This window comes from Rhinolophus hipposideros, assembly GCF_964194185.1.
Source record: "Rhinolophus hipposideros genome assembly, chromosome: 20".
Lineage (NCBI taxonomy): Eukaryota > Metazoa > Chordata > Mammalia > Chiroptera > Rhinolophidae > Rhinolophus > Rhinolophus hipposideros.
The window spans coordinates 22,027,594-22,098,281 of record NC_138066.1 but is presented as its reverse complement, the minus strand read 5'-3'; the positions used below and the strand labels follow the sequence as shown (position 1 = coordinate 22,098,281).

At 41.2% G+C, this 70,688-nt stretch overlaps 2 protein-coding genes across 8 annotated transcripts; both read right to left on the bottom strand.

Annotated features, from left to right (window-relative positions):
• Positions 1-10,230: 10,230 nt before the first annotated feature.
• On the bottom strand, positions 10,231-41,293 carry HEATR6 (HEAT repeat containing 6). 7 transcript variants are annotated; one of them, XM_081028135.1, is made up of 21 exons: positions 40,885-41,119; positions 40,621-40,751; positions 38,590-38,697; positions 36,314-36,454; positions 35,738-35,853; positions 34,802-34,916; positions 33,262-33,363; positions 31,958-32,095; positions 29,729-30,027; positions 28,746-28,923; positions 23,326-23,532; positions 22,845-22,944; positions 20,699-21,054; positions 19,725-19,847; positions 19,288-19,374; positions 16,843-16,977; positions 15,984-16,106; positions 15,088-15,212; positions 14,599-14,695; positions 13,328-13,532; positions 10,231-11,620 (listed from the first exon to the last, which is right to left on the bottom strand). In XM_081028135.1, the coding sequence occupies exons 2-21, from the start codon at positions 40,642-40,644 to the stop codon at positions 11,079-11,081; spliced, it is 3,321 nt and encodes a 1,106-aa protein (XP_080884261.1). In that variant the 5' UTR covers positions 40,645-40,751; positions 40,885-41,119; the 3' UTR covers positions 10,231-11,078. The 7 variants fall into 7 exon arrangements, with proteins under 7 accessions (XP_080884261.1, XP_080884262.1, XP_080884257.1 ...); XM_081028136.1 differs by lacking the exon at positions 40,621-40,751 and having other exon boundaries at positions 40,885-41,293; XM_081028131.1 differs by lacking the exon at positions 40,621-40,751 and having other exon boundaries at positions 34,802-34,922; positions 40,885-41,237.
• A 1,687-nt stretch (positions 41,294-42,980) lies between these two features.
• On the bottom strand, positions 42,981-46,233 carry LOC308488425 (protein Wfdc21-like; the record flags this gene model as incomplete). The annotated part of the gene is made up of 3 exons (XM_081028138.1): positions 42,981-43,032; positions 44,110-44,210; positions 46,137-46,233. The coding sequence occupies 2 exons, from the start codon at positions 46,231-46,233 to the stop codon at positions 44,116-44,118; spliced, it is 192 nt and encodes a 63-aa protein (XP_080884264.1). The 3' UTR covers positions 42,981-43,032; positions 44,110-44,115.
• Positions 46,234-70,688: the final 24,455 nt, after the last annotated feature.

The following is a 70,688-nucleotide window of genomic DNA, read 5'->3' as shown; positions in this document are numbered from 1 at the left end:
AGGTCGTGTTTGTTTGTTTAGGTGGGAAGGGTGATGAATGAAGGTGTGAAGGAGTGAAAGCCTACTGGTCTGCGTAGGGGCGGGGACCAGGTCGGCAATCCTACCAACTACCTAGCTACACTCTCCTGAGTCGCCACAATATCCTGGGGCGGCAGCGGGCCCTGCCCACCACCCCTGCTGGACCAGTGAGTGAGTTCCATACACACCTCCAAACCAAGCTGACACCTAACTGCACCGTTTCAGTCAGGCCTTACGTGTTTCATTTCTCTCCATGGCCCTGGTGCCAGCAGGCGTTGGCAGAAATGAGGGGACCCAGTGGGGCAGCCCTTGTGCAGCTACAGGCAAGCGCACTCGCCCAGAGATCATTCAAATAAATCCATGTTCAAAGGGCCCGATTGGGGTGAATCGTCCTTTGTCCCTTCTTTAGCCATAAATCTCCAGGCTGGGGAAGGTAATTGCTCTCCTCTTAAAAAAGCTATAAAGAGCACGGCACAGCAACAGTTGGCAAAGAGCACAGAGGATAAACTGTCTCTCTGGTGGGGCCCAGACTGCACGTCCTCTGCCCACTGAGCTTCCTCGCCCTCCCTCCCCCCACCCCCCCCATGGGCTGCGCTGCCTCTGGGGGTACCTGTTGGAGGCTTCTGGGCTCGACTGCTTGTGCTGGTGGCTTCCATGGAGCGTTCGCCCTGTAAATAACTGGCTCCTCTCTGCTGCTCTGCCCACACTGATGCCATTTAATCTCCTGTGGATAAGAGGAGCACTGTCAAGGGAGTCCAGCTCCGCTGTGAGAGGTGACGGTAGTTGACTCCCTCCCCCTCTAGGGTTCTTGGTTTCCCTGGAGGTAAAAGGGTAGGATGGGGAGGCCTGGATGATCCTGAAGGCTACTGTCAGCTCATGTCACTGCCTGCCCCACCTGAGAGCAAGCTGGTGGGAAGATCTTCCCCTCAGGCCCTGAATTATCAGGAAAACCAGAGTTGGGAAGACCAGAGTCAAACATAGCAAAAAATAATGGACATGAAAATAGCTCCTCTTCGAACGGTATGATTTCACTCAGATGTGGGATATAAAAGTGAAACCAACAAACACACATGACAAACAAACAAGCAAAAACTCAGACACAGACATGGGTTTAGTGGTTACCAGAGAGCAAGTGGGCAGGAGGTTGGTAGAAGAGGATAAAAGGGTCAAATATACGGTGACAGAAGATTTGACTTTGGGGGTGGTGAACACCCAATATATAGATGATATATTATAGAATTGTGCACTTGAAACCTATCTAATTATTTTTAACCAATGTCACCCCAATACATTTAATAAAAAATAAAGACAATAACTCTTCTTTATACTTTAATTTCTTCTATATCTGGCCTCAACATACTCAAACTAATTGGCACTGTAGAGGAAACAGCACTAGACAAAGGAGTCCAAGACCTGAATTCAATTCCTGCTCTGCCCCTGACTAGCAGTATCATCTGGGGCAAGTCATTTTTTATCTTATAAGGCCTCTGTTTGCTCATCTATAAAACAGGGATATTTAATCCCTTCACAATTCATTCAACAGACTCTTGCCAGAAGCCTGCTGTAGGCCTGGCCCAGTGCTAAGTGGGGGAGATAGAATGGTGAGTAAGACACGATGCTGCCTCTCAAGGAGCACACAGTCTGGTGGGAAGACAGCCAAGTAAATGGGCAACTGTAACAGGGTGGCAAGTGATATAAGGATCATAATAAAAATAATGATAATAGCTAGCATTTATATCAGGTCTTATATCAGCCCCTCTGCTAGGGGCTTGATCAATTCATTCAGGCCTGTAATGACCGTATGAACTGAGCACCCCAAATATCCCCATTTCACAGATGTTCAGGGTAGGTGTCTCATAGGAAATGGTATGTGCGTCTGTTGAGACCTGAATTGTGTACAGGAGCTTGTCAGACAAGGCCTGAAGAGTCAGGAGGAACTGACAGCAAATGCGTGAGCCCATGAGCCCACAAGGCTGGAGCCCATGTGGGAGTGGGAGTGGGGAGGTGGCTGGTAGATGACGCGGGTCTTGTAAGCCACGTGAAGGGGTTAATGAGCAGCCACAGGGAATCTGGTCAGTGGCCAGCAGCAATGTGGAGAACGCGCGTTGAGCTGGGTGAGGAAGGAGATAGGAGACCCTCAGATCTGTAGTGACTAGAGTGCTCTCTTGGAGACCGTTGTAGTTTGAGGAAGAGGTGAGGGCCTGAGATTAGAGACTGGAGATCAGAGGGGAATGACGGCCAGAGCTTGCAATTGTGGGTCATTGGGGACGGGGGCAATCAAAGGCAATGAGATCGTGTATCTAGGCAGCCTTCTGGAAACGCAGCCCTGCAGGTCGGTCGTCCTGCATTCTAGTGTCAGCCCAGGGAGCCTCAGCCTCATTCCCAGAGTGACTGCCGACTGCCCATTATCACAGCTGCCAACACACTTCGAGTGACCCAGAGGTGCAGGAGAGGACCAGGCCTTCCTGGCCAGGCAAGGACTCCGAAGAAGGAGGATGGCCAGAGGCCAGGACTGAGAAGGAAGTCCTATGGCTTTCTAGAAAAACTACTTTATGGACACTGGTTAAATGGAAGAAAACCAAACAAAAAACAAACCTATTTTCTTCCTCTTATAGCTTATATTCATTTCCTCTTGAGTAGAAAGTATTTGTTTTAAATGTCAATACTACACGTTCAGTAACAATTGCTGTAGCTCAGATTCCCATGCAAAATGTGGAGTCAAGCCCTGTCTATGAAAGAACCTGCTTTGTCTGGTTGGTCACCTGGATGGTATAACTGCACTTTGTGATAAAGCCCAACAGTTAAAGATATTTGGGACAAGCATGAGGATAGATGAGCAGTGGGAAGAACAGAATAGGAAACCCACAGAGTCCTGCAGGAATAAACAAATGTAGTATCTGAACAAGGAGGAATGTCAAACCCCGGGACAGGATGGTTTGATTATTAAATCAGTGTGCGGAGACAATTGGCTACCTACTTGGAAAGACCAAGTTACATCTCTGCTGCACATCACATGTCCAAATAAAATTCTAACATCTCTTAACGAGTTGCATATCAATCAATAAACCATTGAAAACCAATGTTCAACAATAGAGAACTGGTTAAATTATGATATATTGACACTATGGACTATTATCAAGTTATTAATGTCATGTTTTAGAAGAATATGTAGTGCTCATGATATTAAGTAAAATAGCAAGCTACAAAAAAGTACATAGGTTATGATCACAATTTTGCAGACGAATTTCCCACAATTAATGGAAGAGTGCTCATGTGTGTACACACTCGCACGCACACACACACATTGGGAGCGTGTGTGAGTCCACCTGTATAGTGTATACTCATACTCACATATACACGGATCATGAAAAACGTCTAAAATGAAACATATCAAAGTGATAATATGCCATTATGCCATATGCCATATGCCAAAGAGATTATCTCAAGTCATGTTTACTTACACAGACTTACTGTTTTTTCACAAAACCTCACAATGAACACTCATTACTTTTATAATACGGAAAATCAGTAAATGTTATTTAGAAAATTAATCTATGCTGACTCTAATCATTTAAATGCTTTGGTGAACAAAAGTGAAAACAAACGTGGGGAACATACCCCATCAAGGCCGGGAGTCCAGTTGCCTGAGCAGCTCTACTTTGCCACGGAATGACCAAACATGACTATAAACTTCTGGCACCTGACACCATGTGTAGGCTGTACTTCTCTGGAGAGGAAAACTTGCTGGCCCAGCATTGGGAACCACCCGTATTCCACAGGACAGTGCAGGGAGGCCCCGCTGCTTTTCTTTCCGTTTCCAGGAGAAAAACTTAAGTTCACGGTTAGCACTTTAGTCATTAAAATTTTACTCCTGTAAAATTTTCTTAAACATTTGATGCCTGGAGAGCCATTAGAATCTAGTAGGATATGTGTCAGACTTAGTCCTGATTATGTACTTAACTCTTATTAAGTTTAATACATCACCGTTTCAGTATGCACTGGTTCTCAAGAGGACAAAGACTACAACAGCCTGAGTCTCTGTTGTTAAGTTCTCCAGGTGATTCTGAAACACACCAGCTTGAGACCCACTGTTGTTGCCTCAAGTAGTGAGTCTCAAACTTGTCTGTAATTACTATCACTTGTGCGGGTTTTAAACGTCTCAATGGCAAGACCACACCCCATACCACTAAACTCAGATTTTGCATTTTTTAAAGCTCCCCAGGTAATTCCAATATGCAGCCAGTTTAGAGAACCAATATTATAATGAATACAACCTGATAACCAGGTGCTGCAGCTCCTGAGACAAAACATCTTTGGTAAATGACCTGAGTCTGAATGGTTTTATGTTCTCTGTCTCCATCTGCTGGCCGTTATTCGACATTGCTGGAACTTACACAATTTGGATATCCAGACGGGCTGCTGCTTGTACTTTTCAGAATGCTTGCCAAAAGAATCAAAGACAACCAAAAAGAAATTAAATTTGTAAGTAATAAAAATAGCTACAAAACATACTCTTATATGTAATAGGATTGTCTAAAAGTTATAAATGCATTAGGATAATGCATCTAGGATCTTTACGGTGCTTGGTAAATAAAAGGCAGCCAATGAAAGTTAGTTATTACCATATCGTTAGGCATAAGACAGACCCCATTTTTGAGTACCAGTGAGTCATTCTCAATGAATGGCTTTCATCCATTAAAAAAATTATATTTAGTGCTACTATACTTGGCACATTATCGGCTATGGGTATGCAACAGAAAACAGTTTGTACAGTAAGAAAGAGCTATTGAGAGATTGTGTGCGTGTGTGTGCTTGTGTGTATGATTTTTAAAATTATTTACATTATTATTTTAATACAACAAAATACTCATTCCATGAATTTTGTCACATGCATAGATTTACGTAGCCACCACCATAATCTGATTCCGAACACTTCCATCCTCCCCCGAAAACTCCCTCATGTTTCCCCTTAGTCAAATCCTTTCCTCACCCCAATTCCTGGCAACCACTGATTTATTTTTCGTTCCTAGAAGTTTTGCCTTTTCCATAATGGCATGTAAAGGGAATCCCACAGTATGGAACATTTTGCAGAATTGCTTCTTTCACTCAGTCTAACTTTCTTCCTTCTGTATGCTTAGGTGTATTTTATGGTGCATCTGAGTTGCAGAAGCAAGGACAGTATTCTCCCACGACTATGGAAGAACAAGTGGCTGTTATTTATGCCGAGGTAAAGGGACATCTTGATAAACGGGAGCCCAGCAAGATCACAAAGTTTGAGAATGCTTTCTTGTCTCATGTTGTCAGGCAACACCAAGCCCTGTGGGGCAGTAATCTGGGGTGATGGAAAATCTCAGATCAGTTAGATGCAAAACTGAAAGAGATTGTAACAAACTTCTTGGCTGGATTTGAAGCTTAAACTTCTATGGATTCACATCAAACACCAGTTTGGTTTTGTCATCGTTTCTTCTAGAAATCAGTTCCATTTGTAAACTCCAAATATACAGAAATCACATTAAAAAATAAAGATTCAAAAAAAAAAAACGTTCGAGGTTTGGATGGTTGATTTGAGACCCTTCTTCTTTTCTAAAACAATCACCGAATCACCAAATGCCATAAATTTCCATCCACGTCTTGCTTTCAGCTGCACCTACACATTTGGAGATGTTGTATTTTCATTTTTGTTCAGTTTATAGTATTTTCTAACTTTCTAATATCCCTTGAGACTTCCCCTTTCCCCCAGGGATTACTTAGAAGTAGGTTATTAAATTTCCATGTATTTAGAGGTTTTCCGGTTATTGATTTCTCTGCATTATGGTCGGAGAGCATACTTTTAAAGTCCTTTAAAATGGTTGAGATTTGTTTTATGATCCAGAATATAATCTACTTGTTCTATCAGTTAGAGAGAAAGGAGTGAGTATTGAAGTCTCCAACTGTAATTGCTGACTCACCATTTCTCCTTTCAGTTCTATCAGTTTTTGTTTCCCATATTTTCAAGATCTGTTGTTAGGTACATAGCTGTTTAGGATTATTATGTCTTCTTTGTGACCTGATCCTGTCATTACACAAGTCCCCTTTTATCCCTGCTAAATTTCCTTGCTCTGAAGTCCATTTTGTCTGATATTAATATAGCTGACTCCATCTTTCTTTTGATTAGTGTTTGCATGGTATATGTTTCTTTTTCTGTCCTTTTATTTTTAACCTATACTATTTATTTATTAATAAAGTAATAAAGTGGGTTTCTTATAAACAGCATAGTTGGATCTTGGATTTGTGTGTGTGTGTGTGTCTGTTTACATTCTGACAATCTGTCTTTTAATGACTATATTGAGACCTTTTAAATTGAATGTAATTATTGATATATTTGGATTTAGGTCTACTAATTTATTATTTATTTTCTATTTGTTCCCTATGTTTTTCATGCCTGTTTTCCCTTTCCTGTCTTCTTTTGGATTCCTTGGATAATTTTTGGTATTCCATTTTACTGGATCTATTGAATTTTTTACTATATTTTTTTGTAAAATTTTTTGTGGTTGCCATAGGGAATACAAAATACTTAACTTTTCATAGTCTGTTTTGGATTAATATTTTATCATTTCAAGTGATATGTACAAATCTTACTACCACATAGATCCCTTCTCAACATATGTAATGTCAACATATGAAATTTTCTTTTCTTTTTTTAATTAAAATTTATTGGGGTGACAATGGTTAGTCAAGTTACATAGGTTTCAAGTGTGCAATTCTGTATTACATCATCTATATATTACATTGTGTGTTCACCACCCAGAGTCAGTTCTCCTTCTATCACCATATATTTGATCCTGTTTACCCTCATCTACCACCCCCTTTCCCCACCCTCTGGTAATGTAATTTTCATATGTATTATGTCTGCATTTACTGAAAATCCCCTCAGACAATATTATAAGTTTTGTTTTCTCTGATTATACCATGTTATAAAAAGCTTAAGATGAGAAAAGCAGTGTATTATATTTAGCTATATATTTTCCATCTCTGGTGCTCTTCCCTTATTCCTAAAGTTTCAAGTTTCCTCTGGTGTCAGAGTTCTATTAACAAAATGTTATCACAATAAGAGGTGAAATGAGAGAGAGAGAGAGAGAGAGAGAGAGAGAGAGAGCGAGAGAGAGAGAGAGAGAGAGAGAAAGGGGCATTTACCCCCTTGCTGTTGGAACACCTCCTCTGTTCCAGGGACAAGAGTGCCTCCCTGAAGTATGAGGCACCTGCCTGGCTGCAGCAGAAACTGCTCCAGTGGGATTGCCAGGGAGCTACGTAGTATGAGAGACAGAGAAACAGAGAAGCAGCAGGGATCCCCCTTGTCTCTGATAGGCCTCTTGCCCCTCCCTAGGATCAGAAATAGTTTCCATGGGCGTTCTTTCTGTCTGGCCCTGGTATGCTTTCCAAGTTTCCTGTCTGCCTTAGCATTCAGGACAGGAGAGACCAGAGGGGAGCAAAGGTAAACTTACTGCCAGTTTGGTGGTGCTGAGTTCTCCTTTCCTTCCCCCATCTTCCTGTTACTCCTTTCCTTTCCAAGAGAGAACTGCTCCATGCAGGTTTAATCCAGGCCCAGTAGCTGCATTCAGTAGGAGAAACAGGGTGGGTTTAGGACTGGACTGAGAATGAGACAAACAGGAGCACGGATTTACAAAAGCTGAAAAATGCTCCCTAGGGAACACTAATTTAGGGAGAAATTCTCTTCCCCCACAGCATGGTGGCTAAAAGCCTGATTCCTTGGTTTGGATTTTTGCACTCATTTTTCCAGATAAACTTTAGAATCATTTTCTCATTTAAAAAAATCTTATATTGATTTTGACAGGAATTTAGTTAAATTGATGTATTTGGAGAAAAGCAGTCTTTTTTTTGTATTGTAATATTGAGTCCTCTCTCAATTTTTTTGGGGGGGATCTTCTTTTATGATCTTTGAAAAATTTTTTTGTTTTTTAATAAAATCCTTGCATAAGCTCGGGCTAAATTTATTCCTAGATATTTTATTATTTTTGCTACTATTGTGAATTGGATCTTTTTTAACATATAAAATTGAACTGGTTAATGCTGATATATAGAAGAGCTGATTTTTGACATACTTTCTTTGTAACCAGCTACCAGACCTATATTATGGATGCATGGAATGTTACTGTATTTTATGATGTTAATGAAGTACGTTAAAAAACTCCTTTTTAAAACCAATTTTGATCAAAAAAGCAGATTTATCAAATGCTCTTTTAGCATCCCTAAAAATGACCATTTGGGCTTTCTTATTTGATCTAATAATGTGGTAAGATTTTGTTCATAGAACTTCTCCTTCAAAAAAATGCCTGCACGCATACAGTAAATCCTAGTTAGCCATGGAATAGATTGCAGAGCAATAATTCTCAAGGAAGGACTTTTACAAATGACACCAGCTGCCCGTTTTGAATTATGGACCTCTCCATGTCCCTGGAGAAGTTGTGCCACCACCACCTCCCTCCCAGCCCCCATTAGTCCAGAGAGCTACTGTTACTGGTGGCCGGGTTTTAGTCCTTGGGTGTGTGACAGAAGAGGCAAGTGAATGCTCAGTGTCTGAGACTTTGTCCCCAAACCTAACATAAAGTCCTTGTCTGCTAGAGCAAGGATCCCTGTAGCTTAGACCTGACGACTCAAGGTCTGTATTAGAAGCAGACAGACACTCCTTCCCCAAGATCCCACTCCAGCCATCTTATTCTAATGAGGACATGGACATGCAAGCCCAAGGACAGAAAGAAAAGTGGAACGAAGGCACCCTTTATTACTGAGCATCTGCTCTGTGCCAGCTCAGAGCCAGATGCTTTACACATGTGATCTATTCCTGAAACTTTATGAGGTACTGTTATGTTCATTTTACGGAGAAAAGGTCAAGTAATTTGCCCAAGGACCAAGTAGCAACGTTGTCCTTTAAAAACCAGGTGTAATTCCAAAGCTTGTGTAAACTTGATCTCTAATTTCTGAAGACTGGCCCTTAGGGATGGATCATGAGGCAGAACTAGGAAAGCAGATACTACTCCTCTGATAATGTGTGACCTGTCAGACTTGTAATTCTTTCCCTCGCCGTGAGGGATCTGTGGGATCAAGATGGAGGGCTGCTTCCGGCAGGCTGTGGAGGTCCTGGGATGGTGCCTCCCCACATGGCTCGGTCCACTTCCTGAGGCATCTAAGCTAACATGTCACCTAAAAGTGCAGTCAGGGGAATCCAGCTATTTGTCATCACGATAGCTCACGATGTGTTGACAGTATTTCTGTCTAGTGCTCTGAAAATTCAAGGAAAATAAACTCTAACATTGAGTACCAGAAGCTATTCTAAGAATTTTCCATGTATTAGCACTTTTCATCATTATAACACCCTTATGAGGTAGGTACTATCATCCCCATTTTACAGATGAGAAAACTAAGGTACAAGAGAGGTTAAATGACATTCACATAAAGCAGCAGGGCCAGGATTTAAGCCTAGGCTCTTAACCGCTACACTATACTAAGGAAGTAAAGGCCGAATGAACCAGAATAACAACTCACTTAAGTCTTATGTTGGAAAGATAGTAAGATTCTGCTCCGTGTAGATTCATCTACAAATATCAAAATCAAGTAAGTTGTTGCCCAGGTGTGCTATGGAGGTTTCTGTCTGCCCCATAATCACCTTAAGACTCCTACTTTACTACTAATACCACAAAGGAGGTGACAGTGTATGCCTTCCTCGAGTTCAGAGCAGTTAGGAATCACTGTTTCCTTTAGTGGTCATGGGAAAGGTTCAAATGCCAGTTTAATGAACAAAACCCTAGCTAGCTGTGCCAGGGTGACCCCCTCCTCCAAATTTTTTCTTTTAAATATCAAAAGAAAGTTCAGAATCTTTCTTCAAAAAAGAAAGTTCTAATTCTGAATTAGAATTCTGAATCAGAGTCAGACTGTCTACTGTTTCTGCATCAAATAAGTTCACCCTCTGTCCTCCGCCTGCCATCTTTCCTGATGGCAGCTCTACTGGGGTGCCAGCCAAGGGCGTCTGAGGGGACCTCCTGCCCCTGGTGTATGCCCACAATGCCTTGGTTAGGAGAGAGTCAACATCCTATCAAGACAGAAGCCCCTGCTCGGACTCATGGAATCCTACTGGAATTTCTAGAAACACTTACCCTGGTCTTTCCCTGCATATGTACATTCGGATGTTTTCAGAGACCTGGAAACCTTCACAGAAGCAAATGTTTCAAAAAGAAAAAAATTAGATTTTATTCAAGATAAGTAAAAGATACAAGTGATTCATCAAATGAAACTATCTGAAGTCATTTCGCAAATATTTAATCAAGGAACACACCAGTGAAAGCCCAAAGAACCAGGAATAAGCTATATAAACCACATTTTTACTTTTATGAAAAAGACAAGTAAACAAGCCACTTCCTTTAAGAGGTGTGGAGGGGGCTTCCAGGGTGGGTACTTGGGGCGTTTAGCACAGCAGCTATTTACGAGCCTATAAGGAACTGTCCCGGTATTTTAGCGACTGATGGGCTGCACCAGTGCACACTGGCTAGACGTCAGCACTGCTTGCAGCTTTCTATAAATGCAGTTTCATAATAACAGGAGATATGGGCTGACTGTCTTCCATTAGTTTATTACAAAAGAAAAATAATTCCCACAGACACAATATGCAACATTCTTATTCCTAAAACCTTGTTTTCTTTTCTTCTTTTTTTTTAAGTCTTCTGAGACTAAATACCCTTCACAACCTCCTAGTCTGCTCAGGCCGCACTTCTTGGCTCCTGGCTGCACACAGGGCAGAGGTTCCAATAACCTGGACCAGGGCCAGTACAGCAGAACCACTCTCTGAAGTGGTTGGGCTCTTGCAGAAAAATTTAAATAGCAGCTAACCCATTCTAAATAAATAGTGGATGGATTATTTCTGCCCGTAAGATTAAATCCCACATATTGGATTCTCAAACTCTGTCTTCCTGTTACCATTTGACCTCTGAAACTCATGTCTTCCTGTGACCACTTGACCCTTGGGAAGCATGGTGGAAGAGTCACCCATCTGTTAATCCTAGGAGTGCTACTTATGATCCAGATGAATCAAAACAAACAGTCAGGATATCTTCTAAAAAGCCCAGGATGGCCCTTTGGGCGGTGTCACCAGGCAGTGCCTGCACGCTGCTTATGTGCTCCAGGGCTGCTCTGACCATCTGGTCTCTCTCCTGCGGGCTGTGGGGGGCTCCCGTGTCATCTCCCTCTGCTCCTGATTTTAAAAACTGTAGGATATAGGACTGAATCATGTCTCCATTCAATTCAAGAGTTTCTTTGACGCAGGGCAGGTCTAAGGCACTGGCCAAGCTCAAGAGGTGAAGCAGCGCCTGGCAGATTTGGGTCCGGAGACTGGCACAGTACTTGAATTCCAAGAAGTCCGTGGTGTCTTCGCTCTTCTGCAAGGCGGTGACCAAGGCGCTCCAGATCTGGGCATACTGGTCAACAGACCCGTAGTGCTCTCTCTTGCCCGGGATGGAAAGAGCAGTGGCAGATCGGATGCGCACTTTGAAGTTCTTGCACGATGTCACGACTGACGTCAGGGCGTTGTAGGCCCGGGTGGTCCACGGGGCTGTTCCTAGAAAGAACCCACAGTCATTAAAACACATGGAGACTTACAAGTACGGGGAAAGGGAGAAGGGCAGAAGGAGACATACATACACAAGTGCTTAAGTTAGTTTATGTTTTAATTCCCATAATAATCCTCTGGAATCAGGATGCTGAGTGATTAACTGCAGGATCCTATGTAAGTGGCTGAGTGCTGACTCTTTCCCTAGACAAGCCTGCCACATGTTCGGGGCCCCTGCTACCGAAAGAGAAACTTTTGTGACTTTCAAAGAGACTTCTTCTCTGGGAGGATGCTGTCCTGAGGGGGTAAGTCTTGGTGGGAGGAGCATGGACTGAATTGTAGCCCCATTTGCCCTCTCAGTTGGGTCCTCCTGAGCAGTGTGCAAACTGCACAACTGTGTGCCTAGTGCTGTTAGTGCTGGCAACAGGGTATTTTACTACTCAGATTAGCATCCAGACACTGCTCTGGCCATAACAAGCCATGCATTTTATCGCAAAGAAAAAGAAAATAGTATCTAGGAAGTGACTGGGGAAGAGACTACTCAGATTAAATGAAGGCTCAATTTTCTAATTCTGAGATGATTATGCCCAGATTTCTGTCTTCTTTCCCTTCCTGTTGGTCCCAGAAAATCAGCCTGCTTTCCTCCTGGTCACGGCTACCACTCCCACTACCCATTCCATTTGGGGAGGGGGGGGGGGTTCTTATTCATCAAGATGGGCAGCAGAGTAGACTGCAGCTTCCCTAACACTCCCAGCTCTCCCAACTTCTCTGTTGCCACAAAAGACAGCCAAGCAGACACCCACCTCAACGAGCGCCAACCCTCACAGTCACCTTTGGCTCTTTCCTCAGTGGAAAAAGACATGAGCCTGCTTCTTTCTCTACCAGCTCCCAGCTGACTGGTCTGCCTGGATGCTCTTGGCAATAAAGGGGAGCAGAGCCAGATTCCCCTAACTTGATGCCAGCTCTGCTGGTCCAGAAAGGTTTTTCTTCTCCAGAAACATACCCTTCCTTATGCTCCAAATCTTGCCACAGAGACAAATGTATAAGGCAAATGCTAGCATTTACAGTGAATGGGATTTGGAGGCTCTGATCCATATGCTTAAGTGGCTATTAGCCACTGATGATACATGGAGGGGCACAGCACGTCATTACTTAGAGACAGGTGCCGTCCCTATACGCAGCATTTCACTTTAGTACCAAGGGCTCATATGCGATTTCCAATTTGTAGCCTCTTTCTCCCATGCCCGTTTTTTCCTTTATTTATTTATTTTTTTGTCCTGATTTTTAGAACGGTATATGCTCATTATAGAAAATTTAGAAAATGAAAGCAGAAAATAATCCTACTCATCATCCCATCCAGAGGCAACCACTGTTAATGATTAGGCCAATTTCCTTTCAGCTTTCTCCCTACCCATTTATTGAGATCATACCGGAGAAACAATTTCACATCCTGTTTTAATTTGCTTAACATCAGAAATATTTTCCCAGATTATCAAAAGCGTTTTATGTAATTTTAAGCGGCAATAAAATATCCCCCTGAATATATATACCATGACTTATCTCAGACCATTCCCCTAAACTTGGGTGTTGAGTATGTTTCCATTTTTTTAATACAGTGATGAATAATACCGTGAAGAAGATTTTTAATAACACTGTAGGCTGGTGTGCGCTGTCCAAAGAAGCCCTCTACTAGAAAAAAGAGGAAAACTTCCTTACCTAATGGAAGAGCAGGATTTTTAAATACATTTCCCATTGCATAACAAGCATTCCATCGGACTTTCATGGCAGCCTCAGTTAGAACAGTAGAAATTAAGGCCTGGATAGACTCCTCAATGATTTCAGCAAATCTGGGTTTTTCTATATGAGATGGTTGCAGAAAATGAAGCAAATTTCCAAGGGCCCGAACTGCATTACTTTTTACCTAGAATAAAATGTAAAAGCATTAGAAATCTGTTTTGTCAAAGAGAAGTTTCAGAAAATACAACTTCAGCTTTAAGAAACCCAAGAGGTCCTAGGTATCTTGATGCAAGGGAGCTAATGAAAAACGCACCCTGTAAGGGTGCAAGTTCTCAAATCTCTGCAAGGTATTACGTGGTTAACGTTCTGAGCCATCAGAAAGGTGAAGTTCCATCAAGTTCCTCACCCTGATATTTTTAGTGCTAGATTGAACTTCAGAAAGATCCATCTTCCTCGAGTTACAGAGATGGCACGTAAAGCACAGGGGCAACAGGACACTGCTGGTTTGTAGCAAGGCTGGGAGGAGAAGCTGGGTTTCATAATTCCAGGCCAATACTTTTCTATTAAAAACTTTTTTCTTTTTTTTTTTTTGCTTTGTAGCATACTAGAATCATCTGAGGGGGTTCATTTCTAAAACCAATTCTCTGGCTCTATCCCCAGAAATGTTGATAGAATTAGTCTGAAGTAAGGCTCCCCAGATTTTCAGAACCACTGTACTAAATTAAGCACTTGGTATAGGTCAGGTACTATGCCAGGTGCTTTAAGATCTCTCAGAGCCCAGTGAGGTATAGGTAACAATTTCCGTGTTATAAATAAGGAAACTGACCTTTAGAGAAGTTAAATAATGCACCAAAGGTCACCCAGCTACTAACGGGCAGGCTAGGATTTGAACCATGTTTGCCTGACCCTAAAGCCCAGGTCTATGCTTTTTAAACTTATCAGTGTAACGGGATATTCAAAACTAAGGGCTGCTCATCTTTCTGGCTTGTCAAGTCAACTTCAAGATTTTTTTGAAAAAAAAAAATAGATTAATATTAAACCAACATGGACATATCATGTAGCAGTATTACAAATGGCAGTGATATTTTTCATGAGACAGGAGATAGTAAAGAAACTGTACAAGATGTGGCGTGGGCCACTTTCTAACCTAAGTACATGCTCCATCTCCTTTAAACGAAAACACCTGATGGAGAGAAACGGTACTACACTGAGCATTCACGGGACAAATCCTCGCTTTGTTGTGGGCCTACCTTGTCTTTATCCTTGGTTGCTTCCATAGCTGATCGCAGCATCTTCAAGAGCAGGAGACCAGAGAACTCTTCTTGGAAACTTGGGTCTGCTGTTTCCCTGTCGCAGCCAAAGCAGGCCCAGGTTTAAAGGGAAAGCCCATGTAAAATGCGTATGTATATACAGATATATTCACTTAGCATAACTATAAAAACTTCAGGAAAACAGCTTAATAAATCTGCTCACCTCATACCAAGACCTTACAGCTTATACCTTTTGACCTAGTAGGTCCACATTTACATATATATATGTATGTATGTATGTATGTATATGTACATACAGAACAGCTTACTAATCTTACTACTTGAAGGAATATAAAACAAAACAAAGCAGGAAGACTGACTACATAATATGGGGGGATTGCTGCTAATTCTTTTATAATGGGATCAAAGATTTCCTCTTGAGACCTCAGCCTCCAAAGTCACCCAAGGAAAACGAGTTCAGTCACCTACATGTTAACAATCAGGGTGTCTGTCAGGTTGCCCAGGGACCAGGCTGCTTTCGCCCGGACATTCAGAGACTTGTCTTGAAGTGACATCAATACAGCATTTGCTGTGTCTGCAACAAATATGACATCCTATAAGATAAACAAACCAAAACGCTATAGTTACTTAAGGAGTTCACACCACTACCTTGGAAATTCTCAAATTTTATTTTCAGATAACACAATAAGCCTTTATCACAAATTTCTATTTGGAAATCAAAATTCATTTACTCAATCAATTTACTGTTCTTATATAATTTGGACATTAAAATCCCAGGATGTTAAAATCCTAGGGGAAGGTCGCCCATGATTTTGGTTTGTGCTATGCACACCCTGAGAAGCATATGGATTTGCTCTTGTAAACATCTTATGCCCTGGCCTGTGACAATTATCTATGAATTCTGTATTTGAACTGATGTCCATCTTGAGAAATGCTGTTGACAATGAAATGCATTTCCAAAACACATCCTATTGATTTACACACTTCTCAGTGAGATAAATGTCACAAGTAAGAGTGAGATAAATGTCACAAGTAAGAGTGAAGGAGAAATTTATTTCCTCTTAGTAAAAACTCTATCAGCATTCTAAATTATTACTATTATCTCATTTTTAATGTCTCATCTCATTTTTTTCTAATTATTCATTAAACATTTACTGGGCACGTAGGGTCCTAGATATTGTGCTAAGCAATTAAAAATAAATGAATTATAGATATTATCATATTTTAGCAGCAATTAAGGAAACCAGAGTACAAGGCAACTTAACATCCTTTACTGTCCAACTCAGAAGCTCTGTATTCACCAAAAAAAGGATTGCTATGGACTACAAAAGAGGCCCTGAGGAGCTACGTAGGCTCGCTCTGACCTGTCTGAGACAGGGGAAAAGCACATAGACTCCCAGGGCCCGCGAGGCTGCAGCCTTCACTAAACGGTTCTTGCTGTCGTTTAGCCCAAGCAGCATCGTGATGCACAGGACCTGCCAGTCACTCTGCAACGAGACAGGGGGCAAAGGAAAAGCAAGAATGAAATAACTGTGGGTCGATATCTTTGACAAGTGACAGACATGTCTGTGTTTGAGTCCATACTCAGGAGCTGAGACCTGAAGGTGATCTTGGTGGAGACAAAGGTTCAATTCAGATCCAGTGAGACCTGAGCACAACTGTGTGAACTAGGTCATTTTATTCTCCTACTTCATTAACACTGCCTTCTTTATAAAAGCTAATTTATACAAATAAGAACAGATGCAAAACCACTGAGGACTAAAGGAATGGAGCAGTTTGCATCCCATGTGTGTTGGGTACCAGCTAAGTATTTTCACATACTCCATATTATCACTCACATCATTCCCATTTTACAGATGATAAAGCAGTTTTCGAGTAGTTAAGATAATCAAGGAGCCAGAATGCAGAAGAGCCAGGATTTAAACCCCAGTCCTTCTAACTTTTGGATGCGAAATCGTTCTGAAATCTCTCTGACTTTAAAGCCCCCCTCCCCCCACTTCTACCACTTGCCTTCTAAGCACAGGGAGGAAACGCTCTCCTGAGACATGAAGATTTTAAGTTTTCCCATTGCCCTCTCCACACACTCAAGTAGAATAAGCACCTTTTCCTCAGAGATGATGTTGAACACTGGTTTAAAATGAAAACAATACATAAATAAAAATCCAACTCCATCTCTGATGCTCAGGGCACCATGTAAAGATGAGAAAACCCTCCCAAAGTTACCGGCAGATTGCTGAAGGCTTCTGGCAAGATGGACGACAGGGCGTCACAGGCGCTGGCCTGCAGAGTCGGGTGCTCGGAATCCTGCAGGGCTCTGGGTAAAGGGCCGTTCAGCATCACGGTCCAGAACAGCACCACCTGCAACAGGGGCATAGTTAAAACCACAGCCCAAGAGCAACAGTGGAACCAAGGTGAGGCTGAAACTACCCCAGTGACCATAGTACGTGAAAAGTTTTTCCTTACAGCAAGCGGGAACTTTCTGTAAATGCTTTTGCTAGTTCTTCTTCCACGGCAATGAGAGGCCTTTAGAAAACACCTAACTGAATCCTTCCATTTTATTCATTAGGAAACTGTTAAGCAGTCAGCTACTGTTAAGCAGTAATTGTTATAACAATGGGGAGGAGGGTGAAGACGATGACAGTAACAATAACAGCATAGCAGCTAATGTTTTCCAGAGAGTTTATGATATGCCAGGCATTGTTCTAAGTGCTTTACACATATCAGCTCATATCATCCTCAGCACAACTACCTGAAGTATATACCATTATCCCCATATTCACACAAGGAAACGGAGACACAAGACATAATGTAACTTGCTAGTGGGCAGCAGAGCTGGACTAAAAGCCAGATCGCTGACACCCAAATAGGGCTCTTTCCACCTGATCCCTCACAGGCAGAGATCAGGCTCCCAGAGAGCACGGGATCCAGAGGCAGAGCTGGGGGTGAGTCCTTCACTGCCGCTTCCTGTCTCTGCAATCTTGGTGGAATCACTGAACCTCTCTAAGCTTTAGTTTCTCTTCAGTAAAACGGGGCAAAGACATCTACTAGGCAAAGCTTGTGTGATAATAAAACGTAGCACTGTGTATAAAGTTCCTAGCACAGAGCTTGGTGCATAGTGGAGACTTAAATCGAGCAGTACGCTCTATATGAAGCACTTTGAAGAATTATCTCACTTCAAAGCCCCTCAAGGTAGGCATCTGAAGAGTACCTTCACCAGTTTCCTTCCCAGGAGTTATAACAACCTTGGGATTTCACGTCCATTTGCAAGTCTGTCTGGAATTTTGGTGACTCCTCCGCCTCAGGAGCTAGTCCTCAGTTTTACATGTATCCAGTGCACCCGCTCAGTCCTCCCCACAATCCTAGCTCCTGGAAACCCCGTCTGGGCCCTCCTCGCCCCAAGCCACAAGAATGTGGACAGCGGTGGTAGGCAGGCTCCAAGATGGCCCACAACATTCTTGCCTCCTAATGTTTCGGAGGCGGTCTGCTTCTATCCTGACTGGGGCTGGCCTGTGTAATCAATAGGATGGGTGGTAATGACACTGTGAAACTTCTGAAGCTAGGTCATAAACTCCCTCTCCCTCTCCCTCCCTCCCTCTTTCCCTCTCTCTTTCTCTCTGGGAGACCTGAGCCAGAACCACCCAGCTAAGCTGCTCTCAACTCCTTTCCCAGAGAAACTATATCAGAGAATAAATGTATATTGTTCCAAGCTGCTAAGAGTTCAGGATAATTTATTTACTCAATGATAGATAATACAGAAAGTATATCCCTTTTTTACAAAGGAAACAATACCTGAGTGCGAACAGTTAATCTTGCCCAAAGTCACTTGACGAGCAAGGGGAGAAGTTTGGATTCAAACCTAGGTCTCTCTGAAAACTCAACTCATCTCCCTGGGAATGGTGACATTTCAGCTTTAGTAGCACACTAAGGAAGGGACTAGGGCTACACATTCTTAATTCACTGCAAGGATGATGGAAACTGGGTAGGGAAAAGAATAAGCAGGACGAGGAGGGCAGAGGGAGAAGATATCACTAATGTTAAGTGGATTTTGTTCTTGGCACTAAGTAGAAGCCTTTTTTGGTGAGGCCATGTGTTCCTCCTCCAATGAAGAAGTGGCAAAGTGTGGGGGCAACAGAAACAACCTAAGAGCGCATGAATTTTAAAGGAATCATGTGGAGGGGTGGATGGTGAGGGAGTTAAGGGGATTAACATTCATTGAACAGCTAGTAATTGTCAGCATCTTTACGTTTCATTCAATATACCATGAGCTCTATGAGTTTTTATTTCTCTTTACAATGAGGAAATTATGCTTATAATCACCTATGTATTCAATGGTGCTCACTAGATTTGGTCTCATGCCTTCTGATGCTCGACCCGTGGCTCTTTCCACCATTCCAGTCTGCCTCTTGGGCAGATTGAGTAACCAAATTAGGTTTATGCAGAAGAAATATTGTTGTTTGCATTGCCAGTTGTATGTTCCACATAGTCCTACCATATACTGAACTGCAAATAAATCCTATTCGTGCTAGAATCTCATCATCATAGATCATAAACCGTCATTTTTGACACTGGAAGAAACCATATTGTCTACTCCACTTAATCACTGAGCCGCAAAATAAAACTGACTGAAGCACTAAGAAAAGAGTCCACTATGAATTGACATTTACTTACCACGGCGACTGGCACTCGCTGATCAGGTGCTGTGGTAGAATCGGGTTTATACTGTTGTATTAAGCCCGTACCCAGTTCTTCCAGAAGCTGTCGAAATAAAAGAAACAGATTATCAGAGCAGATTATTAGAACTATGGAGGTAAACGACCACCCACCTCAGTTTGGAGATTATCTTAGATCAAGGGTGAAAATAATTTCCAACTGCTTTTCTTTCTTTTCTCTGTAACTTCTATGTCAGAGGCATTCTTTCCAGGAGCAAAACCACCAGCTATATACCATACTGTTACTTTCTTACCCAATCCATTCTTTGGGATTGGGTGAGTGTATGACCTCCCTGCCTCAAACCTCCTGAAGAAACCTCAGAACTGCTGCACATGCGGCACCAGGAAGACTACAAAGGGGAAAAAGACAAGCATGTGGCTTTTAATGACAAGTACCTTTGCTCCATGAAGCTGAATAGATGGATCTGCTTCCCCCATGCACTTGCAAATCACCTCTCTCAGCTCCATCAGGTAGACCTGAGCCACTGAAAAGTAGCCCCGTGCCAGATGAGCTAATACCTGCGAAGAGAACAGAGCATTAACCCCAAGGCCTGAATGTAGGGCTGCAGAATCCAGAAAAGTATTTCAGAAATCACTCACACTTAACAAAGAGCTGAATATGATGTTGAATGAAATGAAGAACAACTATGATCTTCGTTTTATGACTAAAATCAATTAACTACATCATATAATTTATATGGTGCTTTATAATTTATAAAACGTGTTTCATTAAGATTATCAACATTATCTTATTTAAGCCTGGGCAAAAATGTTTGAGGTAGGTGTTCATTGGATATTTCTGCTGAAGAAACTAAGGCTGGAAAAGTTAAAGGTTAAAAAGGTTAAAGGACATGTTGAACATTAACCAAAAGGAGCAGGAGACCCCAGAACTATACCCATGTCTTAGATCATATGTGTGTACAGAAAAGGCCAATACTTTAATCTAGGGTTGTTTTCTTCCTTTGAAGGAGCAATTATATTTTGTTGTCTCTGAGCAGATATAAGACCAAAGAAAAGTTTATAGAGAATGAAACATTTATTTAACTTTAAGTTGTAAAAATCAAAGATTAACTATACAATTTCTTTCAGAATTACTATATAATAATTATATCCACATGCCATATAATACCTGAGGTGACTAAAATGTCCTCCAATGAAAAGGAATGAACCTGACATTTTACAACCAAAGCCTCCATCCCCACCAAAACAAAACAGCAACAACAAACAAAGCACTCACACTGACAATACGACTCCCGCTAACATCACTGACATGTGATTCACTTTTACATTCCTTTCACAGACTCACTCCTCACCGACACCCTACGAAGCAAAAATAACTGCTTCCATTTCAAAGATGAGGAAAGGCCTACCTGTAAGGCCTCCAATCGCATGGGGGATGGTACATAGGAGCTTCCTGCTACACACGCGGCGTCAATACCCAAGCAGCAATCCTCCCTGGGAAGTACAATGGTGGAAATGCAAAGTCGAATGAGCCAGCAGGGCTCTGAAGACCCCTTTGGTGGGCTAACTGAGGCTTCTTCCAAAAAGGGCCCTGAAGGAGCTTTCTTCCACCAATCAGGAGGGCTGAGGTGAGGAGCTGCTGAATTGCTATTGCTGAGTCCGGAAGAACAGGGCTGTTGTAAAAGGAGCTGGACTTCAGGTAAAGGTGCATGAGTAGACACTATAGCTCCCAAGAGCGTGAGACTTGACACACGAACATTAACGTCTATCAAAAGAAACAGTAAGAACCTATTACCATGGGAACAGCTGGCATCAGGACCATGGTTATCCCTGCCGGCAGTTAAGAATTATGGCATTCTTATTTAATCTGAATCTAATTGAACCTCTAGACCTAACTTCTAGTTTACAAGAAATACATGGGACAGAAATACAAGTTAAATAACATTATAAAGAAACAAATCAGACAAATTGAGAATGTGAGACATTCTGTAAGACACCTGGCTTCGACTTCCAAAACTCAGTATCATAAAATAAAAAAAAGGTGGAAATTATTCTAGATTTTAAAAGGCTTAAGTGACATAAAATTTAAATGCAATGCATGAACCTTGAATGAACGTAGGTTTTTTTTTAAAAAAGCAGTAAAAGACATTTTGGTACACATGGGGAAATTTGAATGCAGACTAGATATCAGATGATATTATGGAATCAAGGTAAATTTCTTAGATACAAGGATGGTTTTGTGGGTTTTAGGAAGTGGTCTTTATTCTCAGGCAATGCATGCTGAAGTGAAATATCAGGTCTGTAATCTACTTTTAAATGGTTCAAGGAAAAATGTCCATATAAATATGTATGTATATAAAAATATACATATATACCCACACATGTATACATACATACACAGATACATATATGTAGAAAGAGACACAGAAAACTAATATGACAAATATTAATAACTATTAAGTCTAGGCAGAGGAATACAGATGTTCAATGTACTAGTCTTTCAAATTTTCTGTGGGTTTGAACATGTTAATAATAAAAGATGCTGCAGGACAAAGCCAGACACTTGAAGGGGACGGGACCTCTGAGACATGGTCCACTCCCCTGTTTACAGATGAAGAAAAGTTGGTGCAGTGGAATAAGCAGGGGACTGAGCCAGGAGACTTGAGTTGTTTTCATCTTACTTCTGCCATTAACATGGTAAGAGATCTTAAGGCAAGATTTATCTTTCTGGTTCCCATTTTATTTACTGACAAAAGGAATGACTCAGACTTAGTTTACACACGCATCATTATCTCAGTTAAACCTCATAAAAATCTTATGAGTCAGGTATAGTTCTTCTTGTTAGGAGGAAATTAGGGTTCAGTGAGAGCCATGACTCTGAGATGGCAGAGGTCCAGTACCCCTCCCGTGATGTCACAAAAAATATCCACACCTCCTTCAAGTCCTGCAATTGTGACTGAAAAACTCAACTTACCAGAATGTGGTCTGATCTTAAAGCTTGCAAACAAATGTTGTAAAGACAAGTACATATATATATATATAACACAAATATATTATGTGTGGGAATAAGTCAGGAAATACCAAGAAATAAGACTCTGTAGTTAGTGGGAATTTAAGGTTTTGGAATTTTATCTGAACTTCAGAGGAGATAAGGAGGTTAAAGAGGTTTCAAATTCCAGTTTTCCTTTCCAAAAAGATAACGTCTATCTATCTGATTGTCCATTCAGCCTCTACTTCTGCCTACAGGATACAAACCATTACGTACTAGAGGGGAACCCCATGCATTTGGCTCAATCCTAATTCTAAAGGAATATTCTGGTTACTTCACTGAAGCATCAAAGAGGCATTAAACTTTACAATTGATTCTCTAGCTCACTTCCTTCCAGTGGTGCTTCAGGAGTCAAAAGTGGGATTCTAGCAATAGCTGTCTCCTGAAAACTAGAGGAGAGTAAATAGACACCTTAGGGCTATATACAATTGCTGTGAATATTTTTTAAACTAATAATCTAGATTTGATTGATACACAGAAGCAAAGAGTTTTAAACTACCACCAACCTTTGTGGAAGATATAAGGCTTTATTTGGTTCCAGACTTTGGTCAGCAGGCTGAGTTTCAGACGGTTATAAGGTGAATTTGATACTAAATTTGCAAGGCACTGCAAAGTACAAGGAAAGCTCATCAATAGGCCTGATTAAGTCAGCACAAAGATAAAATTTTTATAACATTTAATTTAAAAAGAAAGTCTTCACACTTATCTGAAAATCACTATTTTTGCCATTTTTTAAAGGGGGAATAGCACTTATATTCTCAATGGTACAACTTAAAACTAAAAATAAAGGAGTAGTTTTAGTAAATCATTTATTTGGACATACAGAGATGGTAGGTAAGATCAAACAAGTAGGTTCAAATAGGACATCTTTAAATAAAATTACTACTTAGTTATATTCTTAAGTCACTTTTGGGCAATGTAAAACATTATACAAAATTAAAACAGAAAAATCCCCTCTGAAACCTACTGATAACTTGGCACATTTACCTTAATTATCTGAGTGAGGGTCTGTGAGGATGATTCGGCCATCAAAGCTAACAAAAGGCATCTGTGCAACTCTCTGATGCTGGAAGCAATCATTACAGAGAAGGGAGTAAAAGCCCTTCTGTGGTCACTGGTATCTTCAGCAACAGAAAGAAACTGCTTTGAGCCTTCCAAGATGGCAGATAAAACTTGCAGAGCACAGGCACGCGTCTGAAATTTCAGGATGATATACATCAGTTAGTTAAAAATCAGGAGTCAGATCCCCTTTTTTCTATATACATTTTGATTTTGCAAGTATTTAGAATCACTTTAATTAGAAGAATAAAGGCAATGGGATTATCCATCAGATCCTAAAAGTAGCCAGGAACTAGGCCACTTGCACCCCACATTAAAAAAAAAAAAATCTTGAATCACATTGCTGTTACAGGTTTTCTTACAGTAAGGATATACACCATAGTACAAAAACGTGAAATCATGAGAATAACTTAAAGATTAGAGGCCTCGTTTATTCAAACATAAGATCAACCGAAAAGAGATAGTCCATTAGGTAGGAAAAAAAATACAAATGTCTAGAGTTTGTTTCATATCAAAGTTCCTGAGGGTATTCATTCTGCTTTACATTTTATCCTGAAGCATCTTGGAGTGCTCAATGTTATTTAAATAGAGTATTAGGAACTGCGTAAATTCAACTTGGCAAACACCATTAGTAATCAAAATTTTTATAAACATCCTTAGGTGCAGGAAATGACATTGCCTGCAGTAAGAGTCTTTGATAATCAAAGAAAAGAATACCACTGACTCTGATCTTATGGGTGAAAAGGAAACATATACACCTTTGTCAATGGACTGCTGTATTTGTCAGGAAAAGTGTCACTGCATCAATGCATTTTCTTCATAAGGTTAAAATATTATTTTCAATTGATACTGTGATGATTTTGCAGCATCAAAAATCAAAAAAGAGAAAAGAAATTTAAAGAAAAAATGGCAATTTAACCAAAGTGAAATGTAAGGGACGATAATATAAAATAATACTATCCCCTGTTTGGGCAGCTCACCCACAAATGCCAATTATACATTCTGTCCGATTTTTAAAAAAGAGGGAATCAACATTATAATTCTAGGATCAAATCTAAATATTCAACATGAAGCATATTGGAATTTGGTGTGAAAAATCTTCACATCAGAAAATCTTCAATTATATTATTTCCAAGTAACCAAGGAATAAATCATTTCTGCATGTCTTTTGTAAAGTGGAGTCATAAACAGAAAACTAAAGAGTTATTGCTTTAAGAACAAATTTAACAAAAGAACAAGACAAACAAATGAGAAACAGGAACTCATAGACACAGACAATAGTTTAGTGGTTACCAGAGGGTAAGGATGGTTGGGGGGAGGGAGCAGAGGGTAAGGGGGATCAAATACATGGTGATGGAAGGAGAACTGACTCTGGGTAGTGAACACACAATGGGATTTATAGATGATGTAATATAGAATTGTACACCTGAAATCTATGTAATTTCACTAACAAATGTCACCCCAATAAATTAAAAATAAATAAATTTTAAAAAAAGAACAAATTTGTAGCAAAGCAGTATGACTCTTTGGAATTAAGCACAATCACTTAGGAAGTTGATAATGTATTAGGAAATAGCGTGAGAGAGAGCGAGAGAGCACACGAGCGCTAGCAGGCTCGTGCTTAAATCAGCTGATGCAAGAAGAACTTAGGGGCGGGCAAACTTCTATAGTAAAGGGCCAGTAGTACATAGTTTATATTTTATAATTTATAGACCACAGAGTCCCTGGAGCAACCACTCAACTCTGCCAGGGTAGCACAGTTACTATGTAAAGGAATAAATGTGACGAGGTTCCAATAAAATTTTACTTGTGGACAATGAAATCTGAATTTCATGTAACTTTCACATGTCATGAAATATTACCCTTCTTCTTGTTTAAAAAAAAAATTTAAAAACATCAAAACCATTCTTAGCTCATGGGTCATACAAAAACAGGTAGTGAGCCAGATTTGGCCCACAGGCCATAATTTGCCAACCCCTGATTAGATGGCTGGCTGGTCTGAATTGAAAAAGGTAGATGTTATGCTAAACCTCCATTTCTTTAGAAGATAATTTTGAAAAATCACAATTCCAACAGCTCACAAAGTAAAATTAAAAACCAAGCTGTGAAAGAAATGAATTGGTACTCAAAAATCAAAACTGTTCAGGTCAATTAACTTTGGTACCCTAAGAAGGAAAAAGCATTCATGACTATGACAGATGAAAACAAAAGGAATGTCACTAAAATTGGTTATTTTTCACCACTGCGGTATAAAATCTATACAGAAATGTGACACTATATCGAATTATACTTCTCATAGCTCTGATGTAATTTCTTTTAAACCCTCTTTGTCTTTTGTGTTATAAAATGCTAGTTATGACACTGAATCCAGTTCAAGTGCAGCTTCATTTATTCTTATATCAATATTTAATATACTGTTTACAGTTTTAATCAGCATTTTCAGCAGAAATTACTGATGTGTAAGCAAACCATTAGAGGTGCAGCTCTCCAGAGCAGTCATTTTCTTGATTAAGTTTTTATTGTCTGAATATTTACAATGATGGAGGAAAGACTTTTCAGTCTTATAGAAACCAGGGTGCTCAGTTTCACCGCCTCAGGCACAAAGCCTCGCTCAAAGGCACAGAAACAGGAAAGCACTTCTCCTTTTTACTTCTTAAGAATGTAGCTGAAATGTCTGCTAAGGTAGCTCCGTCCAGCCTTATTTTTTCCTCTTTTATGTATGTTTGGTCTCAGAATATTTCTGGGAGGGTGGTAAAGAAGTCACTCCTGGGAATGGGTACCACGGAGGTTTCATTGTAGGGCATCTGGTTGTTTTCTTCTTTGGCTTTGTCCAAGTACTAATGGTTCTTCACTCATGTTCAGGGTTAATTTCACTGGATCATGCTCCCAAAGTTGGTTGCCTTTTAGGTGGAGGCATTGGAACATTGCGTCAGGGTCTCTACTTCAGAGATATCCAAGCAAAGGTCATCTGTTCTTGGTTGGCCATTGAGAGAAAACCTGATTATCTAGCACTCCATGACAGTTAAAAATTCCAACCCTTTTTTCTCTTTCCTAATTATGCTATCTATTATCTAGATTTTGATTTGCTTCCACATTTCATAGCTATCTAAAAGAGAAATAAATAATCATCATGGAATTTGAAAATCAGGACAATTCTCAAAGTACCAAGAGGAAGGTTTGTCCTATAGTTTAGTTTGTTCCTTAGATCAAATCTTGTTGCTGTATCTACATAATCTACCTTTGTAACTCCTAAGGAAATCATATAGAAGAAATTCTTAAATTAGTTGCATTATTTTATTGATTGTAATGTGCTGCCTGGAAACACGGGATGTGCTTTCTGAAGCACATTTCCAACATGTAAACACGTGACAAGTTCCCAAATTGCCAAATCCTAAAGGAAATTTCTAAGTTTTCTCCTTTTTAATGAGCCATTCTAGTTTCATATTCCAATTTCCTGAAAGTTATCTCTGTTAATGTTGGTGCTCTGATTGGAAGAGTCCAATCATCTTTCCTTCTGTCCATTTCTCTCTGGAAAATTTCTCAGTGTATCAGTGAAAATCGCGCTTCCAGTTGACCTACAATAGGTCATATCAGAGCTGCCACGACCTCCAAGGATCATCACTGTGCATTTCAATGACAAGATACACTATTTTTGTCTTGTCGTGTTTCATCCTGGCTAAGAGAAACTTCAGTCACCCAGCTCCATCCTCAGTGAGCACCTAAGAAGAGAACCACACAGCCTTTCCATAGGGCTGCACCTTTTAATCTAGCTCTGATCAATCCATTCCAATTACATGAACCAATACTTTTAAGTTTGTGCACAACTTTCCAGAAGTCTTTATAAAAAGCCTCTCACAATGACATCATCTTCTAAAACACTTTCACATGTGTCTTGGTGCATAATTCATTACGCTATGGACAGTTTGCAAAGGTATGCTCCAAGCCTCATTGCATACAATAACCACTACACTTATTTACACCCTTCCACCTTAATATCTGCTAAAAATCGACTGAGTATAATCATTGCCATTACACTGAACTGGTGAATTTTAATCATTATTATGATCTTTTAAAAATCCTCTTTAAGAATGATGACTGGTTCTCCAGGATCTTCACTGGACCTGGGACATCTCCCAAAAGGAAGTTCTGTATTTTTTTCTTTTTTTTTTTTACTCATCACATTTCTTGTATTCACTGAAGTTAAACAGCAAAAACATATCTAAAAGGTACTCAAATCAAGGAGGCAGTATGTGAAATTTCTCATGGCACTCTAAGTCAAATGCAAACATTTAAAAAATATAAAGAAATAGACATCATGAACATTATTTCAATCCACTTTCATCAGAAATGACCTCAGACCTCTCGTATCCCAAACTCACACGTCCCACATCCCCTCAGCTGCAGTGCAGGTGGTTTATGTGGCCTGCTAACTGCTCCATGACACCATCTCCTTGGCTAGTGTGGCAGCTCCCCTCAGCTAGTGGGCCTTTAAACAAATATATATACATGTATTTTAACCTTTATAGCAGTTTTCCTTTCAATTATTAGAATGGCTTCATGACTGATTTGTATCTGTCCTCCCAGATTCTCATTTGCTATTGATTCAGTCAATCTGAACAATTTCTATGGGTTTAACTACTTAGGATATTGGGTATTTAAAATAACCTACAAGGCATTTTTTGTGTGTGTGTATAACTGAAGTTAACTTAACTATATGACCCTGTAAAAGCTTTTGAAGGGTCATATAGAAGTTTTCTTATATAGTAATGAGGTATTTAAGGAGATGATCATAGGGAGTTCCAGTGTATTGCTAGCCCTTCTCTTTCTTTTTAAGGGAAATATCTTACAAATAAAGGAATAATACTATTGGCCTAAATAAAACTATCCACTTTGAAAGGAATACAATATCCTATACTTCCATAGAACATCACAAGGGTTTTTCTAAGCCTTACACATCCTTCATAACTATTATGTACCATGATATTCCACTGAGATTTAAGTCATTTCTTATATTTTTCCTACTACAAATACCATAGTAATCAACGTTTTCGTAAAAGAGAGAGAAACACAGCTGCTTCGGGACAGCTTAAAGGGGACAACAAAGCAATTACTTAGTGCACTCTGCTTCAAGCAGGACCTGGGGCAGGAGGTGACCTCAGTGGGATCTCTCTCAACCCGTTGCTCACATAAGCCCATTTCCTATCCTGCCCATCTAGTGGTTCTCAAGTCAGGACTTAGGGTGGTATCAGTAAGAGCTGTGTTCAGATAAAATTGGATAGGGTGAGAAAACAACAAAGATGTGTAGTTTTTTCTTCCTAGCATAACGCTTAGAATTTAAATGCTCTTACCTTTGGGGAAGGATCTTTTAATGTAAGAGTCATCAAGGAAACAGACTGTGGGCTTCCGAGCTCAGGTGTATCAGGAACAAAGGCTGACCAGTAGCCATAAAGAACTTTTTTTTCTATTGATTTTATAGTAGAAAGAAAACAAGCTAATGCTCCTTGGCGAACTTTGGCTTGGTAAGACCTTTAATAACCAAGAGAAGGAAAAAAAAGTCTTTTAGTAGTTTTTAAATATATAAGCAGGAAATACTATTTATTTCAGCCAACTCAAATAATACATTGAGAAATTCAACATTCTGAATAAATCTTAAAGATACCAACATGATATTTAAAAAAATTATTTTTCAAAATACAGAATATGTTAAAGCAATTTGTTTATATAACAAGTTAATGAAATCGACAATTAATAAAACACAACTAGCCAGAGAATAAGAGGGCAGCATTTTGATGTCAGGAAACGAGTGTTAGATACAGATATGAGACACTGCAGAGTAGCCATCCATCCAACAAACATGTACCGAGTATCCTCGTGTATGTGCCAGGCATTGTGGTGAGGGTGGCAGACACGACTAGCTTATTAATGGCAGAGACGGACAGTTGAAGAAACAACAACACATTATGACCAACACTAGGGCAGAGGTAGGGAGAAGGGTCACATAGAAGAGGTACCTAAGCCAGAATGAGGGGGTCGGAAAAGGCTTCTCAGAAGATATGACTGCTAAGCTCATACTGAAGATGAGTGGTGATTAATGAGGCAAAAAGGCAAAAAAAAAAAAAAAAAAAAAGTGAAAGACTATTCCAGGCAGAGGAACAATACGTACAAAGGCAGACCAAGAGAACAAGGCAAAACGCAGAGTAATGCAAAGTCCCACATAAATGGGACTTTTTCAACTTAAGTCACATGCAGCAGTCATATAACTTAGCGAAGTTATAAAAATGTACATGCAACTTAGAATATAAGGCATAAAAATATAACAAAATACTACTACCTCATTTTACTCTGCATGCCTCCTTCAGCATCAGAATAGTCTGACTCACTGCTGCTGACCCTTTTCCAGCTGGAAGAACTGCAGGCTGAGGAGACTCGATCTGTTCCTGCAGCTCCACTTCCATCCAATGGGAAACTCTGGACACCCAGGGAGGAGACACACTGAGTGTTCCCCTCATACAGGTTCACTCTGCCCAAGCCAGTGACTGGGGCTGCTTCTCTTTCACCACTGGATTCTTCCTCTTCTTCCTCACCTGGCTGGATTTTCTTTGGTTTTACTTTTGATTTTTTCTTTTTATTCTGGTGGGAGGAGCAAATGAAAACGTACTTATGATGGCTATTTCAAAACAACTTTTAACTGACTTACTAGTACTTTCTCATTTGGTAATTACCAAGTATGTCCCCAACATGTAGTTGGAAGAGAGAAGAGAGAAAAGTGGCACTTACTTAGTACCCTATGTGTTAGGTACTATTCTGAGTGCTTACACATACCTTGTGAGACTATAAGAAGCAAGGCACCACTATGAAAAATGTGGGACAGAGCGAAACTTGGTTTTTGCCTGGGTGTACATTCTACCTCTATGACCCTGGGCAAATCGTTTAGCTTCTCTGGGCTTGCCCTTCCTCTTCTGTAAGTGTAAGGCTAATACCACAGCTACCTTGCACAGTTGTTGTGAAAGCATTGGGCCTTCTCAACTGGGGTTCCATAAGAGAATCAAATCTATAGAAAATGACTTGAGTGACTATTTTTCTCGGTTCTCCCCAAAAAGATACATAGTTAGTAACACCCTAGATGCACAAGAAAGACGTTACTCCATCACATACAATGCATGTTTTAAGACATTGGGGCTCTATAGATGCAGATACCAAGTAAAAGCCAGCTTTTCTCCTACTTCTTCCTTTCTGACATGCAAATATCTTTGGAATTGGTGCCCGCCTCCCCATTCTCAAAGTCCCTGACCTTGGGGCAGAAGGTCCTCATCACGTCTACCTTAGATTATTAATGTGGCTCCAGATTCAAACCCTTTACTTGGTACCACAGTGATTTCTCTGAAATGCAAACTGTATCACGTCACTCCGCTATAGATTATTTTTCAATGAATCTCCACCACCTATATGATAAAAGCCCAAATTCCTTGGCATACTATCTAAGACCCTTATAATCTGGCCTCTGCTACATACTTGCCCCAGCTCTCCCCTCCTCATGCCTGACAAGCTAGCCCTACTGGATGACAATGGGCTGCATGCATTCTCATTCTCTTCGTTATACACCTTTTGTCCCCTTGGAATAACACACTTTCCTTCCTTCGCTATACTCCTACTCATTCTTGAGACTCAGTTCAGCCACCACATCTTTTTAAAAGCCTTCTTACTCCTCAATTGGATTAGGTGTCCTGAATGTGTTCCCAAAGTACCATGTGAACATTCTGATAAAAGACATCATAACATTGCATTGTAGCTCCCCCAAACTCCTAAGAACAGTCCATTTCCTTAAATGCGTGGCACAATGTCTAGGATTGGCAAATGTACGGTAAATGTTGCATAAGTGACAGAATTCCTAATTATAAGCATTTGTATCAGGCATTACACTTCTATATGCAATACCTTGGCTATATATCTGTATATTCTAGCATCTCCAACAGAAACATGAGGGAGATGGCAGCTATCTGGAAAGGCTGGGCAATCTGGTGAACGTAAGGAGTGTGGAGATAGTGAGCTGACCGATAACGGGTTCTAATGGTCTAGAGAGGGGTTGGCAAATTACAGTCCAAAGGCCAACTCCAGCCCAGTGCACAGCCTGTTTCTCTAGTAAGTTTTACTGTAACACAGCCACATTCATTCGTTACACAGTGTCTATGGCTACTTTTGCATTAGGACATCAGAGTTGGCAGTTGCAACAGAGATCTGAAAGACCAGCAAGCCTTTCGCAGAAAAAGTTTGTTGACCTGTGATCTCGAGCATTTGAAGGATGAGGACGCTTGGCTTTGGGTGTAAAGCGAATGCCTATTTTCATAGCTGCCATGTGGCCTAGACATCTTAGGCGGGAGGGTAAGATACTCTAACTGATATTTTCATCACTGTGATGAATTCAAATTTACTATGCTAAAACCCCGAAATGGAATCAAATTCAAGGTGAGCCTTTGGCACAGTAGTGATGCATGTCACAGAAAACACGTAGCAAACAATTAAAAACGATCTGCAGCTTAAGTCTAAATAGACATAAATGTACCAGAGTTGGGCGAGAAGTGCTGGATTCTGATTGCTGCGGTTTGACAGGTGGCCGCCCATCATACTGAGGAAGCGGAGTGGGGTATAACACTTTGGGCATCTCTATGTTTACTCCAGGGAGTCCATGAAACATAGATTTCTAATGACGATGATTAAGGAAACACACACAAAAAACATAAATCAAAAACCGGAATCATTCATCATCTTCTAGATCAAACAGATTAATGTTTAGAAACTTAATTAAGGAAATAAAAAAATGAGACAGAAAATAGATGGCTTGAAGCTAGTTTAGGACTTAAGAGTTTAATCTCCTCCAGCCTCTCGCTGGAGGTCTGCTTTGGCCAGATCAGGTTAGGCTTGATTTTAGTTTATTTATTTACTGATTATTTTTATTTATTAAGTTAAAAAATGTACCCAACCAGTTTTATTCAATTATTATATCTATCTCTCTCTCTGTTTTTTTTTTACCAATCTATCATTTTTTTAGCTTACCCCTGTCCACATCTAGCTATCTCTCTATTTAGGAACAGAGGAAATAACACGGGGAAAGAATTAAAATTTTAATCATGATAAAACTAAGTCATCAAACATGGCTTTGATCTGAGGCCAGCACAAAGCTTCTTACTATTTCCTTGCTCAACTGAAGACAGCTGGGCCCCAGACAGGCTGACCTGACTTTCCCCCTGACTGGCAGCCTACTGACACACATCTTTTTTTTGTTTTGTTTTATTTTTTACTGTTAACTTCCCCCAATCTTTTTTATTTTTTCCAGTTTCAGGTGTACAAAACAACATAACGTTAAGACATTTCACCCTTCACAGAGTGATAACCTCCCCTCCCCCACTCTATTGCCCCTCTGCCACCGTATGTAGCTGTTACAATTCCATCGACAATTCCCTATGCTGTACTCCACATCCCGTGACTACACCTGACAAATGTCTTCATTGGCCTGCCTACTGCATGGGGCAAGAGCCAAGGAGAAACCCTGGTTCTTCTTTCAAGAGCAAGAAGGTTCAATGTAATCCAAAATTATCTACAGATCATACCTCATAACCTATTCCCTTCCAAAGTTAAAATTCACAGATGAAATTTTAGAATTTTGATACATTTACTAAAGCAAGGCTTGTTGTTTTCAGTTCATTTTAAGTATGCTTGAATATGAACATTTTATTCTTCTCTCTTAAAATATAATACCCTAAAGCTAGCCTTGGAGTGATCATGTAAAGTGGTCCTTATGCCTGGGGTTTAAATAGGAAAGACACTAGCCATTATAAGGATGTGGGGTTTAAACAGACAATGCCTTACCTTTAGCACAGCTAGGAGAGCTCCAAGTTCATCAGTCTGTGTCAGTTTCATCTTCCCACCATTTAGAAGAGATTGTATACCTTTTAATGCATTTTGCAACAACTAGGGGGAAAAAGGAGACCAAGTTAAAAGGTAAATGAAATTTGGTTGTCTAGGCATCAACTTTCTAGCACCATTTAGGATAGAGGAGAAAGTTTTTAGATGATGATGAAAAAAACCTTCAGACAGGGGTGGGGAAGCAGAGCTGAAGATCCAAGAGAAGAGATCTTCTCTTCTAACTTCTACTAATTATTGAATAAGAGTGGTCTTATCAGACATGTTTATAAACCAGCATGTACAAATGGCAAGTAAGAAAAAAAGAAGATCTGTTTAGTGGGAAGAATGCAACAGGAATGAAAAAAATGGAGGCAGAGATCAGAGGCGGGAAATCTCTATAATGCAGCAACCTCAGCAACTCTTAGAGGCAAAGAAACGTAAGTGGAGACAGGTTTCTAGAGGGCAATTCTGATCAAGATTGATTTTCTGACTCAGTAATCTCATTTCTAGGATTCTGTCCTTAATAAATACTCCCCACATGGAGAGGATATGAACTTATAGCCTTGTTTGAAACAGTGGGAACACAGAAAAGAACTTCAATTTCCATCAATTATGACAAAGAATATGTAAGAAGCTAAACCTTGGCTACATGTGAAACTCAACTATAATAATTGCATGCACTTTGGCAAGCTCTCTAGATGTTTTATTTCATGTACTACTCATAAGACCCCTACAAGGCAGTTATATCATTTTTCCCATTTCAGAGATGAGGAATATGGAGGCTCAAGAAGTTAAGGCCCAAGGTCTCCCAGCAACAGAGTTAGAAAACATGACGTATGACAACAGGTACTGAAAAGAGGTCTAAGAAAAAAAAAAAAAAAAATGAAAAGAGGTCTAAGAGGTATTAAGCTTAAAAAGGAAAGTAGTAAAACAGCATATTTAATATCATCCCATTTAAAAATTATAAATATGATCATTTACATATAGGAAAAAAGTGGGGGCATGTAGAACAAATTATTTCCAGCGCTTATATCTGAGCAGAGAACTATAAAGAACTTGCGCAATGTTAATCTGTAACTTTTGAAATGTGCTACTCAGAATTTAAAACATGTTAACAAATTGTCATATCTGCATCAGAGTTACAAAAAAATGAAACAAAATATTACAGATATTGTAGAATCTACTCCTTACCCTTCTATCTAAAAAACAGTCGCTAGTCTAAATTTGTATTGCTTTTACAGTCAGGAGGAGGAAAAAATTTTCTTTAAAAACCTAAAATTGCAAAACAATAACAACGGCTAAACAAAACAAACAAAACAGTTTCTTGTAATTTAAACCTCAAAGGCATGACTTTAGTCGAGGTTACCAACATTCCACTTCTGCCTGTATCTCTAGATAAAACGAATACAGCAACCAAATTAAACATTTTGGTAACAGCTTCTGTTGCACTGCTGCTTCTAGACACATCTCTAATATTCACAAGAGCAGTGGTGGTCCCACCTACCATACAATATGTGATATCATCCATGTCAGACAATTTTGGAGACTGTAAAGTGGTCAAGAAGGCTTGGAAGCAGACATTCTGGTAGGTCTCCTCCAAGTACGGCTGTCCTGGTACACTAAAACTCGTAACAGAGAAAGCAACTCAGACTTGGTCTCCTTCGAAATGGGGCTTGCAAAAGAATAAGAATTAAAGGTAGCAGTAATATAGACTAACGTAATATAGAGTTGGAATATACCCTTGAATGAAACTCCATTATGGGAGACTGTGCGCTTTGGTTAATTAATTACTGCTGTGGGACAGGCTTGAGACTGGAATGAATAGGAAGAAGGAAAAATGGTTTTCATAGGGAAAAGTTACAGAATTTTGTAGTGGAATAAGTATGGAGAAAGAGAAACCTTATTTAGTTCTACTTTTCAGTTCTTTGAGGGAAATAATGCAGACAGGTCCTGTCGAGCCAGAGTCATAGCTGAACCTGCCTTCCTAGTCACTGAACAACAATGCAATGTAGAGAGAGATTATCATCCATCAGTGCAAGTTTGTGCTGCTCATTTTCTTAGAAGAAATTGGCCTTGACACATAAATCTCACCAAAGTTTAAATTCCTATGCATATATCCTTCTAAAAGACTGAATAAGGTTAGAATTCATACCAACAGGAAACAAAACTTTGGCATTCTGCACATATATCACTTTTCCTGTATTTTAGGGATAAGGTCCAAGTCTATTTTTCCTTCATTTCTTTGCAAGTTTTCTTTATAAGCAATACTAAAATTAAAAAATGAACATATAAGATGATCTTATTAGCAAAGAACATGGGAAACACAAAGTAGGTTATTTTTCTAAGTTGGCTCTGGGTTCAGACAGATGGAACCAGCTCCAAAGAGTCCATGAGAGGCCCTGTCTTATTACACTTGGGAAACCTGATTGGATCTACATACCTGAGACATAAGTTTGCCATACAATGCACCGCAGCTCTCCTAACTTCTGGGTCAGACTGAGTCGAGTCACTCAACTTCATCAAGAGTCCGCTCTTGCCTAGTAAGTCTGGGAGGTACTAAAACAAAGTAACAGCCAATGTTGGTCAAAGAACAGCTTCTGGAAAATACCACTCTTTAGACAGATTTCATTTTTTTTAACTAAAGGGCAGTTAAGTACCAAAAAATTAGCTGCTAGGTAACTCTTTCAGATAGGCACGCAAAGATATGCCAAAAAACATCAGTGAGGATCGTCATTCCCAGCCGAGGGAGGTGCAGACGCTCTTCAGTCTTGGCTGAAGGGTAGTGATGATAATAATAATAATGGTTAATATTTACCGAGTGCCAAGCACTTTATACGTGTTATCTCACTTCATCCTCAGAGGAACTATTTTACACATGAGAAAACAATGCTTAGAGTGATTGAGTTAGGGTTGTTCAAAGTGACACATCTAATTAATGACAGGACAGAAACCTGAACACAGGCCAGTTGGTTCAGAGCCTGTGCTCCTAAATGAAAGACAACACAGTTTAAACTACCTTTTGACATTTGGAGCCATTGCAGTAAACCAGAGCTGCCAGGGCTTGAAGAATTTTCACGTGTGTCCAGGAGCTGCACTGTTGAAGAGCAGAAATCGTATAGGCCAACAGGAAATCCAGGTTCTGTTCATCAACAATTACCTATCAACAGAGGAAAAAATACATGTGATCTAACTTCTAAAAAATTTTTTTATTCTTTCCAGACAGGTATGCTCATCTGAATCAAGCTGTGTAAGAGAGTGCCTGTGTGCCCATCTTTTTTGTGTCAAAAAGATCAGTTCTAAAGGCCTTGAAAGTTCGAGCAAGACAGAGACTTCTCCTTGCCCAAGGCCCTCGTTCACTTCTTCCCCTTTACTCCTTCACTCAAAATAGAACCTGGCAACTTTTCCTTGAACTAACCAGACACTGGCAGCTGTAAGTACACAGATACGTAAGACTCAATCCACTAAAATTTTTTAATTCAACTAAATTGCCTTATACATAGTAAACACTCAACAAATGCATTGTAAATAAATATGTCTACTAAATTCCTATGTCTCTAACATAATAGGGTGAATACAAAGGGAGAGATGGCATATCCTTATCCTCAAGTTGTTTATAATCTTGTTGGGAAAAAGTGGGCTAACCAACTCACAGACAATTGACATAAACTGTCATCAAATGCTAGAGAGTTGGTTAAGGGCTATAGATGCCATAGGTGATTAGAAACTATTCCAATTGCCAGTGTTACAAAGATGATATACCTGAGAATAGTAAACGTTCAGAAGCTATCACATCAGTTTGAAAAATTCTACACTTGAAAATAGCTTTACTGCATTTAGGAAGTCACATGTAACAGACACTGTTGGTCCCTACCAGCATTTACCTCCTCTTGCTGGCAGAGTAGATTTTATTTGGGTGCCCTCCTCTCCGACATGAGACCTAAGGGTAAATCCTAATTAGTCTAAGACAGTGGTTCTCTTGTCCCCCAGGGAACATCTGGCAATGTCTGTAGACACTTTTCATTGTCACAATTGGAGGGGTGCTACTGGCATCCAGTGGAGAGAAGCCAAGGATTCTGCTAAACATCCACAGGACAGTCCCCTCTACCCCAAACAAAGAATTACCCAATCCAAAATACCAACAGTGCTGCACATTGTAAAATACCAACAGTGCTGCACATTGTAATCATCTAGGAAGCTTAAGCCCTTCAGGTGATTCCAAGGTGCAGCCAAGGTGGAAACCTCCAGTTTAAGCCACTCATGGTAATACCATGCCTATGATCAAACCGGTCTAGAAGGGCTGTAAGATGACCTAGGTCTCCCCAGCCAGATATCAGGGGAGGTCTGCTGGAGAGTCTATGGGACAAATTTCCTCATTCTTAAATAAAAAGACATAAAATCATCAGTTATTTTGCTTCTGCTGGGTATTCTTTATTTTGCATGGGATGCCTAGGATTGAAGCAGCCATCCCAGGACTGTGAGAGATGCTGGCGAACGATAACCCCCCATTCTGCAGATAGCAGAATGGAAAGATGTCAGCAATCCTCTTATTTTTAAGTGCCCCTAGAGCTGCCTCCCTTGTAATGCGATGTAATGCGATGTAATTTTTTAAAAAAAAATTGTTTTGCTACTCTGGATTGTTTTTTCTGTTTCTTTTGGCCAGCAGCACCCTAGATTACGTAATGCTAATAGATAAGTTTTCTGCGAACTGCACTCACCTACTCATGTGGTATCCTATGGTTAACAGCCTTAATTTTTTTTTAACTATTTTTAAAAAGACAACAGATTTATTTAGCAAGTTGGAAAAGGTTCTGGAGAAAAGGGAGCTATAGTAAGACCTTGATATAAATAAAGGAGTCTTTTTATCTAGGGTCCTCTGGCTCCCAAGCTACTTCTCATGTTCTCTGAAAACCAAAAGTAGACCACAAAAATGGTAGCTTTAGGAAAGAGGAAGGAAACAATATTGGTAGGAAAGAAATAGGGGATTATTTCAATTTATTCTTAGCTATATCTTGGCCACATACATTTTTCAACAAAAATTCTAAGAGTTGGGGGCCTAAATGATACTGGTTTCTTGAACCAGACAAAAAGGAATACCTCTAATAGAGAAACTTCTAGAATTGTGCAGAATTTTTTTTTTTGGTCTGTTTGTTTTGATATCATTCTTGGTGGGCATTTGCTTTTTCTATAGCTTCTCAAAAGACCGGCCTATCATACCTATCACAGATGAAGTATTTCAAAGGTACTTATTCTCAAACTTCATGATCTGAATTCTAAAGTTACAAAAATGATTACCTGTAATGTGTTAAGTAAATGGTGGATAAGCTGAGACACTTTGCTGACAAGATGATTCTGATTAACAGGCACCAGTCGGCAAGCTTGGACAAGAAGCGTACTGACATCCTACAAAAAAAATAAATTTAAGACAATGGAAAGGTGATATACCTATTAGTTAAAGTGAAAACGCCCCCACCCCCAAAAAAAAGCACAGCCAAATGGGAAAATAAAAGTGAATGTTCACAAATTGGGGAAAGATAAAATTTGAGAAAGTAGGGGGGAAAATAAAATGACAGCACAAAAATAGGATGTGCCAAAAAAATAGAAGAAAAAGAATCAATATGATTTTTGTCAGGCTAAAGACTCGAGAATCTTTACATATGCAGAGACAGTACAATTAAATAACGAAAGAAAGGCTTCCATAATATTAAGAAATACACTTAGTTAAAAATACCAAAAAGTAGCAAACCAGATTTTCAATGCTAGTGGGAAAAATCAGAAATGATGCTAGGATGAATTTAATGTAAAATTAGAAAATTCTGGGGGGGGGGGAGGAAGGAACCTATTTGCAAGTAATACTATTCATTTATTCATTGATGTTATTGAATGAAAAGGCTCTGAGCACCTACTATGTGCCAGGTAGTACGCTAGTTCTTTGTGCTCCAAAGGTAAACAAACCTATTTCTGAACCTCCAAAAGCTCACAATCTAGTGAGAGAGACAGAAATATTCACAAATACTTAAAGTGAATTAAGTGCTGAAAGAATTAAGTATAAACTCTGGGGGAATGGTAATTAGGGAAATCTCATAAAGGTGATTTTCAAGCAGAATCTGGAATTATTTGAAGGATGAGTTAAAATCTGCAGATAGACAAGGCACTGAAAGACATTGCAAGCAAAGGAAATGGAATGTGCAAAGACTTGGAATACTAATAGGTGTAAAACACCAGTAGGTGCTTGGGGAACAGTAAGTTTTAAATGACTGCACACAAGGCACAAAAGAAGTTTCAGGATGGGAAAGTAGAAAGGCACATATTTTTGGTGCAAAAAATATCAAATTATACAAATAAAAGTCCCCAATTACTCCCTCAAATCCACTCCGCTCCCTAGTGACACACACTAGTATTGTGTTGTGCACTCTTTCTATCTACAAACATACACACATTTTTAAACCTCCCCACCCTATATTGGTCTGTATGAATTGTGCTGTAACTTGCTTTGACCACTTACCAATATGTTTTGAAGTTCTTCCCAAATCAAAGTTTTACTTTTCTAATCAGACTTTTTTCCCCCCTAAAGAAAAGATTAACTCTGGTAGTAGAGCAAAGGATGGTTTGGAGAAGGGCTGGACTGGAGGCAGGAGATAATTTAGAAGAGAACAGTGGAATAGTCCAAGAAAGAGTCAGCTTGCCTGAGGCCCTAAGGCATTGGCGATGGGAACAGAGACGACAGCAGGGACTGAGAAATACTTATGAGCTAGATGCAAAAGAATACGGATTGGATAGCATTTGAAAGGAAGGAAAGGCGAAGAACTAGGTCGTGCCTGTGCGTTGGCAAACCGCATGTGCACATTTGTGTGCGCAGGAGAACAGAACCGGTTGGGGTTCTCATTTTTAGGAACTGTCAAGGTTGAGGTGCCTGTGAGCACCAGCAGGCAGTGGTATGACTGGGTCAAGAGTTCAGGGAAGTCAGTAGGTAGTATCCAAGCCTGAGGTGTGTGAACACCATTACTCAAAGTCAGAATGCTTCCAAAGAGGAGGCAGTGGGCAGAGCGAGCATGGAGGGACGGCCAACAGCAAACTGTGCGACAGACTTCAGTGCCAATTCCAGCTCTGCCTTCTGCCAGCAACATGCCATTGGATTTTTATGAGCTTCCGTGTGTGTATCAGTAAAACAGACCTCGTAATACCCACGTTCTAGGTTTCCTGGGACTGTGAACGGGTTAAGTACAGTACGTGCTCCGCGTGCCCGACACTTAACAGTAGCGGTGAATTTTACACACAAAGGATTCTGCATGCATGGAGTGGAGCAAGAGGACAGGAAGCTGGTACCAGAGAGGACACCTGTGTCGACATCACAGCAGAAGCCAAGTTGGGTTATGAAAGATGCGAGTTTGCAAAGAACCGCAGGGTCTTCCAGGTAGAAGAGGAAAGAGAGCCACGGTCGGCGGCAGCGAACGAGCCTGGAACCAAGGAACGCGCAGTGGAGGTGAGAAAAGCCGGAGAGGCAGGCGGAAGTACCCGCGAGGCTCCCAGAAGGGTGGGCACCGGCCCGCAGGCGCAGCTGGGGTCCTCCCGGCCCCGCGCGCCGCCTACCTCCGGGGCCACGCCGCCGCCCTCGCTGTAGTTCTCGGAGATGAGCTGGTCTAAGAGCAGGTGGATCTCGGTGCGGGCGGAGCTACTGTCATCCGGCCGCAGGGCGCAGAGCCTGGCCGACAGGCGGCGGAACCCCCTGCCCTGCTCGCCAGGGCGCTCCAGCGGCAACTCCCGCGGCGGCCCGCCCAGCAGGGAGCCCACGACTTGCACCGTCGCCATCTTTCCTACGTAGACCAGGGAAACACTTCCGGGGCATCCCTGTCTCCGCGCGCCACTGCCGGAAATGCCTTCCTGGAACCAGAACCTGATGCCAGAGGGTTCCAAGGCCAAGGAGGCCGGCTCCTCCGGCTGCGGCCCTGCAAATACTCGTCAGGAATTGGCTTGGAGACTTGTTCGCCGCCCCCCTTTTCTTGAGCCCTGACTATAAAGTGGCAATTCTGTGTGTCTTCCCAGAACCTTTGTTCCTGAGCAGGGCTGACATTCCTGTTGAGCACCAGCGTTCAGAATCGGGCTGGGCTTGGAAAGGGGCTGTTGTGGATGGCAGTGGCAGAAACTGCTAGTTCTATGACATTCTTCTACTCTTCGTGCATCCTATTGCAGCCCCTGATTTTTATCCCCAGGCATACAAGCACGCTTGGATAAGGGTTACATTCCCCAGTGTTCCCTGCAGCTGGCTGTGCTCCTGTGGATCTTGAGACAGCTCACCACACAAAAGTAATTTGGGGATTCAAACTGAACTATATAACATATAACCTGCCTCGGGGTAGCCTGGTTGAGATTGGACACCCCAAGATTTCCTGAAACTTGAAAAGCAAGATGCTGGAAAAGAGCCATTGTTAAAGCGGTGGACAGTTTTCCATCCACCCAAGAGGTGAAGGCTTGAAATTAACCTTCGGGCAGACTAAGAAAACCTTTGAGTTATGCAAATATAAAGCCAGTTCTCACCCATGGCTCTTAGAGAAAACCTTGAAGTCACCTGAATGCCCATGTTTTATCCTGAGACTAAAACACTTCGGTTTAGCAATGGAAATTGGGGGTTTGTTTTAGATAGCTAGTTCTCTGAAGACTGGGCTTCTACGGGGAGAAACATTTTGTTGTTTGAATTTAGATTTCACGATGCTTGTATATTATTGTTTATTCTTGGGACATGTGCATATGTAGGTTATGCATGTGTGTGTATTTGTGATATTCCAACATTTGCTCAGATCAGGAGCTAAGACCTAGTCACTGATGTTTTAGTCTGAGTTCTAAAGCAGAGCCTCAGATGAGGTTAGTAGGTGAGTGACTTATTCAGGAATGAACAGGGAAGAAAGGAGAATCAATACAAGTATGTGTTATCGAATTGCCCATTGACCTCTATTGTCAAGCGTTGCCCCAACAAGCATGAACTCTCCAGTCTTTCTAAGTTGAATATGCATCGGTATGTGGTGCTTCCCACATGAGTCTCTTGTAGAATCAAAGAAGCCCTGAGGCAAAAGTGAGAGGTGTGGGATAATGGGGTACAAGTTCGAGGGTAAGACGCTGACAAGTTACCTTGTGCTACGCTAGTAGATAGATGCCTGAGATAAACTGGTTAGAATTAAAGTGCAAGGTGAAGAGTATTTAAAGCAGGGCAGAAGAGATGTCCAAAACACTGGGCTAAAAGGACATGAGGCCTGGTCATCACTACAGTAGAGGTGGCCATGAAGGAGACTGTGAAAAGGATTTGAGTTTGGTGTGGCTCATCGTAGGTTGCATGGTATTACAGTTAAGACCCTGACACCTATCTCCTGTATGACTTTGAGCAAATCACTTAATTTCTGCAAACCTCAGTGTCCTTATATGTAAAACGGTAATGATAATAAGCGTAGTCACAGGTTGTTGGAGGATAAATTAGATGATGCTTGTGGAGAACATAAGACAGTCCTTGTTGCATAGCAAGTGCCCAACAAATGTCATCTATCCCCCCTCCCTCCTCCTCCTCCTCATCACCCCTGCCCAAATAACTCAAGTAGTGTGGGTACTTTTAACAATGATGGTTTATTTAAAGAAACAACTCTTTTTCCTTCCCCACCACGTTCCTTGTCATCTCCATTCACAGGTTCCCCATTTTCATCTGTCTTCCTGGGCAAGGAGCTCCGAATAGTCACATCTTTGAAGATAGCAACTCTAAGAAGGGATAAGCAATTATTAGAGAAGGATGACCCTTAAAATAACTCTTCCCCTGAGAAATGGACCCAAAAAAATCATACGTGAGACCTGAATCCACTTGAATTGGCAAAATACAATTGAAAGGCAAAAGTTCCCAGTTCTGGGAATCAATAAGCACCTGCAAGAAGCCAGCAAGGTCAAAAGCATCCCAAGGATTGTAGGTGGATTAGACAAATAATGCATTCTGAACACAAATGGATTATATTTAAAATATATGTTGATTCTGTTGTGTTTAATACAACTTAATTTGTAATCAAAACTGAATCACAGTAGCTTTTAATTATGCTTTTTTTTTTGCATTTAATAGCTACTGAAGATAAAGAAGCTATCATGTGAGGACCCTGAAATATTTTTATAGGAAAGAGGTTTTCATAGGTCAATATGGCAATGTGCAAAGGCTTAAAATGAGCATACTCTTTGGTCATTAATTATACTTCTTAGAATTTATCCAAACAAAAATTAATTAGGGCATGTATACCAATTTAATATTCATTACACCATATTAATACTATAAAAATAGAACTATATTAAATATGTATTAATGGAGGTTGCTAAGTATATGAGCATATATGATGGACTTCTATAAGGCCAGTAAAGTTGATGGTATAGAAGCATTAGTGTTGGTATTAAAAGTTGTTTGCTAGCTATTTCTAAGTGAAACAATCAAGAAATAAAAATAGGTACAAGATTATCTCATTTTTATGTTATATATTTGGGTGTGTGTTTAAAACATTCACCAAAGTGTCAAGCAGACATCATTTTGGGATGGGGGTTATAAGTGATTTTTATCTTCTTTTTGATCCAATAGCCTGATTTCTCTCTATGATATACTGGGTAATTCAATTATTTTAAAGGTTTGGAAACCACCATCCTGTGACAGATGCTTCTTTTTCTTGGGAAGGGTGAATGAAGAGGGAGAGACCACATAGAGGCTTCTGTCCTACCCATTTCTGGGAAGTCCCATCAGGGCCAAGAGTACAGCTTGCCTGGGGTGGACAAGTTTTGAGGCACCACGAAAGGGCCTGATGTTATTACCTGTCCTTAGTCTGCAACACAGACGTGGCTGCACCCGCTGCTGACACAATGCTCCCGTGGACCACAGTCCCAGTCACCTCTGCAGAGCTCAATGCAGGTGCCTACGTGAGAACAGACCAACTGAAGACTGCCATATTATAGGCACAGAGAGGTAGCCCTTGATTAAGGAGCCAGCTCTACTTTTTTCTTTTAGTTCAATATATAATGCAATGTAAATGATTTCTGGGAGAATAATACTTATTAACACCTTACATATTTCTGTTAAAAACAATGCATGCACATAATCCCAGTAAAGCAAGGCCTGCTTTAAAGATGTGTAGGAAGGGGGCCTAGTGGGAGGTCTCATACTATGTACTTGCAGACCTCAGAGAAAATCAATGCCATGCCTCCATGTTTCTATTAACTGTTGTTGACTCATGGTGAGAAGGGTAAAGACTTCTTGTCTCCACTCACGGCAGTTGGGTCACTCATTATACTGTTCATTTCTTACTATGTATAAAGCATAGAAGTAAATTATTCAGGAAATGCAAAGATGTAAGATAGGGTCATTCATTACCTTCAAGCAGCTTAAAGTCTATCAATGCAAATAAGACTTACGTTTTAAGTACTAAAAGCAAAGCAGTTTGTGACAAGTGTCCCAAGAGAGGTATATCCAAAAGACTAAAGGGGCTCAGAAGAAAGAAGACATTACTCAATTAGTTTGATCAGAAAAGGCGAGTCTTGAAGTATAAAAATCTTCTTAAGGCAGAACTGAGGAGGGTAGTAAGGTTTTGACAGAAGAGTAAAGAATTACTAGCAAAAGTTCACGAACAGAGCTGGGATAGGGAGAGGCGCATGAGGTGCCTTGGGAGCAAAATTTAAGGAGGTTCTTGCACTACCCTAAGGGTGAGCACCTCCCTAAATCTTGTGCCCTCGGTGCCTCCTCTGCCTCCACACCTGAAATACAAGGAATATGAGAGCACTGGCAAATGGAAGGCTGGGTAAGTATTAGGGAACAGTTGGAAGCAATGCAGAAAAAGTAGGCAGGGGACAAAGTTACAGAGGCTGGAGCTTGACCTGAGGAGTTTGGATTTCGTTTGGTAGGCCAAGAGAGGGATGCGATTGCTATTTACTTACAAAGATTATTCTGGTGTGAGAGCACAGAAAGAGCCATGATTCAACAAGCAAGCAAACTTCAGAAAGGAGAGGCAGAGAGAGCTGCTGGGAAGTTATTGCGTTGGTCCAGGTGTGGGGTAACCAGGGCTGGGAATACAGTGGGGCAATGGTGGGTGGAAAGGCAGGAACATGTGCAAGAGAGAATTTCAAAGAATGGATGGTGTGTGGCAACTAGTTGAATGTACGGGGAGGAAAACCAAGAAGAGAGAGGAGTAAGAGTTGCATCCAATAATCTTTAGGGAGAAGAAAGAGATACAGTGAAGAAAATCCAGGAGAGAAGAAAGTTTGAGGATTGATGGAGTGGCGAAAAAATGTCAGATGTTGCAGAGGTTAAAGACTTTGGCTACTGACAAAAATCGTGAGATCTGTTGACAGGCCCCAGGAGAGAAGTTTCAGCAGAATGATGCGATCAGTGGTGGAGACTAGTCAGTCTTCAAGGGGTTCAAGAAAGAAGTAAGGGGAAGTAGGGGCTGAGAATGAAGATTACTCCTTTGAGACTGTCAATGGTAAAAACAAGGGATTGAGACAATTAGTGTTTAACATAATTAAGGAAATATTTTCTCTAGACAATCCAATCTGTTTGGAGAGAGAGAGAGAGATATGCTGGGGAGATAGAGGATACCTGATGAGGGGGTAGAAAGGGAGAAGTGGAGGGGAGCTCAGAAGGAAGGGTGATCCAAAGAAAGGAGGGGGAGAAAATGGAGGCAGAAGAAGAGAGATTCTGTAGTTAACGTGGGTCCCTGCAGTGACTAGAATTCTTTTTCCTTCTCTTATTTCTTCCCCTCCTCCCCCTGCACGCACTGGGCCCTGATATCCTACTTTCTGTCTCCCTCACTTAGAGAAGACTGGAGTTGCCTTCTTCCTGGACTCACCCAAAAGTTGCATCTTTATCACGGCAGCCTGGAGCTCCTGTACCTCTAGGCTGAGGGTGAGGAGGAGCGCCAGGAGGATGAAACCTAGGAACTTCATGGTGCTATGGGAAGTCTTCGGTAAAAAGGCAGCAGGGCTGAGAACAGCTGAAATTTATACCCTTCCACCCACTGAGTTGGAATGTAAGGCCAGGGGTGGGACTAGGGACTGTGGGAGCCTGAACCCTGCCTGAATATTTCTGGAGAACACAAACCACGTGTACCCTGGCCTGTGCCACACTGTTACCTAAGCAAGTCTCTGAGCCAAGGGAACACCCTCTCTGACCGACAAGTAAGACTCCTGAGAAAAGCGCGACTAAAACATAGGTTGTAATAACTTTTATTATGTACTTTCATTCACTCGTTTTTCAACACAAGTATCAGATGTCTCTTCTGAGCCAAGGATGTACTAAGCACGAGGAATATAGAAATTATAACCAAGAAACTGGGTGCTAGCTAGTGAGGATGCAGTATGTTCTTTCACCTCTCCCCTCCCTGCGCTGGACCCTGGTGCCTCTGGTATTGATGGAAGGGAGAAGCAATAAGAGAGCCAGCAGGGGTGCTCCTAGGTCACCTGCATGTGGTAAGAAGGTGACCTCAGTGTCTTTCTGGCTTAGCCTGATTCTCTCCATTGCTGGATACCTAGGCAGATGTAGTATCTTTGCCTATCTGATATATGTAATTTTCTTAACATAGAGTTTCACTTCATCTTGTCCACCTTCATTTCTGAGAACCCAAACTCCCGATACACATGTTCAACTCTTCCAGAATGTCTGTCATCAGGCATTCTGATGGGAGTGGGATGAGCCTGCAGGAATCAACCAGTTGGGGAGTGAGATTTCTTTTGTCTCCTCCTTGTAGGCACTCCTAATCTAGATGAGTGATTTTTTAAAACACAGTTGGGTTTTTGGAAGAATATGCCCTCTTCCCTCCCCAGTGGCAGTGGGGCTGGGGAGAGGCATGTATAACTTTTGGCCGTGAACACTGTATCCCATGAAATGTCTTACGTGTGTGAGATAAAGATGACTGGGCTGATTGGCAAAGGCAGGACCAGTTTGCTGCCTCTTAATAAGACCCTGGGGAGATGACTGACTTCTCTTTAGAACATGGAGTACTTGATGTTTCACCAAGAACCCTTGTTCCAATTCTGGGTCTACAGGAAGAGGCCCTCCCTGTGATGCTTCATTTGTCACAGTTTTTGAAATGCAACCAAATGGAGGTGTTTCGGGCAAACAACTGACCTCATAAATTAGTTTCCCTAGGTGGGTTAAAGGATATAGTCATAGGCTAGTCAGAGAATAATTTTGTAAACTGCCTTAACTCAACCCTGCCTATACCCAAACTGAAATTCATCGGTGTCCAATTTCTGGAACAGAGTCAGGACCAGAAAGAAACCTAAGCACTGAAAGATTATAGTGATAGTCTACATATGTAATTGTAAATTTTAAAAAATGCTAAAACTTGAAACAAAAGAAGTTTTCGAAATTGCACAAAACTCAAACGTATGTTAAAATTATACTCCTTTCTTTTCAGATGTCCTCTTTTCAGATTTTATGTTGAGTGCCTGTTTTGCCTGTGCCCTTAGCACATGCTCAGTTTGGCCTTTGAGTTACTCGACCTGACTGGGGCCTTCAGCACCTTGGCAATGGGGCCCTCACCTCCCTCCCTGCCTCCTCCTTTGCTCCTCATGCCCAGTCCCCATCCCAAACACCTGCTCTGGCTGCCGCCCCTTACAAAGTACTCCTGCTTTAATAACCTGGTTCAAGCTGTTTCTTGAACTTGGAATTCCTTTTCCCTTTCTTTCTCTGACATATCTGAAAAGGCTCGTACAAATGTCACTTTCAAATCTTTCCTGGATTTAACTTGGCATGCAGCTATTTTGTACATTTAAGCCTTGTTGGTCTATAAAGTCTAAAGAAACTTAATTTGTCCAGTGACAAAAACAAAAACAAAAAAAACCTCAACCACATCTGTGTCTGAATAGAAGCCTACCTTAGACGTGAGCCAAGGGTGCAACAATTCATAAATGCTATTTATTGAGTGCTTGTTTTATTCAAGGCTAAGCTCTTTACAAACACCTTTGAATTTTATCCTAACAAGGCTGTGAGGCGGTTTGTCAGAATTAGGACTCTGATTGCTAAAGGAGAGAATTTAGTATGAAGAGGAAAGGGTGTCATCTCTGCTTCACTTTCCCACCTACTTCATCTGTCTCTTTCTGCTGACCATCCTCGTATGTTGGGGGGAATATGTCCACCCCTTAGGCCCCAAATTCAAGCTCAATCCAGAAAGTACAAGATTTTCTCATTCTGAAATCTAGAATGCTTAGGGGAGAGAATTCGATTGGCCTGGCTTGAGTCAGATGTCACACTCTCCACCCCACTTCCTGACTGATACAAACAAAACTGCTGAGGTTTGTGTGTGTGTGTGTGTGTGTATGTGTGTGTGTGTGTGTGTGTGTGTGTGTGTGTTAAGGGAGCAGCATTCAGGAAGCCATTGTAATTAGGAAGACACCCTACATGGTTTTCAGCCATTATTATTGCTATTTTACAGTAGAAAAAACAAAGTCACAGAGAGGTTTGGTAACATACCCCAAATAATAGTTCAATGGCAGAACCAAGATCAAATTCCAAAGACAGTGCTCTTAACTAGTACACATCACTGTCAGGCTAGGTCCAAATGCTTAGAAAATAATTTTGACTCCTCTCTGGGACACAGATAAATGAGCTTCTGAGGACACAGAATTCTACTTCATCTAGCAGGGTGCTAATTATCAAGATTTTAGCAGAGCACAGCTGCATTGAGCTAAGCTGCTTGCTACAGAGAATCTGATTGCCCAATCAGATCAAAGTTAGGACTCATTCACCTAAAACTGTAACTCTGGTTTTAAGAGAGTTGTGGCACAGCATGCGGCCCTTATTCCTTGCTGTTTACTAAAGCCATTCCAAGGTTGTGAAAACAAGACCAATGAAAGTATAGCATAGTACATAAGTGTGAAGACTCTGGAGTGCAACCAACCTGATTTCCTCCTGGTTCCACTGTTTGCTAGCTGTGTGACCTTCAGAAAATTAATTTCCCTTTGTAAGCCTCACTGCCTCATCTGTAAAGTGTGTGTCATGATTCCTATCTCGCAGGGTTGTTGGGCAGATTAAAAGAACATACATTTTTACATACCTACTCCTGGCAGAGTCCTCAAAACTAGCTGCTACTATTATTATTAATGTCTATGAAAGGGAATGGATGTCTTTCTATTCTCTATAGCAGAGCATTTATAGATAGCTTGTGCAAAACTGTATCAGGGTACCTTGTGTCACTGAAGCTGTGAAACTGTGTGACATGAAGAAACTATTAAGGTCACCAGATCTAGGACGAGGTCCCTATGTCATCCTAGCCAGGGCAGAAGCACAGCCTCGTCCCATCCTTGGCAGTGAGGCCAAGGTTGTGCTTGAGAGGCTCTCGTGGTCATTGTAACCAGTGTCCTTTTGGTTCAAAGGGATGTCCTCTTGTTTAAGTGGCTGAGTTTGCTACTTGTGCTTTTCGAGTCACATATCAGGATCAAGACCTAAGTTACCACCAATTTACAGATTTAAAAAAAAACACATATTTGGCAGGAAAGAAAATCACTCTGAGGGAGCAAAGGTTTGGTCTGGGGCACTGCTGAGGGCAAAATGGGGGACAATTTGGGGTATAGCTTGTTAAAGGACCTCTCAAATGTTCTTCTGATCTATCTGTGCAGAGGATTGAGCAGAAAGGTTGCTAGGGAAACGGGGGTAGGGTACCCTGAAAGAGTAAGCCAAATTAAAGAGAATGTGAAACCAGAGCCTTTTTAGGGAACTGAGAGTGAAGTCATCCTGTTTTGCGTCCTAGTAGTAAAGTGCAGGAGAGGGAAACTGTGTCAAATCCTGGCAACCTGCAGAGGAAATCAACACCCTTGATTCTGTTGATCAGCTGTGAGACTGGCATCCCTCTGGCATTGGGAAACTGGGCCAATATGGACGCAACCTCACCCCCATTGAGCCTGGCTGTGAGACCTATGGTTGGGGTTCTGGTGCGAGTTCAGATCCCAGGTTTCCTGCTCCTGGCTCATAGCTAGAAGATGATATAACCCTGCATGCACTTATTCGCTGCTCTGGAGAGATTGCTGAGTAAACGAGCTCACCTCCTGTGTGATTCCAGAGCTTTGCCAACAATTGAGGGAAGAGGGAAAGAAATAATCTCTGCTACATCTCCATATAAACATTGGCTTCCTGAAGCACCTACTTCTTCAGGGCAGCTTCCTTGTTTGGAACATGGAGTTTCTTATACAAATAAAGTAATTAGAGAATCAAGGCTGATCCACATCAAACAATGTGTCAGAGCTGAGAGTCTGCCTGCTATTTTCCAGTTTTTGTTTCATTTCTTGCTTCTGGGTGACACAAATGAAATTAGCCTCATTTGGAGGAAAAGAGGAGCGAGGAGGAGTGAACCCTAAGACTCTTCTTGCTCGTCCCAGTTCCCATGAGCTCAGCTGCAGAGCAACCCAGGCAATGACAGTCATTGTTTTTCTGGGCACTTATTCCTCACCAGATGTTTATACTACATGCATTCATATATTTCATTTAATCTTCATGCAACACAGTCACAGAGATATCATTTTCTAGATTTCACTGATGAGAAAACAAAGTTTAAAAAAATCAAATGTTTCCCAAGCTTCAGAGCAACATTTCGAAACAGAGTCCTAATTCTGTGTGAGGTTGCCACCCACTTAGAGGGTTTCCTATTACTTCATTCTTTTCCCTACTGTTAATTTTTTAAAAAAATTATGTGCTAAGGTCAGGGCCAAATCCATGATAAACATTAGCTCACTGAGTCCTCACCATAACCTCTGAGGTAGATGTTACCCGCCTTGGCAGATAAGGAACCTACTGTTAAGTACCTTGCTCTAAACCCCATGTTGACGAGCTGCAGAGGAAGGATTGAAGGCTCTGGAGCCCTGTGTCTCCCACGCTGCCAAGTGCAGGCCTGGGATAAATCCTGACTAGGCCTCTCACTGTTTTTGTAACCATGAGCAATTTGTGGGTCACTTAAGCCCAACGAGCCTCAGTTTCTTTATCTGGGCATAATAAGGAGGTCTGAAAGACTTAGCGAGGAGAATCGTTGCCCAGGCATTGGTTAGGACACTGACAATCAACACAATCACAAAACAAAACCCCACCTAAAATGTGCACTAGAAAGTGATTTACTGAGGTTATGTGGTATAGTCTATATGGAGGAATGCATTAAACTCAATTAAGTAATCAAATAAATGTACTAAATTGAATAGTTACATATATTACATTAAATATATTAAATAAGTGTTGACGGTGAAAGATACTCACGATAGAACTTAAGTTCTAAAAAGGTATTTATGGAATGACTATTTTTGGTTAAAAATACAATAGTACTAAATGTTATTAATACTTATAGAAATAATAAATACAATGCTGTTGAAAGGTTAGTTTTTTTCTAGACAGTCAAACTGTTGATGATTATATAAAATATCGTGCATATAATGATCATATCAGAATCATAATATACATATACATATATACATATATACGTTTATCAGTAGTTTCTGATTTTTGTATAATGAACATTACTTGTGGGGGAAAAAGGGAAATGATGAAAGGTCTTTTCGTGGGGTCTTTATCAATGAGATGCTGGGCACACAGCTCTGTGACCTGTTTTCCCTCTGGAAGGGCAGGAGTGGAGGCACAGGCCCCAGGAACACTGACAGGTTTCTGTCCCGTTTCTGAGCATCAGCACAGTTTTGGAAAGACCAGGGAGGTGAACCCTGGACACAACTGGTCCAGGGAATTAGGCAGGGCTCCTGGTCTTAGCTGCATCAGGGACGAGGGACGAGGGGAGCAGACCTGGCTGCAGCCCTTCCTACTCACCGTCTCCCGACCCCGCAGTCCCGGTCTTTCCTGCACTGGAGCTCACGGCTGCCTGCCAGAGAAGATTCATCAAAAACTTAAATCTCAGGAGCAGGTGCCAAGAAGGGGATGAAGCAAAGATCACCTTCTAAGAGGTAGCTTCTGCATTTTACCACTTTAACAAATTCTGTAATGATTAAAATGCCTACTATTGCAAAAAAGTTCACTATCTATTTATAACTTTACAGTTTATAAAATGCTTTCACAGTGGACCTGACACAATGAAGATGACATTTTTCTGAGGTGTCCGTCCAGTGTATCTTTGGTTCCTGATTCTTCCCAGTTTCTGGCTGCCCAGTGACTCCCCCACTCATCAAGTCAACAGCAAGCCCCTGTTTTGTGGGGAGGGCACACCAGCCTGGAATAACCGGCTCAGGGCTCAGCAGTGACTTTCAAATTAGACTCTGTTGAATTAGGGAACAATGGGCTCTGCTGAGAGAAAAGTTTTTCTAAATTTCAGAAGCGCCACATTATATATAATAACAAGGGTTCGAGATCTGAGCATAGAGTAGATGCAGGATGATATGAGATCTTGTCCCAGAGAAAAGGGGAAAGTTCATGGTTAATGAGGAAGAGGAGGTAAAGAAGCGGTATGGAGGGGAAGGAAGGAAAGAAGGAAAGAAGGAAGGAAAGAAGGGAAGAAGGAATGAGATGGGGAGGGAGAGAGAGAGGAAGAAGTGAGGAAGGGGGAGAGAATATTTATGAAAAAAATATTCATAACCTTTGACCTTACTCCTAGGAATTTTATAGGAAACATTTCCTATTTTATAGGAAACATTTACACAGGTGGAGAAAAATATAAATTCATGTTTATTACAGCAACCTACACAATAGCACAAAATGTCAAGCAAATAAATGGTATTGGTTAAATGAATTACAGTAAATTCATTCAATAGTAATCATATAATCAAAAAGGAATGAGATCTATTTGTGCGGACATGGAAAGATGTCCACAGCTAACGTTAAATTGTAAGACATACTATATTATGCACAATGGATACTTTATATGAGAGAACACGATCTATCTTAGTTTATGCAAATAGAGGCCACAGTGGAGGGTCTGTGCTAATTTCACAGGCAGACCTGGGCTCTCCCACTCATTCTCTCTGTGGCCATGGGTTAGCCATTTAACTGCTGTAGCCTCAGTTTCTTCATCTGTGTAACAGTGATACTATCAACTACTCTTCAGGGTAACTCTGAGATTTAAAAGCAATAATCTTAGAACTTGCCTGGCAAATGGCAGGAGCTCAGAACTTGGTGTTTCTTCCCACAGTGACTGTATGTCTTTGGGGGAAGCAGGAAGTTGTCTGAGCTTGGTAAATCCTCCTAGGTACCAAATATAGAATACGTACAAGCTACTGTTGTCAAACACATGTGGCACTTGTATCCAACAAAATACAAAGCAGTTTAACAGCAGTATTGGGTCAGTGGGACGCTGCAACGATTATGTGGCTTGCCTAACATTTTTTACATTACAATTGTCCTCAGGGGGCAATTTGAAAATAAGAACCAAAACACTTAAAGGTGTACATGGCCATGGGTTTGAATAGAGGCTTGTCAATAGGCCTCCAAACAGAGACTGAGGTAATAACAAGAGAAGGTCTACAGCAGCTCAGGGGTTCAATTGGAGATTTGTGGGACTCCAGACATTCTGGTTTCTCACCATCACATGAGGGTGATGCTTCCGTCTTGATGAAGGCCGTCTTTAGAAATGGAGTCTCTCTGGCTCACACACTCCCAGCATTTTTTCCTGCCATTTAGCAAGTACTGGTTATTGTGCCAGTTCTAGGAATGTGTCTCACTGTGATCTGATTTATCTGTCACAGATCCCTGTGAAGTAGTCATTCTTAATTCCAGTTGACAGAAACTGAGGCTCTGGGGGCTTGAGCAATTTACACAAGACTACAGAGCTAGGGGAAAGGTGAACATAGAATCTGTAGGAAGGCTGATTTCCAAAGGACGATTGGAAGAGATATCTCCTCACTACTGCCGCCACGTCTCTGTGGAGCTAGCAGCCGTGTTCACCCACAAACCAGGACGATGACGACATCCCAGGAGTAGCTGCCCCAGTCCGAGGCCCCAGAGCCTCCTCAGGATGGGGCTGTGTGGGTCCTGACTGGGGGAAATGAGGGGGATTTGTAGAGAACGCCTGGCCAGCCACCCAGAGATGGGGGAACCCCCTGGGACAGAGATCGCATGTTCCAGTTGAGCTTTTCAGAGAACAGGAAAAAATGGGTCTGAGCAGGAAGGAGAGGTCCCAAATAGGGAGCTTGGCCATGAGAGTGAGTCAGAGCATGGCCAGCAGCTGCCATGTCAGGTATCTTATAAATAGCTTCATGTTTCTGATACTTTTGAAGGGTATTTGTAGGCCAGTAGAAAATATGAGTCTAAAGCCTTAAAAATAGGCAGGACTCTGGGCTTTAATAAAGACTATGGGCCTACAGAGAGGATACACAAGATCACAAAATGGTCCCACAGCCAAGAAGTGGCAATGCCTAAAACCAGAAGGATGTCTACATGACTCCAGGCCTCAGGATCTTCACCTCCACACGATGCTAATGCTGTCTACTGACCAAGGGAACCTCAGGGAAGACGTATATCTAGCACCAGCCCCTCACCTGTTTCTTGGCTATCATTTATTGAGCATTTGCTATGTGCCAGGTATTGGGCTAAGTGTTTAGCACAATCTCATGTGATCCTTAGAACAACCATGTGAGGCAGGAACTATTATCCCCATTTTAGGATGAGAAATTGAGGCTCTGGGGTTTGAGCAACTTGTACCAGACCACAGAGCTAAGAAAAGGAGGGGTCAGGGTTTGAATCGGGTCTGTGTGACTTCAAGCATCATCCTGCTATATTGCTGCCAAGTCTCTGTGGAGCCAGCAGCCAGGTGCGTCCATGAACCAGGACAATATGAACCAGCCCTAGGAACAGCTGTCCCCAGTCAAAAGCCCCCATGGCCTCCTGTCTTAGCTCCTCAGGATGGGGATGTGTGAGTCCTGACTAGGGAAAAGGAGGGGGGTTTTGGAGGAAGTCCAGTCAGCCAGCCGGAATCAGGGAAACCCCACTGGGATAGAGCTTACTGGCTCTAGTTGGGCCTTTTAGAGAACAGGAAAAAATGGGTGTGAGCAGGAAGGAGTGGTCCCAAGTGGAAAGCGTGACCATGAGAATGAGTCAGAGTATGGCCAGCAACTATCAGACCAAGACACACACTTGTGGTCATTCTATGCAAAGATGCTGGGTGGGTGTTTCTTTTCTTTCTTATAGTTTGAATGGTTTGGAGGAAAATGCAGAATGATGCGGATAGCGTTCCTTCATAATTACTTCACTGAGGGAGCAGCATGGCATGCTAAAAAGTGTTCTGGCTTTGGGCCTGAAGAACCATTTATTAACTGCCTGATACAAGATAAGCATATAATCGCTTTGAGGCCCAGTTTCAAAGCACTTTCAGTAAGAATAATAATATTTACTTCAAGAAGGTGTTACGGAGATTAAAAGCAAAGGTGTGAGATTTACAGATATTTCTACCTCGTCACCTCTAGGCAGTCCTGCCATGTAGGTCATGCACTGGACAGTGATAGCCAGCAGATGGCGCAATGGGGCTAATGCCATCCCAGGCTTTGCTCTGAGCCAGGCAGGCACTCAGGTTTTGCTTTCCCTGGAGGGAGAGAGGACACCAATCTTTAGTGCAAACTGGGAATACTGTTAGGTCAGATAGCTCCTGGTGTCACTGTTTACAGTGTGACCCAAGCGACTTAAGGAAGAGGGTAGAGAGGAATCACGGCAAGGTGAGCAAAATAAAAAAACATTTGATCCATCCCTCAGTTTCCTCATCTGTAAAATAGAGGTGAAATGAATACCTACATCTTTCATAACTAAAGCTCTCAAAGTTGAGTGAAATAATGTCTTTGAAAAGGCCAGGCACAGAGTGGTTGCCAAATGTGTGTTTTTCACTCTCTTCCCACTCTGGGGGATGCCAATTCATTGTAAAGGATTATTGAAACAGTCCCTAAAATCAAGTAAATATTTCATAAACACAATTAAAGTTGTTTTTAAAATGTATGATTTAAAACTGAAAATGTATATGAAATTATTATTATTGTCAAATAGTGGAAAATTAAAATATACCCAGCATTTTGAGGTTTATCAAGCTTTTTGGTATATAAAAAAATACATCCTCACAAAAGCAAGTTGCCAATGTATCTTTGGATTGAAAAAAATACATACCCTTTGAGCCAGCAATAACATTTCCTAAGGTAATAATCAAGGGTGCATGGAAAGATTTAGTTTCAAGGGAATTGTTTGATAGCAAAATATTAGAGAAGCCTAAATGTCCTTTGGTCAAGAATTAGTAAGCAAAATATGGTATATCCACAATGAAAATGCTTTGAAGGCTTTGGGGAAATAGAGTTGTAGAAATATATCCACAGTCATGGAAAGCTGTTCATTACTTATTATTGAGGGTAAAGAAAAAAAAGTTTTAAAATATTGGTAGGGTGTGATGCAATGATCATTTTTGCACCACACTCTTTGAATATATACATATATACCGGTGGTGCCAAAAAAATGTATGTAAGTGGACACTTTGATCAGTGTTGCTCAAGCAGTAGTTCACCATAATCAGAAGTGTCTGGACGCTGATGGTAACCACTTTGAGCACCTCTTGTAATTGCAGAAGTCAAAGGTGACTTGTATTCATCTTCTATTATCAGTATATATTGAATGTTACAATTTTAATACAGTTTTCCTTTCTTTAAATGTGTATATATTTTTTTGACACGCTCTGTATAAGGATATGAACAAACATGTAACTATGTTTATCTCCTGGCAATGGGATTACAGGAACATTTTGCCATTGATTTCTTCTGTAGTATATATTCCTTGAGAAAGAAGAAGTGACACTTTTTTCAGGATTCTCATATTTGAAAATGTTGGGATAAAGGGCCTCATGACCAACCTTTCCCTCAGTAAGGGCAAGAGGGAGACCTCAGGCTTTCAAGCGTATTCTGCCACCTCTCTGGGTGAGCATACAAGTGTGAAAACTCAGATAGTGCCAAACTCTTAATTCTCCCTGGACAGGCCAGGATGGAAGGAAGTCAAGACTTACCTACTTAAATGATGGGGAGCAGACATGACCAGCCCTTCCTGATGCACTGTTTGCCTTCTGTACAGTCCCTGACTGCTCTGCGTTGGGCTCATACATGCCTGATGAGAGGACAGACTCTATTACAAGCTTTTAAGTTACAATGAGAAAATAAATTCTTTAAATGCCTTTACAATAGCATCTAAAACCATCAATTACCTAAGTATAAATCTAACCAATTATGTTCAGAAAACTACATGATATTACTAAGAAAAAAAATTTAACATCTTAGTAAATGGAGTGATATGCCATGGATTAGAAGACTCATGACTAGGAAGATATCAGTTTTTCCCAAATTGAAATTTAATATAATTCCAATAAAAATATTAGAAGGATTTTTTATGGAAATTAATAAACTGATTCTAAAACTTATATGAAAGTCCCCAAAATCAAGAATAACCAAGACAATTTTTTTCATTTTCCAATCACAGTTGACATACAATATTATATTAGTTTCAAGTGTACAACATAGTGATTAAACATTTATATAACTTACAAAGTGTTCACCTCGAATCAAGACAATCTCAAAGTTGGTGGAGTTTCGAGGCACAGAGGAAGGAAAAGAGGAAATTAGCTAATTCTGACTATTCCTCATAGATAATAATCCACAAAAAGAAGGACCAAGGCGGTACTTAAAAGTCTTACTATAAGGTAAGTATTAAAAACATAAACCTTTCTAAATACAAAAGTGGTAGTGAGAGAGAGAGAAAGGGAGACAGAGAGATTTCACAAATAAAAGATTACATAGTGAAAGATCATATATCTAATAAAAAGGGCATAAAACTGTAACAGTAAATATATAAACAAAAAGGTAGGCTAAACCATGCAATTAAAAGGAGTTCTTCTCTTTTAGAGATAATATAGAAATAATATATAATGAAATTATGTCTGGAATTTGCTTCAAAATAACACGGGATGAGGGGAAGTGGATGGGATTAGAGATGAAAAAAGAATGATCACATGTTAATAATGGTTGAAGTTGGGTGATGGGAACGTGGTCTATCATTATATTATTCTATCCTCTTTGTATGTGTTTAAAATTTACCATAATAAAAAGTCTTAAAATATAATGCGTTGAGGACGTTCAAAATATTTCAATGAGTAAAACATGTGAAGTTACTAACATGTTTGTACACACAGACAGAAATACGGAAAGATATATGAGTACAGTGAAAGATTAACAGCGCTTCTCTGGGCGAGGAGATTGGCGGTGCCATTTATTTATTTGTTTATATAGTTTTGACTGTAGAGTCTTGTTTGTCAACCATAAATATGTATTTGGGAAGGATAAAAACAGTAAAAATGACTCTTAAAAAGAAGTTTCCATACTGAAAAAAAGTTGAGAATTACTGAACGCAATGGGAATAGGGATGGAGGAGTCCAAAGCACCCCATTTAGTTTACATTTTATGATGAAAGCTTTTAAAACCATACTCAAGAGTTCATTACTATTTAACACACTTTGGGGAAGGTTGGGCAGGACCAAGCACATAGTCCCGTTGGGCTGAGGAAATCAGATAGGGCTCTCCCCCTACCTTTCTCTGGGGCTGGTGAGCAGACCTGGCCACGCCCACTGTTGCTGCACGTGGAGTTTCCTTGGCACTGTGCCACCCAAATACCTGCCCCAGAACTTCAGCAGACTTCTGTGTAGAGAGGACAGGGTGTTCCTTTGGCTCTGGGAGGATGACAGGGGGCTTTTCCTCCAGCCACAGCAGGTCACCAGTTTCCTTACATTCACTTCTTGGACAGCGGCCCTGCAGAACAGTTCCCCCTCCCCACAGCCATTCTGACCTGCGGGACATTCATTATCCTCAGTGCATGTTATAAAGCAAGCAGCAGAGATTCTGTTTGGCTCTTCTGAGCAGGTCTCAATCTTGGTGTCTCTATAATACATGACAATTGTTCGTGAGTCGAGGCTTAAAAAATAACCTATCGCTCCTGCCGTGAGATCCCACATTCTGTCCCCAACTATTCCAGCTGCAACAAAATCCCACTCAACCTATGCAGAGGGTTGGAAAGACAATGTTCATATTGGATCGAAGGAACTGAAACTCATATAATTAAAAACCTTTCATTATCTGCCGTCGAGATACTGTGTAATCCTGCAGGATTCCCATGGACAAACCAGTCTGAGGTCCATGGGTTCCCATCTTTGATCTCCTCAAAGGCTGGCTGCTGGAAAGCCCTCAGCAGACTGACCTGCTGTGTACCAAGTCTGAAAGCCCAGGCACCGCCAACGCAAAGCGAGGAAAGCCACCAGGATGAAGTTGGTGCTTAGCCTCATGTTGGCAGGCAGCATGACTCACACACACAGGAACCAGCCAGTTTTATAAACTTCCATCATAAGGGAATGCAGCTGGGGGTAGGAGTGATACTGAATAACTTCTGACATCCACATGGTAATTCTGTATCACTGCGAAGGGAGAATTTTCTTTCTGGTTCAGATGTCTTTTTGGAGAAATGCAAATGCAAACCGATTTATAGTTAGAGAAACTTTTCAGCTAATATCCTTCTCCATTTACCATCTCAGATACAAAATTTCCTGATACCTTTGAGAATTATGCTTAAAGAATTTCTCATGAGTGTCAAAAATGAAGGTCTAAGCTATTATATAGTGTTATGATCCCCAAAGAGCCTGTTTCAGCATTGTATAAATAATGCACACACACACACTGGATTTTTCCATTTTGAGTTCCTAGGATGGCTTGTCCACCGTTCCATAGGCCATAATTAATGTATTTACATAATTATGGATATAGCCTTTTTTCTTAGGCTACCTTTACGGATTTGAAGAGTACTTTTTAAGTAGAAGGTAATCAAACCTAAGAGCTAATTAATTAGAAATTCTAATTGTCCTTACAAACAGAGCTCTATTAAATAATCCTGAATTAAAATAGAAAGTGTTAACTTTCTCCCAGGTCCTGCAGGGTCTGTGCCTCAGAGTGTACACCTTGGTGAGCAAGTCGTCCTGAAATGAAATAATATGTTTCCCAACTCCATCTCCAATGCTCCCATTCTGATTTACTCACTATTTCCACATCCCTATCCAAACAGTTCACGCTGCACATAAGCCTTACACACCGAAGTCTGGTTAAATGGTTATTTGGGGATGGGGGAGAAAGAAGCTGAACATAAGCCAATCTTCTGTGTAAACTGGGGGAAGCTATTAAACCTAATGGTGAACTGGTTTTATTGGTTTGTTGGTTCAATGGGTATCATTTTTTGTTATCTCAATCACTTTGCAACGAGTGGATGTGACTTCCAAGAGAATAAGGCTTTTGGTTTATTGCACTGCAAGGTCCTTTTGAGATCTGTGATTTTTTTTCTCCAAGTCAAGGGCTCATTTGTTTTTAAGGAAACAAACTTTGAAAGGTACTGCTTCCCGGGGATACCTTCCTACAACAACCTGTTCACACACTTCCAGAAGAGCCAAGACTTGAGCTGCAAGGGGAGCAGCAAAAGTTAGCACACGTCATGCACGGGTAAGCTTTGAGTGTGCTCGGGAGCATGGCATTTCGAAAAGGCAAATCAAATAATCACACAATAAAGAACATTTGAAAAAAATCTTTCCCAGTATGGGTTTTTTTTAAGATGACTTTCTTTTCTAAAGGGTGCATGAGCAGGTGAGGGGAGACTCACAGCTACCTGGCCAGAATGGCGAAGAGTCTCAGAATGCTGTGAGCCTGTTACACACAGGCACATTTCTGCTCTGTTAGGAGGAGGAGGCAACTCTCCTTCACAGCACAGAACTGGGGAGTGAGGCAGCCAGCTCAGAAGTGGGGAAGAGCTTTGGCAGACTGACAAATGCCTACCAAAAAAGTGTAATCCTTTCTTTCTAAAAGGATACATGTGAGTGATCAGGCAGGCATTCCAAGGGGCTCTGAGCAAACTTTGCTTCAAAGCTTATAAAGCCCATTAGAAATGACAGTGTGGAAAGAGCAAAGATCCAGGGGGATGTCCTTCTGCTCCAGCCTTGTGTCCTTGCCTTAAATGTGAAATATAGATAATGCATACCTGCCTTTCTATTGAGTCCTTCACATCACCCCTGACCAGGAGAACCCTGCCAGGGAAACGAGTATCTTCCCTCCTTGCGAAAGAAGGTCAGCATGGTACAGGGCGTGGAGCGTTTACCTAAAAGCCAAACAGACCTGGAGGAGAAGACTGGCCCCTCTACTCTTTAAGAGTGTCAGTCATCTAGCTTCTTGGCCCCTTAGCCTGTTCATCTGTAAAATCTATAAAGTTGTGATACTGTTATTATATTATAAAGTTGTAATGAGTGTCACAAATGGATGATCCAGGTGACAGTGCCTGTGCAAGGTGAGTTAATTATCTTCCCCTCATATACGACTCCAAAATCTGGGGGACCACAGTCTGATAAGTCTGTATGCCCACAGAGGGTCTACAGAGTGAATAGGTGACAGGTATTTTAACTTTACGAAATTCCTCTTGAGGCTGCTGCTACTAATGGGACTCAACTTTAATGACTTCTGGTCTCTGTGTCTCCCCGTTCTACTTCAAATTCCTAGGAGGGGGAAAAATCAGGTTGACTCAAAGGTCTGGATCGGGCTCATTCAGCTAATGTCAAGGAGGCAGTGTCACTTTGTGAAAATATGGCCACTCGGGCTTTTTCCAGAAGAGGGAGCATTATCGTGAGTCTTAGAACCAGCTTAAGAGGGCTCTCCTACGTTCCACCCGGCACATTCACATTCACATATTCATACATATACACGTTTCTATACATATCCTCAGGTGCTCTTCTAATATGATCCACTTTCAATGTACCACCACCAATACACTCAATCCTCCCCAATAGAAGAAACCCAAAGACATACACAGTTGCTGTATGTAGTGGGTGTCCTGTTGCCACTTTTCTCTGAGTCCAGGGTCTCTGAGAATTTTTCATCAATCTTGTCTTTCCATCCTGATCCCATCTTGATATTCCATCTACAACCTTTAGAATAAATGGTAAAATTTTCCGTGATCAACAATCCTATACAAACAGAGCTCCATTAAATAATCTCAGACTAAAATAGAAAGTGTTGACGTTCTACTATACAGGGTTAAGAAAAGAGAAAATAAATATTCTTGAAAATAAAGATGCTATTTAAAAATAAAAAATACGTACCCATGTAAGTGCACGGTGGAAAGTTCGCGGACTTAATTGTCAGATCTCATATATTATAGTTTAGCACTATGAAGAAAAATATAAAGGGAAGATGCCACCTTTGCAAATATTGTATTTTGCAAATAGTTATGAGGCTTCCTCCGACATCCAGTCCAAGTTCTCCTGGCCTTAAGCAAGCATCTCAATAGGGCAGAATTTTTGCCAGGTGAGGTGAACCAAAGCTTCAGTTATGAGGAGCCATAGCCTAAGGACTGCCTATGGGGAGATGCATTGGATTTCTATTAACTTGTGCTGACCTAGAAAGGTATTCCAGGCACGCGTCTGGGTTCCATCCATACTGGCCTCCAGTCCCATAGTGACCAGCGATGCTTTTTTCAAAAGGTCCCTCCTTTCTCTCTTACACCTAATGTGTCACATAACTTTAACCCCAAGGTTCTAAAACAACCATCCTGGAAAGAGGAAGAAGTCATATTCGAGTTATAGCCACATCTGTCTGCCTTGCTGCTCCTATCTCATAACCATTTACTCCCACCTCATCTCCCTAGTCTTGCTCACACACTTCTGGGAGTCGCGGAGGTGTCCACATGTGCTCACAAACAATCCACTCAGTCCTTCTCATACGGCCTCTGGGGTGCGGTCTGCTCTCTGCAAAGCCTCTTGAGCCTGGAGACCCATCACTGGCCCTGCTGGCAGTGTCCTCGTGGCCATGCTGCCATGTGCAGATGATCCCAAAGCTCAGAGTCCATCCAAGTGCCAAGATGGCGCCATGCTTCCGTTAGTCCTCACATGGTCACACCATGTCCTGGACAGCTATAAGAGGCTGCCTCTCTCTTTACAGGGCTCAGAAGTACTGTGAGATATGGACTAAAGACAGGCAGAAAGCCAGTTCCTCCAGCTCTGTCTCTGACATGGGCATTGCTGACTTCTGGCACATTCTCCCCACCTGATTCATGTAAATTAACTCACAGGAGAGCACTGGCTGAACCTGTCAGACCAGGCGGCCAGTGGGCTCTGCCAGGTGTCCTTTAGCCTTGAGAGAGTGAAGAGAAGCCTGAGACAGGCTCACATGACTGGAGTAGAAGAATCCAGCCCAGTAACAAGGCTGTGGTTGCCAGAGGGCATGGGGATCCATGTGCCTCTGTGACTGTAACCTGGATTTGTCTCCAGTCCTCACATTCTATGCCTGGGCCAGTGGGGCGCTGGGGCTGTGTTGTGTGAGGTGTCAGGCGGGGTCTCTGCTCCCACTCCCCACATAAGAACGCAGGATGTGGTGAGGCCAAACAGGAACACCCATAGAGCCATAGGTAGGGGAGTCACACCACTACATTCTCACCTGCGGCTGGGTTGGAGACACAGGAAGCAGGAACCACACGATCTGCAACCCGCCGTCCACTTCTCTGCCAACCAACCTCACTTGCTAGCTGCAATCCGCCGTGCTAACTGCAATCCGCGCTTGCCAGCTCAGCCACCATCTTCTCGCTAGCCCCCACTTGCTGTTAGCGTAGCCACAGCAGTTATGTTAGTGGCCAATGGCTCACTGGTTACAGCTGACAGCCAACTAGCCAGAGCTGATGGCCATCCAATCACAGTTGATGGCCATTTACTACCTGAGCCAGCACCTTTCCACGTGAGGCCGAGAGCCTGGAAACTGCACTCCTGGCTCTATCCCCACAGGCTGCAAGGAGAAAACAACATGAAACATTGAGCCTCTGGTTTCTCTTTTCTCACTTTCATCCTCCTGAGATGAATGTGCAGTTATTACCTGTGATGTCTCAGGCCTTAGGAAGTCTCGGGTTCCACACTTAAGAGGAGAGGGCCACGAAAAGACACGCAAGCTACGTTGTTTGAAGCCTTGGTTCTGTGAAAGTGAAGCAGGGCTGAGGGAGTCTGACCTCCCTCACACCCACCGAGCCGGGCCAGATGGTGTATCTGGAAGCTTAGGCCCTTCAGGAAACTGGCCAAGGATAACACACACGTGTGTGGTGCTTTCCCAAACAAGCTCTTTGCCCCAACAGCAACAGCCTTCCCTATTCAGCAGACAAGACCACTAAAGGTTAATGGCTGCCACATGAGCGAATGAAAGAAAGCAGGGTGGAGAGAGTAGCACTAACATTTAGTCATCACCTTATCCACACGCAGAGCTTCATGGGCGTCACCTCACTGTGCCCTCCCAGCATACTGAGGTTCATCGTACTGAGCACAAATGAGAAATCGTACAATTCACAGATGAGAAATCAGACACAGCTTAACTTGTTCATACTTATTGAGCAACTTAGTTGTAGGGGTGGGTAGGAGATAAACCTATTCTGACTCCTCAGCTCATGCTCTTTCCTTCACACCACCTTTCCTGCCTTTTCCTCAATTGCCGTGCCCCTCCAGAGCTCAGATGTGCCTGTGATATTGCAGAGGCATGAGTAAGGAGGAGCTGGGTTGTTTCAAAGGTATGATGCCAAGCGTTTCCTAGCATTCAAGAAAAAAGAAAATCCTAGTTTGAAGACTCGTAAAGTGTCAGTGGAACAAATGAATGAATGAATACCACACATGGACACATACAGAGAAATATAATTACAGTTTAAAAATAGCAAATTTTATAAGTTTTCAGAGAGAAAAATAAGACTGCTTATAAAAGAATTGGATTGATTTCAGAATTCTCAGGAAAAATTCTAACCAGCAAGATAATGAAGAAGTATTCTTCAAAGGGTTAAAAAAAAAGATATTTAAACCTAGAATGTTATATCCAGGTAAACTATTGTTTAAATGTAAGGACAAAGTAAAGATGTACTCAGACATCCAAAGCCAAAAGGACCTTTAAAAAAGACCTGTTTTCAAAAACACTATTGGATGAAATATTCCAGCAGAAAAAGGGGGGGAAATCAGAAGGATGATACAAATATATGAGAAGTAAAGATGAGCATATAACCTATTAAATTTGGCTATTATCAAAATAAGCAATAATTGTTTTAAAAGTACAAGCATAAAATCTACAAATAAAATTCTATATGATATCTACTTGGCTATCAAATGGAATAGGGTTGGGGAATGCTCAGCCAAAGAGAAATGAGGGCATGCTAAGGTAATTGCCTTGCTCAGGAAAAGGTGAAAATATTAATAAGCTTTAAAAATCCACAGCGGTAAATTCCAGAAGAATAAAAATAGAAGCATGACTTTCAAATCAACAGATGAACATTTAATCTAGCTAATGGAAACAGTGGAGAAAAACAAAAAAAGCAATAAGAAAATATGGTAGACAAGAAACATGAAATATGGTGACAGAAATAAGTGTTAATTTAACAGTGAGGGTAATAAATATGAACGGACTAAATTTATTGATCAAAACACCTCTCAGATTGGATAAAAATGAGAACAATAAATCAAGCAATATATTTCTTTAAGAAACATGCAGAAAAACCGAATAGTTTTAAACCCCCCACAGCCTAACAACACACATGCCCTCCCGAATGAAGATAGACCCTAAGAAAAATGGGAGAAGAAGAAAAGGAAGAAAGATGGCAGATGGAACATTCTCAACTGAAGAAAAATATCAGGAAGCAATTATATTTATCTTGTAGGCAGATTAAATTATCTACCACCTAAAAAAGGAGGACTGGAGAGTTGGGTTCAATTATGGGGAAAAATAGTTCTCGTATTTTCGTAGCTCAAAGTCTGTGACTTTTAAATTGATAAGCATCACATGAAATAGGTAGTCTTATGAAACTTACCAAGGATATTTCCAGCAATCTCTTGTTTAGGGAATTGAGTGAAGGGAAGAGTTCACAGTTTCAAAGCTTCAGGAATTTAATGATGTCAGAATTAAATTTGTCCCAGAACACAATTGACAAGAACGTTGTAAATCTAGACACATAGCAGGAGAGGTTTAAAGCACCTTCAGGATAAAGTCTAGAAGCCTAAGGCACTGAGGGTTTGCGCATTCCTTATTATTGCTTTTGCTCTTCCATTTCCTAAAACATTAAAAAGGCTGTTGAATCTCTGAATGAATTCATAAAAGAGTGCTACCAGCCATTCATTGCTTCCAGGGAAGAGAACTGCATACTTGGGTGATAGAACTAGGAGGGAGATTTATTTTTCGTTGCATATCTTTTTAAATTTTATACAATGTCCATTGTTACCTATTTTAAAATTATTAATTTCCAGACCATTGAGTGTATGATATCAAATTCTTTGGTATCAGGGAAGGCCCCCAGAGCATCCTGTTAGTATCAAACCTATCTTCCCCTTAAAAAAATTCCATAATTTTCTCTTTTCTTCTGAATGTATGTATTTTACACAATTATCGTATATCTAAAAATGAAACTATTGTCAACGTAAGAAATGTCCAAACCTATAGAGAATTTTTATGAGTTTATTTGAGCAAAACAACAGATTGAGAAAATGCTCCAAAAAATGGCAGTTTAACAGCTTATTTAAATATGTTAGAACCACAGGAGGAGACATAAGGAGGGTTACATGAAATTCATTGCTGGTAGATTAAGGCGGCCAGAGAAAGCCAAGTGGGGAAATCTCTCGGATTGGATAAAAAGTAAAATGGAGAGACACATACTTCTTTTACATGGGTGTGTACAGGATAGTTAACATTTACAACACATAGAGATGGTAAGTGAGCAATAAGATCACAATGTGGTCTCATGGTCTAGTGATGGCAGTTGTGCCTGCAGGGGGTCTGGAAAAGAGAATTACTCTGACATTTCAAAGGTATCTTATCTTAGATGCACAAAGACAACAGATAGGCTCACTTAAGATAAAGAGTCACCTTTTTCAAGGACACTACAGGCCTAGGACATGACTCTCCGCCTTGACTCACTTTTAGTTAGGAATTTTTATGTTCAGACCACTATGGTACGTGGCTACTTTTGATCTCTGAGTTTGTCAGACCCGCTATGCAAGCCTCCCCTGAACGTATCAGGTTTAGTATATGACCCGTTTCTCATCCACACTATTTAAAAAGAAGAAAAATACAGTCACCATTTTGTCTCAACTTGGACATCTTTTTCCATTTTCCTGTCGGCTTAAACTCAGTGGAACCCAAGAGGAGAAGAGTTAAGAAGGGAGAACAGGTAGAGACAGGTAGAAAAGAGAGAAAGAACAAGTCCCTTGGGTCTGTGAGGAAGAGTGTGGAAAGCCCCTCAGGACAGCCCTGTGACCACTGGGCTCAGTCGGCAGGAAGAACTGTGGTTTTTTTCACCATCCGCAGCTCAGCTCCCATTTGTGGGCCCTCCTTCTGCTTGCTCAGCTCCTGGCCTCCTACCAGTAGGAGGGAAATGCTTATGTCATGGGAGCATTACAGAAGATTCTGGGTTGGGGTGAGAGAGGGAGAAGATAGAAAGTTTGCATAAACCAAAACATGAGGAAACAGATTCCCTTCTATCTGGAAAGGGAAACGGGGGAGGCAGGCACTGCAAGATAGTACAAAAATCACAGGCCTGAATTCCATAAGTTGCTCCACAAACAGTAGCCCCATGCACTACCCTGCCACGTTTGTTTGTTCCAGCTCTGACACTCCCCTCCACACACACCCAGAAACCCAGAGAAACCTCAACTGAAAAGGCAAGTAAGCAGATTCCAGCTCCCTGGCCTTGGGGTAAGAAAAGGAAGTTTTATGAAGAGAGGATAAAGGAAAGAACAAAGTCTCACATTGTGCAACAGGTGAAGTCCCACATTGCCCCACCATGAGGATTCTGTGCTTCCATTTGTAATTCCTGAATGAAGCATTTCTCCCTAAGGCTTTTCAGGTCTTCTGTAGCCTTCCTTTGTGATGCAGACTGTGTGGAACTGAGTTCCTCCCTTTGTCTCACCTTCTAGAATGTTCCATTACCTTTCACCCTGAGCTGGAGGGGGGTCAGTGTCAGTGACTCTTCAGTTGGTGATTGTATTCACTTCCTATTGCTGCTGTAACAAATTACCACAATGTTGGTGCCCCAAAACAGCACACATTTATTCGCTTAAAGTTCTAGACTTTAGAAGTCTAAAATCTGCTTCACTGAGCTGAAAAAAAGATGTCATAGGACAGAGTTCCTTCTGGAGGTTCTAAAGGAGACACCATTTCGTTGCCTTTTCCAGCTTCTAGAGCTGCATTCTTTCATTCCTTGGCTCCTAGCCTCTTCCTCCATCTTCAAAGCCAGCAGCATAGCATCTTCCTTCAGTTGCCACATTGCCTTTTGTCTTCTGTCATCCGATTTTCCTCTACCCCTCTTACAAGGACACTTATGACCACATTTAGGGCCTAACCTGATAATCCAGAATCATCTCTCCCTCTCAAAATCCTTAATTTGATCACATTTGCAAAGTTCTTTTTTGCCGTAGAAGGTAATATTCATAGGTTCTGGGGATTAAGATGTGGATATTTGGGGGGCCACTATTCAGCCTACCATGGTGATCCATATCATGTGTCAGGTCTGGGGATCATCCGTTCTCTCTCCCAAACACTGCCCTCAAAATAGGTTTGTGCATTTTGTACCAAAGACCACACCCTAACCAGCCATGCCACCTCCAACTCTCCCTCCTTTCCCTTCCTTTAGGCCCTGAGAATGTTCTAGAACAGTGCCATCCAATGGGACTTTCTGCCATGTTGGAAAGGTTCTATGTCTGCACTATGTCACCACATGTGGCCAGTGAGCACTTGAAATGTGACTAGTGCAATTAAAGAATTGAAGTGTAAATTTCATTTAAGCTTAATTAAACTTAATTGAAATTTAAATAACCCCTGGTGGCTGGTGGCTAATGTATTGCACAGTTCAGATGCAAAGCAGAAATCACGACCAGGCAGACTCCTTGCTGCAAGCGTCTTGTTACACATTTTAAAATCAGCTCTGCCCACAAACTCCTTCTCTTAGTCCCTGTGGAATTAAAGGAGGTTTCTAATAGGGATCTGGGATGATGAGGACGAGGGCAAGGGAAGGAAGGGAATTGTGTCCGTGGGTCCCAGAGAGGTCAGAGTCCCAGTTATACTTTTGCATTGAACTAAGAATACACAAATGATTTTCAAGGTTGCCCCCTCTTTAACCTACTTAAACAATGGGTTGTCCTTGTGGGAAACACAGAGGCACGCTACAAATAGACAGAACAGGGGTCTAAACTGGGATTTGGCACTACTCTGTCACACTTGCAAGGTGGCATTTAGCAAGTGACTTCTCAGTCCCTGGCCCTCAGTTTTCAAAATATGAGAGGGTTGGGTGGATTGTCTGAGAGGTTCCTCCCAACTTTAATAGACACTCCTATGTCCTGTGGATCAAGCATTGATTGTGCATACAATTCTCTCAGAGCCATGTTCTCTCTGACCTATGTAATAGGAAATCCTGACTGAAGGTTAATTTAGAGAGACGTGGCTTTAGGGTACTCCCACAACACTCCAGAACCATATCTGACATTTGTTCTTCTGTCCTCATGAAAACACTTCATGTTGCTTTGGGCTTTAGAGAGCTGATCCACCTCTAATGTAATCCGCATGATGACCCTGGGGAGATAGGCACTATGTTCCTTTTAAGTGAAAAGCTAAGGCTCAGAGAAGAAGAGAAAATCTTCCAGATGTCAGGCCCTGTGATGGCTGCTTCACACATCACCTTATAACAGCCCTTCAAAGTGGATGATATTAACTCCACGTTACTGGTGTGAAAATTGAGGTCCAGTGAGGCAAGATGCCTTTCCTAATGACACGCTGATAATAAGAGACGGAGGCCCACTTTCCTGGCTCTGAACTACCTCACCTTCCCTCTACATTGTGCTGTTGCTGCTTATACCACTTCCCTACAAGATGTTGAAATGAGACCCTTAGCATCACAGCTATCCTTTGGGAGCACCCTTTCATGGTGCTCTCCAAGCAGACCTACAAGCCTCAGCAAGTCACGTCAGCTTGTGCCTCTCTTTCCTCATCTGTAAAACTGGGGGTAAGAGTCCCTACTTAATAAGGGTGTTAAAATCTGTGTTGAAAGTATTAAGTGAGTTTGTGATCTTCAGAGTATTTAGCTCATACGAAGTATCTGGAATATCTCATTCTTACTGTTTGGAAACTGTAATTTGTCTCTATTAATAATACTATGCAATTCCCTTAACCACAAATCAAATGAAAACACAAAGGAACTGTACGAATTTTTTAAAAGATTTATTATTAAAACACATGCAAACTACTGCATTACCTATGTGTTCACAATAGCAGAGAAACAGTGATGGTGGACCATCCCGATGGGGGACATGTGTCTTTTGGCAAACAAAGAAAAAAACAGAAAAACAAAAAAACCACATAAATAAAGGAAATACCACCAAATAAAATAACACAGCACATAATAA

Excerpts from the sequence above, each read along its gene's own strand:
- HEATR6 (XM_081028131.1), bottom strand. The coding sequence starts at position 41,103 with ATGGCGACGGTGCAAGTCGTGGGCTCCCTGCTGGGCGGGCCGCCGCGG. Across the intron at positions 34,923-35,737 it reads ATGGCAAACTTATGTCTCAG|TTTTAGTGTACCAGGACAGC; the intron begins GTATGTAGATCC and ends CTCTGTTACGAG. Across the intron at positions 13,533-14,598 it reads CAACCAAGGATAAAGACAAG|GTAAAAAGTAATGCAGTTCG; the intron begins GTAGGCCCACAA and ends ATTTTATTCTAG.